The 72,089-nt window shown below is 37.5% G+C and overlaps 1 pseudogene; it reads right to left on the bottom strand.

Annotated features, from left to right (window-relative positions):
* Nucleotides 1-37,264: 37,264 nt before the first annotated feature.
* Nucleotides 37,265-38,476, bottom strand: LOC100660856 (mitochondrial fission regulator 1-like; annotated as a pseudogene).
* Nucleotides 38,477-72,089: the final 33,613 nt, after the last annotated feature.

Raw genomic sequence — 72,089 nt, 5'->3', positions numbered from 1 at the left:
TTTTTGCTAGAACCCCCTTCAAAAGCCTACTCACGCTTGCTGCTCAGATTATCCTCCAGAATAACTGGTAACTCATGAAATCTCATTTCAGAGATTCCAGTGAGTTCAAGATTGAAAAATACTCTATTAATGCCAAGTGAGCATTAAAATATAACCAAACACGTTGTCCTTGAGTTGATTCTGACTCATAGTGACACTACAGGTCAAAGTAGAACTTCCGCTTAGGGTTTCCAAGGCTGTAAATTTTTAGAGGCAGACTGCCACACCTTTTGGTTAGAGGCCAAGCGCTTAGTCGCTTCTCCACCAGGGGTCCTTGCGTTAAGGTATTAAAAAAAAAAAAAAAATGCTGTGGAGTCGATTCTGACTCATAGAGCCTTTATAGGACAGAGTAGAACTGTCCCCATAGGGTTTCCAAGGAGTAGCTGGTGGATTTGAAGCGTTGTCCTTTTGCTTAGCAATGGAGCTCTTAAACACTGAAGCACCAAGCCTCCTCATTAAGGTATAAGTGAGGGACATTTTTAAAGAAACAAATTCAGATCTATCCCTCTGTTTGTTTTTCTCTTCTTTACTTTTAAAAGAAATTTTATTTATTTGTTTACTTATTTATTTTTGGTAATGCTCTGATAAGTAGCTTTGGAATACTTGTTTTGAAGAAATAGGAGATTTTTATTAGCTGCTGCGGTCTCAAATTGATCGAGTGTGCAGTCAGGATACACTGATAATTACTGGTGATTGGAATGCGAAAGTTGGAAACAAAGAAGAGGGATCGGTAGTTGGAAGATATGGCTTGGTGTTAGAAACAATGCCAGAGATCAAATGATAGAATTTTGCAAGACCAATGACTTCTTCAGTGCAAACACCTTCTTTCACCAACATAAACGGTGATTATACACATGGACCTCACCAGATGGAACATACAGGAATCAAACTGACTACATCTGTGGAAAGAGATGGTAGAAAAGCTCAATATCATCAGTCAGAACAAGGCCAGGGGCCGACTGTGGAACAGACCATCAATTGCACACATGCAAGTTCAAGCTGAAACTGGAGAAAATCAGAGCAAGTCTACAAGAGCCAAAATACGATCTTGAGTATATCCCAACTGAATTTAGAGATCATCTCAAGAATAGATTTGACGCCTTGAACAGTAGTGACTGAAGACCACACGAGCTGTGGAATGACGTCAAACTTGAAAGAGAATCATAAAATTTAACACTTCATTGTATTTTACATATATTATGTAAGAATATTAATAGGCTAACGATTTGTTTGTAAAAATACAGAATAGTTGGAGTTAACACGTCTTGGGGTAGCTAATCCAAAGGCTCTGCTTGAGCAAGATTTCAGATACCCTTATCAAATATGTCACCCTTATCCGGAAAAACTCAGTCATCAGTGTCTTTTTGAAAGCACAGTGACAGGAGTAGATGCAGATTTCGTCAGTGATCTGAGCAGAGCAGAATAGAGGATTTCTGGCTTCCTCATTTCAGATGTCATATTCTATTGATCAGAAACCCTGGTGACGTAGTGGTTAAGAGCTGTGGCTGCTGACCAAAGGTCAGCAGTTCGAATCCACCAGGCTCTCCTTGGGAGCCCTATGGGACAGTTCTGTTCTATCATTTAGGGTCGCTATGAATTGGACTCGACTTGACAAAGGGTTTGGTTTATGGGCTTTATTCTATTGATAAAGCTTAAGATTACAGTAGCTTTTTCAAACAGAACAATTTCACTCAGTTAAAACAAAATACCCAAGTTTTAAAAAAAATTTACACTACCTCAGTGATGAGAAACAAATTGGGTTCCTTTGAAAATCAGTTCAGTTCCAAATGTGATGAAATTCTTTTGAATCTGTTAAATACTTGTTATAATGTAAATATATCCAAACATACATTCCCAGGATTTGAGCTGATGTGGAAGGAAACAATTAGGGAAGAGGATAGGTTTATAAGTTATTTTCAAGATTAAAATATATATATTATTGTTGTTGTTCGGTGCTCTTGAGGCAATCTCAACTCAGAATGACTCCTTGTGACAGAACAGAACTGCCTGGTAGGTTTCCTAAACTGTAATCTTTTCTATGAGCAGATTGCCAGGTCTTTCTCCCATGTAGCCAGTGGGTGAGTTCAAACTACCAACCTTCAGCTTAGCAAATAATTGGTTAATTGTTGCACCATCAGGGCTCCCTAAAATATACTTTATACATATGTGTGTGTATGTGTGTGTGTGTGAGTGTATGGAAAATTTATAAGGGTGGAAAAAACTGAAATGTCAAGTGTTTTCACTTTTAGCTGGAATCATATCAAATTGATATTGTCATGCTTATTTATGTTGTTCTGAGACTGTGTGTATACATACATAAATATATACGTGTATATGTAATATATATTTGCTTAATAGGCATAGGAAAATAAACAAGTTATTTTGGGATAAATGCAGCATACCTGTTACATAAATTCCGGTTGAAACACTTTGGAACTGGCTTCTCCAAAATGCAGAGCTATCTGAAAATATGTTTTTTAAAAAATCTAGAAAAGCTCCTGGTTATAAACCTCAGTGCTGGTTGTTAGAATTTCAAAACGTGTTCCTCATGCCACTGTGGCTGACAGGATATGGCCTGGAAGTACAATGTCTACAATTTATGCTTTTATGGCTATTTCCTTGGAATGCAGTCAAGTTTGCTTTTGAAAACCTCATAGAGATACAACCTCTGATGCACATACTGCCAGGAACAGCTCCTAGGAAGCCCTTTCCACAGATTCTTCACATGCTGTTGCACAAATACTATAGTTAGGTTCAACCAGCCATTTTCTTTTAGTTGTCTAAAAAATTATTTTTCTACCATTTAGTTAAAATGCCTCAAAAATTCTATGCTACATAATTTAAATTCCAGGGAAAGCAAATAGAGAAAGCTCTGTGAGTTTTCCATTTAGAAGCTTGTTTTGCCTCTCCTGACATGCCACAAGAGTTCTCATCAAGCTGCAGTGTTCCTTGATGTCTTAGTTATCTAGAGCTGCTATAACAGAAATATCACAAGTGGGTGGCATTAGCAATCAGGAATTTTTTTTTTCTCACACTTTAGAAGCTTAGAAGTCTGAATTCAGGGTGGTGGCTTAGGGGAAGCCTCTCTCTGTGAGCTCTGAGGGAAGGTCCTTGCCTCTTGTCAGCTTTTGTTTCTTAGTTCATTGGAGATCTCATATGGCATGGCATCTATCTTCTCTCACCTGTTTTCTTGCTGCTTGCTTAATCTGCTCTTTTATATCTCAAAAGAGATTGATTTAAGACACACCCTACACTAATATTGTCCCGTTAACACAACAAAGAAAACCGATACCCAAAAAGGATTGCAACCACAGGTATAGTAGGATTTACAGCACATATTCTGGGAGGACACAATTCTGACCACCAGAGAGTTGCCTTCCTCAGGGTCCAGGAATTCTGTTTTTCCATCATACTGAGACACAGTCGTCATTATTTTTTTTCCCTTTGGTATAAGCACAATAAGCTGAAATCGTGGCCAAGTTAGGATGCATTTTGGTGTTCATGTTTTTATTCATACGGAAATCACTTATTGACATTGAGAACAGGATAGCTATTTTGAAAAATTTTTTTTTTTTCTACTATCATCAATTATCTACATTCCTATTTCTGATACTATGTAAATATGAAAGCTCCTATGGGCTTCTTCTTAGATATTTGTGAATATATATTTTTTAATTTTATTGTGCTTTAGGTGAAAGTTTCCCATACAAATGAGTGTTTCACTCAAAGATTTATGCTCAAATTGTGACATTGGTTGCAATCCCTGCAATGTGTCAGCATTCTCCCCTTTCCCTTTCCACCCTGGATTTACCGTGTCCATTCATCCAGGTTTCCATCCCTTACTGCTTTCTCATCTTTGCATTTGGGCAGGTGTTACTCATTTGGTCTCCTATACTTGATTGAAATAAGAAGCACTTTCCTCACGTGTGTTATTGTTTGTTTTATAGGTCTGTCTAATCTTTGGCTGGAAAGTGGACTTCGGGAGTGGCTTCAGCTCTGAGTTAGCAGGGTATCTGGGGACCATAGTCTCAGGGATTCCTCTGGTCTCTGTCAAACCAGCATGTCTGTTTTTTTTTTTTGTGTGTGTGTGTGAATTTGAATTTTGTTCTATGTTTTTCTCCCACTCTGTCCAGGATCCTCTATTGTGATCCCTGTCAAAGAGTCGGTGGTAATAGCTGGGCACCATCTAGTTCTTCTGGGCTCAGGCTGGGGAAGGCTGTGGTTCGTTAGTCCTCCGGAGTAATATTTCCTTTGTATCTTTGGTTTTCTTCATTCTCCTTTGCTCCAAACGTAAGGGGACAAATAGATGTATCTTAGATGACTGCTCGCAGACTTTTAAGGCCCCAGATGCTACGTTATTTCAGTTGAGCTGGATGGCCCCCTAGACCATGGTCCCCAGCCCTCAGCTACATTAACTCAGTCCCTCAAGGCATTTGGATTCGTCTAGGAAGCACCTGGAAACTCCAGTGGCATAGTGGTTAAGAGCTACAGCTGTTAATCAAAAGGTTGGGAGTTTGAATCCACCAGGCGCTCCTTAGAAACCCTATGGTGCAATTCTACTCTGTCCTATAGGGTCACTACGAGTCAGAATCGACTCAATGGCAATGGGTTTGCTTTTTTTTGGAGGGGGCGAAGCTTCTATAGGGTCTCTATGAGTCGGAATCGACTCGACTGCAGTGGGTGGGTCTATGACTTTGCCTTCGTCAAATTGTGCTGCCTTCCTGTACGTTGTGTGTTGTCTTTCCTGTCACCAGTTAACTTATCTACTATTTAGTTGGTGATCTCCCCTCCCTCTTAACCATCAAAAATTGTTTTTCTTGGGTTTTTATAACAGTGGTCTCACACAACATTTGTGATTGACTTTTTTCACTCAGCATAATGCCCTCCAGATTCATCCATGTTGAGATACGTTTGCAGATTCTAAATATCTTTATGGAACACCAAGCAATGTACTCTACTAAACACAGTAAGAGGTAACTAAAGGAGATCTTATCCTAACAAGCTGGAGCTCTTTTCTAACTTAAAGAAAATATCAAATATGATTTGTAAGAAAAAAAAAACTCAACAAGTTTTCTTACTGTGACATATATATGCCTTCAAACTACTCCTCTGACAGCACAGTTTGACAAAATATCCATATGGTCAAGAAGGAAGTGCAATACTTTTTTACCATTTCTAGTGTGACAGGTGAAGAGAAAAGTTAATGACAAAAATTGAGGCTAGAAACACAGAGTGGTAACGGGACAGGTGGCATCCTTAGGAAACGCAAGATTTTGATCAATGATGTACAATCTCATGTATAACAGAATGAAGATTTGCCCAGTCCTGTGCCATTTTCAAAATTGTTGATAACGCTTGAGTCCATTGTTGTGGCCACTGTGTATTTTGAGTGCCCTCTAACCTAGAGTGCTCATTTCCTAGCACTATGTTGAAGAACAATATATTGTGATCCACAGGGTTTTCACTGGTGAATTTTCAGTAGATTTCCAGATCTTTCCTCCTTGTCTGTCTTACTTTGGAAGCTCCTCTGAAACTTGCCTGTCATGGGTTGCCCTGCTAGTATTTGAAATATTAGTGGCATAGCTTCCAGTATCATAGCAACACACAAGCCACCATAATATGACAAAATGACAGATGGGTGGTGGTAAACAATAATATCAACATTTAATTCTTCCCTTCTTCCCATTGCAAGGGACTGAACTGAATCAATTGATTTAAACATGAATTTTACATTTTGTGATTTTATACTAAAGCAAAAATAAAATGCATTTATTAAACAAAGGCCTTGGGGTTATATTTTGAGACGTACAAAAGTCATCTTCAAATATTGAATTCTATTTTAAGCACCTAAGAATTTGTGAGTCATTTGGCATTTTCTGTCATCTATTTTTTTATGTAATAGCATTTTGTAGGCACAGTGCACAACCTGGCACATTTTAAAGATTTTAGGCTGTTTCTTGTGAGAGCAAAGAGTTGTAAATTAAAACTATCTGTCGTTTGTATACAATAATGAGTTTTTCATATGAAGAAAGGAAGTCAGTTTGTAGGATCTGGATGGACTGAGTTGATCAATGCAGATCCAGGCTTATTTACCATTTCTAAACCTAATTCCTCTGCATGCTTTGCGTTTAATTTAGTTGCTAAAGAAATGGCATCTCTATTTCCAATCTATATATTTTGTTGTATTTACCAATTGTCCCAGAAATGTTTATTTCCTGTAATAGGAAAATCAAACCAGTTGCTGTCAAGTAGCTTCTGAATCATGGCAACCCATGTGTGTCGGAGTAGAATTGTGTTTCAGAGGGTTTTCAGTGGTTGATTTTTTTTGAAAGTATATCTCCAGACCTTTCTCCCAAGGCACCTCAGCGCTGACAGAACAGCCATCCTTTCAGTTAGCAGCCTAAGGCTTTAGCATCTGTGCCTCCCAGGGGCTCCTGTTTATTATAGAATATACCTATTAATTTATGATTTAAGCCTTATAGGATGAAATATATGTCTCAATGCTATCAAATATATAAGCCTACAGGAATTGTTAGATATTATGTCAAAGACTTAGTTATGTGAAATCCTCAGAGAACTGTATTTTTTTTTTTTTACATGAAGATACCTGACAGATTACTCAACTAAATTACTCTAAGTACCAACACCACTCATTTTAACTTTCTATGGAAAAATTTCTGAAATGGCATCACTTATGTTCCTGTCATTATATTTTTTTTTTTTTTAAAAAGAAACCAAATCCATTGCTGTCCAGTCAATTCTGACTCATAGCAACCCTATAGGACAGAGGAGAACTGCCCCCTGTGGTTTCCAAGGAGCAGCTGGTGGATTTGAATTGCGTCGTTAGCAGTTGAGCTCTTGAGAAGTAATTTTCCTCTTTACTTAATGGCTTATACTAATTATATCTTTGTGAAAATTGATCATTTAATTATGCTGAAGTAGTCTAATGTCTTTAAAAGAATATTAAAGGTTGTGTGTGTGTTTCTATAACTTCTTTAGTCTCTATTTCAGTTTATTAGTTGCTATATCCTGCTGTAATTGGCACGCTCATTCTTTTCTCCTTTCTGATTTAGAATTTATTAAGATTTTGTGTAAAGGAAAATGTAAATGCACCCTGAAGGAGGAGACCCTGGATTGCTTATCTATGGGCAACACTGTTTATCTACGGGTAAAACTACTGGGAGCTCTTTTTGTTCAGTGCTCTGTAAAGAATGAGGTTTCTGGATAATTAATTAAACGGAATCTAAGTGAGAAATTACTGCGCTATGTTCCCATCTTCTTTGCAATTTCTGTCCTGATTTTGCTTTCAGTGAGTAGCTTTCATTAGTGCCTGCTACTCAGGTATGTTCTTCCTGTCTGTATTCGATGTCTCTTCATCCAGAATGCAGGTTGTGGTGTGGTTTGCGTCTCAGTCAGTCTCTAATGTAGCTCTGTGAAGTATATGCTAAAGATTACTGGACATTTGTGGCAGTTTCCAAGAAAATTCAGGAAAGCAGACCACATGCAAGTATTACATTTTATTTTCTCTTTCCTTCTTATTCTTTTTGGAGAGTTGTTGTGAAGTATGGCCCTGTGGAGACATTTCTCTTTCCTGTCCTTTGATGTTCAAACTTTTTTATATAAGTTTAGAGACAATCACACTGGCTGTCTTCATTCCATTTCTTTGGACCCAATTTCCTCTTGATTATAAATTTATCATTGGGGAACCTTTTATTTCTTTAGGCCAAACAGCTGCTTTTTATTTTATTTTTCTTCTTCATTCTTTCCCCCCATTAAGGAGGTCAAGTTCCTTTGGGGAAGAAACTTCAGTTCGTTATGTTCTTTTTTTTAAAATCAACATGTACAACAACTAAATACAAATCACTTTTGGGCAGAGAGTTGCTGTAATAGATTTAGTAGTGTTCACTCAAATAGCTCTTGTGTTTCCCGATGGTAACATAACTTAGAACTCTCAGATAAAGTCCAGTTAGCAGTTTCTTCTAGGTAATTTATTTTCATTTGAAAATACAAAAAATGTATTGTTAGTAGATTGCTGAAAAGAGCGATATCTGTTTAGCTTTTGTTTCCATGTGGTTGTGCTTTCATATTCCATTTATGAGTACTTAGTTTTGGTAACACAAATGATTTGGTTAACACAAAGCAAAATCAGGATAGAAGTTGCAAAGACTGTGAAACCATAACACAATAATTCCTCACTTAGGCTCCATTCAGATACTTTCAGTGTTTTTGGCACTATGTATTCCCTTTTTATACAGTGTCCCATATTTTTAAGTAAAAGATTCATTGTATGTCTGGTCTTTAGAACCAAGGGACTCTTATAAGATGAAGCTATGGAGTCAGAATGAATGGCTGGTAACATGCATTCTGCCCAAGAGTAGGGAACTGCTAGGAAAATTAGTAAATGTTAATTTACATTTAACTTGATAAACCACGATAAATAAACCAGTAAAACTCATAAAAGTTTGCCCTATTATGTTTTTGAATCTCAGGAAAAGACATATTTAGTATTTTCCTAATAGTTGCTTATTTATTTTGTTTAGATATTTTTGTATTTGCAAGATGTTTATGCCTATTTTATATTACGCTGTATCTTTTAAGGGGGTAGAAATTGACTAATTTAAGAATTGTCCTTCGATGACTTTTTTGTGGTAAATATATATGTACCAAAACGTTTGCCATTTCAACAATATTCACATGTACAATTCAGTGACATCAAATTATGTTCATCATGTTGTTCAACCATCGCCTTTATTCTCTCCCAGATTTTTCCATCACTCTTAACAGAAGTAGCTTCAGCGACAAATCAACTGCATTTGCATATGGATTAAGAGTTGTTGTTATTGAATCAATTGATGACTAAGTAAAACGTTTTCAGTACATTTTTCTCACGTAGCCCATGTTGGGGACGAGACCCATGTTGTATGATCAGACCATCGTAAACATCTGAGCTCCAATCCAGAGAATGCTTTTAGGCTTAACTTCACTCTGCTCTGCCTCAAACAGCCCACAGCGGCCTCTTTCCATTCAAAACTCATTTAACTTGACTGCTAGGCTCTCTTTGTCAATGTGGCTCATTTGAATTTGATGAGGTAGCCCTTGACATTGCACATTGGTTGTGATAATAACAACCAAATACCATCTATTGTTCACTTATTATGTGCTACACCCTCATAAAATTTTGCTTCGTTGCCTTAAATAATCATTCCCCATAACCCTCTGAGGGTTATGCCTATCCTTCTTATCTTACAGATGGGGAAAGAAAGGAACGAGAGGTTTAAAGAACTTGCATCCATATATATACCTAGTAAGTGGTAAAGGAATAATTTACACAGAACAGGTGCTTAAGAGCTGCGTGCTTTGCTTGTATAGTTGTGTAACCACAAACTCTAGCCCACCCAAGACGATCTCAGTATGTGCCTGTTTTCTCCTGATAGGACCCTCTCATACTGTCATATGAGCCATGTGAGCCCTCTTGGCTGCACTTATTATAACCAAAGATGAGAGCTTCTTGCCCTGGGTACATCCTGGGTTACAAGGATATCAGCTAGACCTAAGTGATTTTACCTTCCTTCTCGCTAGGATATGAAATAGGATAAATATAATGCAGCTAACGAAACAATCTCTTTATCCTTCCCCATTTTGATATGCGGATTAATTTAATTAACTGAGATACAGGTTATAAGAACACAAATAGAATCAATTGTACATTGGGTGGGAAAGTACATTTTAGCTTCCATAGACTTTAGAATTATCCCTTTACATTTTGAATATGGAGGCAGGAATTCAAAATTGTGGGCGCTATCCGAAAGACCTTGATTTTTTCCTATTTAATATTTTCTCTTTCTAAAGTTGCAGAGATTTAGATATTTACTGCTTTCAGAATATTGTAATTTAAGAATTGTGAGGAAAGATGGCACCATGAAGACATATGTGGAATTTATCACCTCCCTCTCTTCTCTGAACTATAGAATAAGTAAGAACTTGCATTCATAACTGGAACTATGGAAGCCACCAAATTGTTTGAATATTTGAGGAATTTCTGCCAGATACACAGTATGTGGCATTCCTGAGTGGTGCAAATGGTTAAGGCACTTGACTGTTAACCAAAAGGTTAGAAGTTTGAGTTCACCCAGAGGCACCTCAGAAGAAAGGCTTGGTGATCTGTGTCTGACAAATCAGCCAGAGTTCTACTCTGACTCACATGAGGTTGCCATGAGTCAGAATCAACTTGAGGGTGACTGGTTACACAGTGTATAAACTGGGCTGAGGAAAGACACATGAGACTGACATGCTAATTAGATGCTGAATCCCAGGTGACAGTAATGAGCACTGGTATTTGTAGGTCAGCAGCGATACTCTATCAAGTTAGCAAATGGTAGCCCCATAAATTGAGTAAGCGTTTAGGTGGTAGGAGCTATTTCAAGAGATGGCATAGATATTATAGAGAAAGAGCCAAAAGGATGGTTCTAGAAAACTTCCCTCACAAAGTAAAATGAAGGAGGCAGAGCTATTCCTACACCAGGAAGGAAATCTGTCAATGTAGGGCCTGGCATCTGGCATTGTACTTCACATATTAAACAAACAAATGCACATATAAAAGAACTAAAGTGAAATGAGACCATGAAGATATGCAGTTCTCCATCTGGAATTACTCACATTTCCAATACTTTTCTCAAAAAAGATTGTAAAAAAAAAAAAAGAAAGAAACTAAGTAAATGTTCACATCTGCTGAGCAAAAGAGTTCATCAGGAACCAGGAACACATAAAAATAGACACAAGCATAGATTTTTTCTTTTTCCTTGTGGGAGTTTTTAGGGGCTTATTAACCACATTCCCTCCTGCCCATGATTTCTTAACCAACTGAAAATAGAAGCAAGAGTCAGTTGGACATTGTAACATAGCGCCAAGTTATTGCTTGATGGGAGGGAGCAGCTTAGACCCACACTGAGTATCTTATATCTTCTTCCTGAAATGAATTCACCCACTCAGTTATAAATTAAAAGACACAGACAGCTGACCTTACCCGGAAGAGATAGAGACTGTTCTGGTGAATTTACTAAGCAAAGTGGGAAATTTTACTTTTATGGGCAGGCATTTCCAAGAGAGGAAATGCACCAAAAGACATGGCTGCAGGTGAGCAGTGACCTTTCCTATATTATTTTCACCCAGTGTAGGAAACAAAGGACAGCAGGCTTTCATCAGTCTTTTTTACAGTGTCCCTTTTAATAAGGAGAAGTGAGAAGTGGCAAAGTGAATGGCAGAAGCTATTTCCAAAGTGCTTCACTGACATGATGCAATTGGAGGTTGATTTTCCTATTTTACGGAATCATGCAGAAATAGTTGAAATGTATTTTTCTCCAGAATTCTGGAGAAAGTTTTGCACCAGATATCCAACCAGAAACACAAAACAAAACAAAAACAAAAACAGGGTGCCTATGTTGTTGTTAGTGCCCTTGAGTTGGTTCCAACTCATAGCGACTCCATGTACAACAGAACGGAACACTGCCTGGTCCTGCACCATCCTCACAATCATTGTTATGCTTGAGCCCATTGTTGCATCCACTATGTCAATCCATTTAGTTGAGGTCTTCCTCTTTTTCACTGACCCTCTGCTTTACCAAGCATGATGTCCTTCTCCAGGGACTGATCCCTCCTGATAACACATCCAAAGTATGTGAGACGTAGTTTCACCATCCTTGCTTCTAAGGAACATTCTAGTTGTACTTCTTCCAAGATAGATTTGTTCATTCTTCTGGAAGTCCATGGTATACTCAGTATTCTTCGCCACCACCACAATTTGAAGGCATCAAGTCTTCTTCAGTCTTCCTTATTCATTTTCCAGCTTTCGAATACATATGAGGTGATTGAAAACACCATGGGTTAGGTCAGGCACACCTTAGTCTTCAAGGTGACATAGTTGTTTTTCAACACTTTAAGAAGATCTTTTGCAGCAGATTTGCCCAATGCAATGCATCTTTTGATCTATAAAGAATGCAAACTAACTGACTTTAGATTTTGAAAACTTAGATAACAGAGGGCACTGAGCAATATGGAGTTCAAGAGAAAAATAGAGTGATTAAAAATTCCTGTTTTCATCTAAGTAATGTTTCATGCCTGAAAGCAATGAAAAGATATTTTTAGATAGGAGAAGTCTCAGACAGTACACCATGTCCTTCTTATAAAAGAAGACAATGAAGTTATCTTTCATAAATTTCTGCCTGAAATTGCTAAAATGATCAAGAACAATAAAAATTATCCTTCACTGTAATAAAAATAAGAAATGGCCACATTCCCAGAGCACATCATATCTTTTAGAAACAGGGCAAATCTGGGCCAAAATGAAGTAGGGTCAAGAACTAACAAGCATCTCTCCAGAAACAATGCAGATGGCAGATTTCTTTAAATGTAGTGAGAGGATCCTGAAGGATCCTAATCAAGAATTCTTTATTTGGGAATAGGAGGACTGAAGAATGGGCAGGCTGTGGTACCCAGTTCCCCCTTACACGACAGCAGGGAAAAGAAAGGTTAGTGAAGGAGGTTCCATGATTAGTTGCTTTTAGCTGGAAAAAAAAAAAAAAAAAAAGGCCGGTCCTTGTGGTGACGTAAACATTTAAGGGAAGACATTAACTTGGAAATCAGCTTTCCAGGTGCTGAATGATGTCCCTCAGCAAAAATAAGTAAATGTTCAAATACAAAACAATAGCAGCAATGAGTGTGCCTCTGGCTGTCACTGTGAATTATGGGGCTCAGGAACGCTAGTGGTGCAATGGTTAAAACTCTTGGCAGCTGCTAACTGAAAGTTTAGCGGTTGGAACCAACCAGTTGTTCTGTGGGAGAAAAGACCTGGAGATCTGTTCCTGTAAAGATTTCAGCCTAGGAAACTCTATGGGACAGTTCTACTCTGTCCTATTAGGTGGCTATGAGTCAAAATCAACTCGACAGCACACAACAACAGCAAGAAGGCCTGATTGTGCAATGGTTAAAGCACAGCTGCTAATGAAAAGTTTGGCATCTCCATCCCATCCAGTGGCTCTTTGGGAGAAAGACTTGGCTGTCTGCTCCCATAAAGATTATAGCTTAGAAAACCCCTTGTGACCATCCTACTCTGATGCATGGGGTTGCAATGTGTCAAAACCTGACTCGATGGCACTTAACAACTACACAATGATATGGCTTCTATCAGAGAGAGCTACATAGTAGGGGCAATGGCTGAAGATGAACTCACCAAATTTGGCAATACACATGTTATTATTTATACAGAAGGATTAAATTGAGGCTGCTCAGCTCATCCCTAATCCACTGGATCCACTTGTTCCCAAGTAGATAAAGAACTGAACAAATATTTAAAATTATCAATAGCCCAGCCTCCAAATAAAGTTTTTAAAAAATAATTAAAACAGGTTACAAACTAAGAACAAAACAAACAAAAAAAAATGCTGAGACAAAGAGAGTCCATCATGCCACTCAAAAGTAAATAGTAACATTAGCTAAATTTTTTGCCATTCAGTGATGAATTATAGATTGAATGAATCCACTAAAGGATTATGAGAAATATGTGTATCAAAATTTACAATTTACAAAAAGGAAAAAGAAGAGACGGTGCAAAACAAGCAGAAGGTTAATAAGTGACACCAGGAAACAGAAGAAATTTTGGGTAAAACACATATTTTTACAAGATTAAAAATTAAATAAATGAACCATCTAAATGAAATCATTAAAGAAGAAATATAAAGATATGAAGTGGTAATGCAATATAAGTAGATAAAGGGAAGGTGGAAAATTGGAGAAAGGAATAATGGAAAATAAGGAAATCATTACTAAAATGAAAAACCACAGCAAAGGACTTGAATAGACATTTTACCAGAGGATGTACAAATGGTGGAAACCCTGCTAACCAAAGGGTCGGCAGTTTGAATCCGCCAGGCGCTCCTTGGAAACTCTATGGGGCAGTTCTACTCTGTCCTATAGGATTGCTATGAGTGGCAATGGACACGATGGGACTGGGTTTGGTTTTGGATACAAATGGCAAGTAACCACATGAAAGGATGCCAGTCATTAGATATTCACCAAAAACCCAAACCCATTGCCATCGAGAATGCACATCAAAACCACAGCAACATATCACTTCATACACACTAAGATGGCTGTGATTTAAAAAAACAAACAAACAGAAAACAAGTGTTGACAAGGCTGTGGAGAAATTGGAACCCTCCTCCACTGCTGGGGGGACTGTAAAACTGTACAAACACTGTGGAAAATAGTCTGGCGGTTTCTGAAAAAGTTAAACACAGAATTTACCATATGGTCCAGCAATTCCACTCCTAGGTATATACTTAAAAGAATTGAAAGCAAGAAAACAATTTTCATTGCATCGCTACTCCTAATAGCCAAAAAATGTAAACAGCCTAAATGTCCATCAACAGATGAATGGATAAACAAAATGGAATATTACTCAGCCACAAAGAGAAATAAAGTCCATATCCATGCTTATATGAAACATCTAAAATAGACAAGCATACAGAGACCGAAGTTCATTTGTGCTTAACAGGGATGGGTGGGAGGTACAGGGAAAGGAGAACTCAGTATGTAGGGAATACTGAACTTCTGGTAAGAGTGATGGTTTAATTTGAGAAGGAATAAGAGTGATGGGTTGAACAACTTGATTAACGCCACTGAATTAATGTACATATTAAGATTGTTGAAATATATATATATATGTATATACATTTCTACATATATATTTACTGCAATTAAAAAAAAAGAAATGGATGTAGAAAAAACACATTTGAAATAATATTCAGAGATACAGAGAACAATTCTGAGAAAAAATAGCAAACACATTAAAAAAAAAAAGACTAAAGAGATATCATATTTTTTGCAAATAATGCATCCATGTAAATAACGCCCATGTGCATACAACGTTTATAGCTTGCCTGGGAAGATAATGCAGGAGTGGGTTGCGTGGTTGGCAGAAAACGAGTAATACGCACATTATTTATAAAACTATGGTACATATGATCGGACAGAAAATGATAGTGAAAGACAAGGTATTATATCATGACGAAATTTCTAGACCTCTCGGATAAATAAATAATTGCACAAATAAATATTCAAGCAGAAGAAGCTGTTCATTAAAATCAGCACTTCTTATTAATAATTACAGAATTAAATGGAGCAATAGCTACAGAATGTTGAGGGTGAAAAGGTGTGACCAAAAAATTGTTCACCAGTCAGTCATACACAGGTAAAGAAAATGGAAATATAACAATGCAGTAGCTTGTAATTATAGTATTTATAGATCTTTCTAAAAATGTACTTGAAGACAGACTCTAATCAACTGAAATATCTATAAAAAATTCATGCATGAAATATTTTAGAAAAAGACTTATTGTAAGCATTGTATCCAACAGAGCAATGCATTTTCTTTGCAAGTGCTCTTAGAACATTTGGGAAAACAAAGAAATGATAACATGTTAAATGCACAGATACATTTTAATAATTGAAATACTAAAATTTATATATGGTGATGAAAGTATAATAAAAATAGAAAGTAAAATCAAAATTAGAAACAAGTATCTAACCATTTGGACATTTTAAAATGCTTTCTGTCTTTTATCTACTAATGGCTGAAATAAATTATTAAAAATTGCAGAACAGTAAGTGATAGTATGCTACATATTAAAATATATGTTGTTGTTGTTGTGAGGTGCTGTCCACTCAGTTCTGACTCATGGCAACCCTATGTACAACAAAACCAAACACTGCCTGGTCATGTGCCATCCTCATGTCCATTGCTATGCCTGAACCCATCTTTGCAGCCACCGTGTCAGTCTATCTCATTGAGGGTCTTCTTCTCTTTTGCTGACCCTCTACTCTACCAAGCATGATGCTCTTCTCCAGGGATTGATTCCTCCGGAAAATATGTCCAAAGAATGTGAGACAAACTCTTGCCGTCCTAGCTTCTAAGGAGCATTCTGGCTGTACGTCTTCCAAGATTTATTCCTTCTTCTGGCAGTTCATGGTATATTAAACATTCCTCACCAGCACCATAATTCAAAGACCTCAATTCTTTCTTCTTCCTTAGTCATTGTTCAGCTTTCCCATGCATTTGAGGTGATTTTCTTTTTTTCAGATGGCCTCGAGCTAGCCGGTTAAGTTGAGAGAGAAGGATTGCACCTAGAAAAGATCTTTGGTTGGGGCAATTACCATATGGAACCGGATAAGAGGCAAATGAACAGAAGCCTACTAAGTATTTGATGGTAGTCCATGAGACTGGACAAAAATAAAAACTATCTTTGACTGATTATGCCTTAAAATATTTTTTGGCACCCAAGATATTTGCTCAGTATGATTTCATAATTTCTATGGACCAACAGGAAACCCTGGTGGCATAGTGAATTAAGTGCTACAGCTGCTAACCAAAAAGTTGGCAGTTCGATTCTACCAGGCGCTCCTTGGAAACTCTATGGGGCAGTTCTACTCTGTCCTATAGGGTCACTATGAAAAGACAGGAAAGAGAAAAGACCAAGATGGATGTCAGAGGAGACTCTAAAACTTGCTCCTGAGCATCGAGCAGCTAAAGCAAAAGGAAGAACTGACAAAGTAAAAGAACTGAATAGAAGTTTTCAAAGGGCCTCTCGAGAAGACAAAGTATTAAAATGACACGTGCAAAGAGCTGGACATGGAAAACCAAAAGGGAAGAACACGCTCAGCATTTCTCAAGCTGAAAGAACTGAAGAAAAAATTCAAGCCTCGAGTTGCAATAGTGAAGAATTCCATGGGGAAAATATTAAACGATGCAGGAAGCATCGAAAGAAGATGGAAGGAATACACAGAGTCATTATGCCAAAAGGAATTAGTCGATATTCAACCATTTCAAGAGGTGGCATATGATCAGGAACCGACGGTACTGAAGGAAGAAGTCCAAGCTGCTCTGAAGGCATTGGTGAAAAACAAGGCTCCAGGAATTGATGGAATATCAACTGAGATGTTTCAACAAACAGATGCAGCACTGGAGGTGCTCACTCGTCTATGCCAAGAATTATGGAAGACAGCTTCCTGGCCAACTGACTGGAAGAGATCCATATTTATGCCTGTTCCCAAGAAAGGTGATCCAACTGAATGTAGAAATTATCAAACAATATCATTAATATCCCACACAAGCAAAATTTTGCTGAAGATCATTCAAAGATGGCTGCAGCAGTATATCGACAGGGAACTGCCAGAAATTCAGGCCGGTTTCAGAAGAGGACATGGAACCAGGGATACCATTGTTGATGTCAGATGGATCCTGGCTGAAAGCAGAAAATACCAGAAGGATGTTTACCTGTGTTTTATTAACTATGCAAAAGCATTCAACTGTGTGGATCATAACAAACTATGGATAACGCTGCGAAGAATGGGAATTCCAGAACACTTAATTGTGCTCATGAGGAACCTTTACATAGATCAAGAAGCAGTTGTTCGGACAGAACAAGAGAATACTGATTGGTTTAAAGTCAGGAAAGGTGTGCGTCAGGGTTGTATTCTTTCACCATACCTATTTAATCTGTATGCTGAACAAATAATACTAGAAGCTGGACTATACGAAGAAGATTGGGGCATCAGGATTGGAGGAAGACTCATTAACAACCTGCTTTATGCAGATGACACAACCTTGCTTGCTGAAAGTGAAGAGGACTTGAAGCACTTACTAATGAAGATCAAAGACCACAGCCTTCAGTATGGATTACACCTCAACATAAAGAAAACAAAAATCCTCACAACTGGACCAATGAGCAATATCATGATAAATGGAGAAATGATTGAAGTTGTCAAGGATTTCATTTTACTTGGATCCACAATCAAAAGCCATGGAAGCAGCAGTCAAGAAATCAAAAGACACATTGCATTGGGCAAATCTGCTGCAAAGGACCTCTTCAAAGTGTTGAAGAGCAAAGATGTCACCCTGAAGACTAAGGTGTGCTTGACCCAAGCCATGGTATTTTCAATCACATCATATGCATGTGAAAGCTGGGCAATGAATAAGGAAGACCGAAGAAGAGTTGACGCCTTTCAATTGTGGTGTTGGTGAAGAATATTGAATATACCATGGACTGCCAAAAGAACGAACAAATCTGTCTTGGGAGAAGTGCAGCCAGAATGCTCCTTAGAGGCAAGGATGGCGAGACTGTGTCTTACATACTTTGGACATGTTGTCAGGAGGGATCAGTCCCTGGAGAAGGACATCATGCTTGACAGAGTACAGGGTCAGCGGAAAAGAGGAAGACCCTCAACGAGGTGGATTGACATAGTGGCTGCAACAGTGAGCTCAAGCATAAGAACAATTGTAAGGATGGCTCAGGACCAGGCATTGTTTCATTCTGTTGTGCATAGGGTCACTATGAGTAGGAAGTGACTCGACGGCACCTAACAACAACAACAACATGAGTCAGAATAAGCTAGACAGCAATGGGATGGACCAATAGGGGTCCCTGGGTGGTATGAAAGGTTAAGCACTCAACTACTACTGGAGGATGGTAGTTCCAACTAAGCCCAGAGGTGACTCAGAAGACAGGCTTAGCAGTCTGCTTCCAAAAGGTCATAGCCTTGAAAAACCTATGGAGTCGTTCTAACCTGTAATACTTGGAATCACCATTAATTGGAATTGACTCCACGGCAACTAACAACAAATGGACCAACAACTGTTCAATGTCTCTCTGTGTTTTAACATATGGTATTTTTAATTTATTTTTATTTAATTTGATTTTTTTTTTTCCTGAGCTTATCTTATCTCTACCAAACTGTGTTATTTTGGTCACGTGGAACAAGAAATAATTTACCCTTTTAGTTCATAGGTCACTGGACACGTGAGGAACCTTATCCAGATCTGGTGGAGAAAACAGCCCTTCAGTTAAAGACCCTAGCATTTGAGTTGGGCGTTTTGTTGTGTCCCCTGGGGAGGAAGTGAGTATGTTCTCTGTGTAAATAAAAGCAAAAAACCAACCCTATTGCCGCCAACTTGATTCCAACTCATAGTGACCCTATAGGACAGAGTAGAACTGCCACATAGAGTTTCCAAGGAGCGCCTGGTGGATTCGAACTGCAGACCTTCTGGTTAGCAGCCATAGCTCTTAGTCATTACACCACCAGGGTTCTCACTCTGTGTGGATAAGATTATTTATCAAATATAGTGCAGATAGCTTGGCTATCATTCCCAGCCAAGCGGTGTATGTAACCATGTGACTGAGTTCCTACCAATGGAATGTGAACATCAGGGGTTTTTCCTTCTTTTTTTTTTTCAGAATGAGATTGTCTTTGTTAAAATTCATGGATTGAAAATGGCACAGCCACAAACAAGAAGGAACCTGAGCCACTGTTATTCTGAAATGCTTGTTTTGTATTTTGACAAAACAAAATTTATCTTGCACAGATAAATTTCTTTTGTATTTGAAACATTGGAGCCCTGGTGGTACAGTGGTTAAGAGCTACGGTGCGCTAAGGCTGCTAACCAAAAGGTTGGCAGTTAGAATCCACCAGCTGCTCCTTTTCACTTGTAAATATATTGGTACATTATTTATCCCCGCTACTATCACTTGGTATGTGTTAGATATATTATTAGTTATAAAATTCCTTAGAATTCATTTTTTTCCTATAAATAACCTACCATACTGATCTTGGTTCAAATATCTGAGTATTTACTTGTTGTCAGTTGCTTGCCAAGTTGGTTCTAACTTATGGTAACCCCAAGTGGGCAGAGTAGAACTGCTCCACAGGGTTTTCAAGGCTGTGATCTTTGGAAGCCAATCACCAGGACTTATTCCGAGGCACCTCTTGAGTGAGTGTGAACTGCCAAGCTTTTGGTTAGTAGTCCAGTGCTTAACCATTTGTGCCATCCAGAGACTCAGAATATTTCCTTAGAGTTTCTAAACATGAATTTGCTCTGTAACAATGTATGATATTTTTAAAGACTTGATGTATGTTACCAAAATTCCCTCTAGGAAGATTGTGCCAATTTGTAATCTGACCAGAAATGAATAAGGAACTCAACATTTCTGGACTAATATTCTCTCTTTCCACTGATTAGTGATAATGAAACCTTCTGTTATGGATTGAATTGTATTCCCCAAAAATTTGTGTTGTAAATCCTAACCCCTATCTATCTATACCTGTGGCTATAATCCCATTTGGGAATGGGTTTTCTTTGTTTTGTTAATAAGGAAGTATTAGTGTAGAGTGAGTCTTAAATCAACCTCTTTTGAGATATAAAAGAGTGGGGTAAGTCAGCAAGGAAGCAAGCACAAATGGAGGAAAAGATGCACACCACAGGATCACTAAGGAACCTAGGAATAGAAGCTGAAGAGGGACAGGACCTTCCTCCAGAGCTGACAGAGGGAGAGAGCCTTCCCCTAGAGCTGGCACCATGAATTCGAACTTCTAGCCTCCTAAAATGTGATAAAGAAATTTCTGTTTGTTAAAGTCACTCACTTGTGGTATTTCCGGTTATAACTGCACTAGATAACTAAGACGCCTTCAAAGGGTTTTTGTTCTAACACAAGACAGTGTCTGCTTCTGTGTTATGAATTCTGATTCCTGTGTACTATATCAATTATTGTACACTCGTTCATTACTTCTTCTAGAATACCTTTTTTTTTTTTTTCATTTACAAGTTCTTTTGATGAACTTTAACAAGAAACACCTTGTTAAATTTGTTAAAAAGTTCCATGGAGAATATTACTGAATTGCATTAATTGAGTAAATAATTTTAGGATATGTAGCACATTGATAATGTTTAGCATTTCCAACCAGAAATACTTTCTTATTTATTCATTTTTATTAATTTATCTCTGTACAATGTTGTACTTTTCTTCACCTACTCCTGAACCTTTGTTATTTAAGTCAAAACACTTTATCTTTTTTTTTTTGCAAGTATGAATGGAACATATGAGTTTTAAATTTTCAGGGTAAACATGCTTTAAAAAGGAGTTATCCTTGGAATCATTTTCTGTGTAAACATTTTTTATAAATTAATATGAACTGACAACTAAAAACAAAAGGCCCTCCAATTCTATATTTAGGTGGATTAATATAACTCAAAACTTTAAACACAGAAAATAATAGTTTCACGTCTCACTGTGTTTTTACTAGTCAAACTCCATCTGAGTGCTATGTTGAGCTAAGAATGCTACGCTTTAAGTTTGGAAAAAGTAAACTTGTTTAGCAAAGGAAGACTGAAGATTCAGGAGACCTTGTCAAACATGAAAAAAAAAAAAAGCTTAAGGAATTCGATAGTTTATCCCAAAGAAAGGAAGGCTTGATATAGCAGAGGTGACAAAATACGTGAAGAGTTATCCTGTCAAAACCCAGTGAAAAACTCAGTGTCCAGTGCCCTCAAGTAGATTCCAACTCATAGCGACCCTATAGGACTCCTGTCAAAGGAGTAGCTTTTTCAGATTTCTGGTATGTAGCAGAGCTAGGACCAATGTTGTTTTTTTTTTTTTTTTTTTTTTTCGGTAGGACCATTGGATAAAGATCCAGTGTTAGAGTTTTTCATGCAATCCAGGTGAAACCTTTGTATTTTCTAGAAATGTCAACAAGGTTACAGGGACACATTTATTTAAAAAATTTTTTAAAATTTATTTTGGTAAAAGTATACACAGCTAAAGGTGCACACCGTTTCAACAATTTCTACATGTATAGGTCAGTGACCTTGGTTACATTCCTCAAGTTGTGGTATCATTCTCATGCCCCTTTTCCACATTTTCCCATCACTGTTTTCTCAAACTCACTGCCCCCTAAGCCACCCACCCAACCTTTCAAGCTGCCGTTGTCAATTGTTTTATTATCTTGCGTAGATAATTCTTTAAAAGAGCACAACACTCAAAGCAGATATAACTTACTCATTAAAATAAGCTTTTTGTGTGTGTGTGTGTGTGTGTGTGGTTCAAAGAAGACTTCAGGGGATAGTTTCAGTTTAAGGTTTAACAGGGCTCCATTTTAAGATGCTGAATTCTGGCTGGAGCTGGGTGGGCCAGCTGTGAGGGACACTGGGTAAGACATTCTCACATTGGGTTGCAGCCTGGCCTTGATGACCCTACGTGCTCTTCCAGCTGTAATTCTTTCTTAAGTGTGTCATTCAGTGAAGGTGGTCCCCACGGTGATTGGAACCTCATTTCAGTCATCTCAGCAGTCATGCTAGTGCCAGCTATGATTCTATCCTTCTATCTGTTAGCTCTGTGCTGTTAAAATTCTGTTTGTGCAGAACAACTCCCTAACCCCTGCACCTGCAGCTGAAAAGTCAAATTGCACCATCGGGAGTTCCCACTCGTGTGCAAATGGTTGTTTCAAAAGCAATCTGATTTTCTTTGTTATGATCAAGTTTTTTTTTTTTTTTTTTTAATTTTCTTTTTTAAAATTCCTACCATATTGTGCGGCAAACTTTTTTTTTTTTTAAATAATTTCAGGTTCCAGGTCCAAAACACAGTTTTTTTTTTTTTTTTTAAATTTGTGGAATCCAAGATAAAAACAATCAGAATAAGAACTCTTTACAAGTTGGGATATTTATTATATCTAGTCTCTCCTATTTGTTCTCCTGTAGAATAATAGCTTATTTGTTTGCCTGTAGAATAATAGCTTATTCAAAAAAGGCAGTCTTAGGAGACCATCTCTTTTATATCTAACTTCATGAAATTAAAAAAAAAATGAATTAAATCTAAGAAGTATTATATAAGGTTATTATAACTGCTTTGTGGTGGTTGTTGTTGTGTGCCCTCCATTTAATTCTGACACATAGACACCATGTGACAGAGTAGAACTGCCCCACAAGGTTTCCTAGGCTGTAATCTTTATGGGAACAGTTCTTTGCTCTGCTCAGCCACTAGTGGGTTGGAACTGCCAACCATTTGGTTAGCAGCTAAGCGCTTAGCCATTTTACCTCAGGGCTCCTATTATAACTGCTAGAATACTGCATTTATGTGGTAACTTGGAACACAAATAAACTGAAGATCTGAAGAAATTGACTTACTGTCTGGCCCCAAGTCTTTATTGAAGGGGAAATAGTAATACCACTAACCACCAGCTAATTCACTTGGAACATAGTTGTTATGTTCAGTATTCATCAGAGTGATACTATGCTATTGTTGCTTTCCTTTCTTTTCCTGTTTTCAGAAACCCCCCAACCCCAAATCAACAATATTTTTTACGGCTTTCTTATTTTTTAAATAATTAATTTTATATTTTTTGTCATAGCAAAACATACATGAGTTTAACAACTTCTACATGTACAGTTCAGTGACATTGATTATATTCTTCAAGGCATGCAACCATTCTCATCCTACTTTTTTGAATTATTCCTTCACTATGAACATAAACTCACTGCCCCCTAAGTTTCTTTTCTAACCCTTTCAGTTGCTTTTGCCAATTTTTGTGGCTTTTTTTAAATCTCATTTCAGGGATTTTTTTTTTTTTTGTCTTTTTTAACATTATCTTAAGCCTCTGACAGGTCCTGAAAACTTTTGGTGATTAGCATTCTTTTCTTTGTGCTGTGCTATCAGACTATTTTGACTTACTGAAGAAGGAGTCAGAGAGCCCAGAGGAAATTGCTTACAATATTCTCTCTGAGGGATTGAACCTAGCAAGGTTCATATCGTCTTCTCAGTGATGTCTCTGTTCCTCCTTTCAATACTCCTTGCTCTAGTTTCTATAATCTGTGCTCTGTGTCATCATGTTGCCTTTCTGTCTTTGACTATACCATGTTAACTTTGAAATATATCGACGTGTATGGACTCATTCTAAGACACAAATCATTTCTAATTATTGGTCATTGATCTAGGGCTTTATCTTGGTAACTGTATTCAGTTTGGGGAACCCTGGTAGCGTAGGGATTAAGAGCTATGGCTGCTAACCAAAAGGCCTGCAGTTTGAATCCACCAGGTGCTCCTTGGAAACTCTATGGGGCAGTTCTACTCTGTCCTATAGGGTTGCTGGAAGTCCGAATTGATTCAATGTCAACGGGTTACTCACCTTTGCCATCTACCAGTTTTCATTTAATTTTCAGGCCACCTCCTAACACTTTTTACATTGGTGCTTAGAATTCCAGGAATGTATCTTCCAATTCTCTCCTGGTGCATCACCAATTTAGTTTGGCCCAAGGTGCAGTCCTGCCTTAATAGAACTTGTTATATATCATTTACAGATATTCTTTAAAGAAATCTATTTCTTATATTGATCCTAGAGTCCATAGGTGTTGCAAAAGTTTAATACTCTTGCTGCTAACCTAAAGATTGGTGGCTCTAGAACACACAGAGGCACCTTGGAAGGAAGGCCTGGTGATCAATTACTCAAAAATCGACCATTGAAACCTCTACTGAGCACAGTTCTACTCTGACACAGGGTTGCCATGAGTGGGAATTGACTTGACAGCAACTGATTTGTTTCTGTGTTTTTTATTGATCTTAATTTTACTTCCATAGCTTCATAGAAAAGGAACACTGTGTCTTGGTGTTTAAGTGCTCGGCTGCTAACCAAAAGGTCGGTGTTTCAAACCCACTAGCTGCTCCATGAGAGAAAGATATGACTGCCTGCTGCCATCAAGGCTTACTGCCTTGGAAACCCTGTGGGGTAGTTCTACTCTGCCTGCCCTACAGGGTCGCTATAAATCAGAATGGACTAGAAGGCAATGAGTAGCTTCATAGAATGGATTCCACTTCCAGACTGCTGCTGTATTTTAAGAAAGTTAACTTTTTACCCAAATTAATTTCTATCATCTCCAGGGTCAGCCTTCTTGTATCTGCCCCTTGAGGCTCATTTGATATGGTTCTGGAAATTGCAGCCTCCTCTGAAGAATCTTCGGATCAACAATGGATACACTTTATTTTATGTATTTTAAAATGACTGCACTAAACCCCCGTATTCCAGAGGAAGGATCATTCTCACTCATGCACGCAGGAATTTTGACCAGTTTGTTGTGACAGGGATATAAGTGCATACATCAAATTGGGAAGAAATGAGGCTTGAAAAGCAAGCTGGGGAAAAATTGTGAATCATCTTTTGTGACCAAGCAAAGGATTTTTGAATTTGGTGCTGTGGGCAATGTGGTTAGCAGAGGTTGTTACAAAGGGAGTAACACAATTGGCTTTATTAAGGATGTTATTGTTTTTAACTTAGTGTATTGTACCTCTAATCAAGTGCAAAATATTAAGTGGACGGCTGGATGATTCTTTGCCTCTCCCTACACCAGTCTAACCACCACGTAGGTCAAGATATAGAACCTTTCTGATAGTCACGAAAGCTGCCTTAGTCCGAAGGCTCCCTGGTGTTCTTTCCCAATCAATAAACAGCCTTTTACATGCTGAGGAAGCACTGTTCTGGAAACCTGCTTAGTATGTTTTGCCTGTCCTTATATCTATATTCTCAAAAAAATTGCACAATGCTTCTTGTTGTCGTTTTTCAATACGTATTTTTCAAATGAGTGAATATGAAAAAGAAAAGATGATAAGGCAGAGACCACAGCATCCGCCTCAGGATATTGATTTCAGTGATCAATATTTTCACTTGTTTGATTAGGGATTTGCCTAATTGAGCTTTATCTAGCCACCGCTTTTTGGTCTCTTACATGAGGACACCAAAAGATACTTTATGAAATGTTACGCTGAAATTGAAATCTAGCCTAGCTGTGAGGTTTTCCTCAATTGCCATTTTAGAAATTTTATCAATGAGGAGTGTGATTTTATTTGTCATAATTTTTTCATAATGAATCATTTTGATCCTCTCCCCCCGCCAAGGGCTTATAAATTCTCTGCACAATAATGAGTACTGGAAACATTTTAGGGTTATGCTATTTATATAATAACCTCCCTCACTTAGGATAGGATCTGGAAAGTATTAAAATAAACATACAACAAATGTTTGATAAAGTAAACAATTATCTCATCTTAGTCTTCTAACTCAGGATATATGAATACACACACACAAACATACATATACATATATATTCCAAAATAAATAATTACTTAATTCAGAGATCATCATATTACAGTCAGTAATTCAAATCCTGCTCAGCTTGCTGTTTTTTTTATTTTCTTTGTGTAGATATATATTTAATATATTTTTTAGGGCAGTTGTAGGTTTACAAAAAAATTGGACAGAAAGGACAGAGTTCCCAGTTAGTCCCTCCACCCTCTGCACACCATCCTGTTATTAACACCTTGCATTCATGTGGTGCTTTTGTTATAGTTAACGATCCAATATGGAAACATGACTATTAACTACATTCGGTCTCTGTGTCATACAGGCCTTTGGGTTTCGACAGTGCATACTGCCATGTGTTTACCTGCTGTCCGTTTTTGTAATAAATTTTATTGGAACACGGTCACATTCATTTTTGTATGTCTGGGGTTGCTTTAGGAGCCCTGGTGGTACAGTGGTTAGAGCACTTGGCTGCTAACTCGAAGACTGGTGGTTAGAACCCACCAGCTGCTCCGTGGGAGAAAGATGTGGCAGTCTGCTTCTGTAAAGATTACAGCCTTGGAAGCCCTACAGAGCAGTTCTACTTTGTCCTGTAGGGCAGCTATGAGTCAGAATCCACTCGACGGTAATGGGATTAGTTTGGGTTTTATAGATGGTTGCTTTGGCATAGTTGAGTGGTTGCCACAGGCCATTTGTCCTGCAAAACCTAAAATATTTACTCCCTGATCTTTACAGAAAAAAAGGTTGTCAATTCTTGGCTTCATTTTCAAAATTAAATCAAGTTTTATTCTTTGAATTGAAAATTATGAATTCCTCAACAATGATCCCTGTATAACTTATATGCCACAATCCTTCAGAGCCATTTTTGTAAGACACAAAGTTTTTCAGGTTACACTCCTCCTCGGGACCCTGGGATGGTTTCTCATTGCCAGAATATCAAAATGCTTAGCATGGAATACAAAGCTCTTAAAATTTGTTTCTAACTCATCTTGCCAATAATTTGACTCCAGTTTTGCATTTTAACTTCTAAATTTTCTGTTCCTAAAAATGGATGTCTTGTATAGTAATTTTCATTTTATACATTTACATTCCTGCATGATGGTGCTATTATTGAGGACTTGAACCAAGTATTTTTCATATTTGTGTCCCCAGGGTCTAGCATAGTATATACTCAAAATACTTGATGGATATACTCAGTCCTAAGGTTGTTCTTCATCTTCTACAATATAAATAAAGATGCATGATTCTGGACATGATACAACAGCAAACCGGATACTGTGAAGAAGAGACACAAGGATCACACCATTTTCCAACAGGGCTATATTTAAACATAACTTTGGGTGAAAAAAACTGAGCATGTCTTGTCACTTGCCTCTTCCCTTAATTCAAATACCATATGTGATTTATGGGAAATGTCATTGGTAGTTTTCTGATTCACAGGAATCAACAATATTTTCATTTTAAAAAAGGTTTTTTAAGTAAGTACAAGAATTAGTTGAACTTCTTAAGAAAGCCCTTTTCTATATAATAAAGTCTTTGCGCAGTAAACTCATGACTTCTGCACAGTTTTTAAGATATAAAAAGCACATCTCTGAGGTTTAGCTAAAATGCAAGTCATATTCAGAAGCTTGCCAGGTGTGATTTGGAAATACTGAGAGATCAGAAAGGTTCTTTGATGAAGACAGTAGTCAATAGTTGACAATTTTGGTAGTAGTCAGTGGACACTTGGAACATCTATTCACTCAGCTGTTAGTAGATAGTATCTCCATAATGAAGTAGAAATGCTCATACTACCAAAATCATCACAGATGAATTGTTTATCCTTAGAAACATGCATAGTGTATAAAAGTTACATAAGAGGATTCTGGAAAAAATATCTTGCAAAGTATTTGATGAGTTTCTAAAATGTGAACATTTTTCAGAAAAGTGTTTAACAGAGGCAATAAAGAGCTAAATAGTCAAAGCTGAGGATTCTGACAGAAGAAGAAAAGAACTTATCACAACAATAAGGATAAGCTTTATGCTACTGTCATTTCTTGAATTATACAAAATGTGAATGTAAGCAAGTTGAATATTTGGGTGATAGTTAAAAATACTTATTTTCTTAATTTGAACTCACATTAAATTCTTGAGAATGTCTCATCTCTGATTTATTATGTTGACACTTCCCACATGTTTAAAGGGCTCTGGAAAATTCTGTTTATGCATTTGTTTATGTGTTCTTATGCTATAACAGTGCTTAGAATATTTTAAAAAAATGTTTCATATACTGTACATTAAAATGCAGTATAATAATAGACACCAGAAAAGTTGATTTGGAAATTGTCCACAAGAAATGTTTTTTGACTTCCATTGATTTCCTCTCATCCTAGTCTATCACCAGTAGTCATCACCACCACACCTAGACAGCCATTACATCCACATAAAAACATGCTCACTCCAATCCATGAAACTTCACCTCCCCAATTCAATCACTTGCTGAGCAATGACAGTCACCTATCATCATGACAGGCATCCTTGTCGGTAGCTTACTGGTCAACAGTGGCACTAAAAATGATAACCACCAGGGTCATGTAGGCATAGTCAACCCAATCACCGGTAAAATGCGTTTTATATAAATGACATCAAAAGTACAAAGAATAAATTAATAGATTAAACAAGGCTTGCTATGAAACTAGGTGAGAAAGAATATTTCAGTTATCCCTCAGCTGTAAGATAGCACAGCCCCTTCAGAGCTTGATCTTACTGCTTTCACATGGTTACTCAAGGATCATGAGTCTGGCAAAACAGTTGGGATATGGGCATTGACTTCTGTAGTTATTTGAAAGGTTGGTGCTGACTACACTCCTCACTCCCAAATATAATGTCTAAAGATTATGAAGGCCCAGAGCTGCATATTAGTTATCTCTTGTGCATGGATAACTTACCATTTCCATGTATGGAAATCGAGGTGTCTTAGTGCTCTAGAATTATCGCTTTTATCCAAAGCAGTTAGAATACTCTTTGCATTTTTATATTTTATGCTTGAGCTCTGCATGCAAATTTTCTGTTTGCTTGTCTTTCATCTTGGAAGATGGATGCTTCAATTAAAGGGGTGATAAGGACTTTTAAAGTATTCACTGCAACCCCACTGTTTAAGATAATTGTCAGTGTTAAAGAGAGGTATTTTCTGGACTCCTAGATGAGTTCTTGGGTGGTGCGAACAATTACCGAGCTTGGCTGCTAACTGAAAGTTTGGAGGTTCAAGTCTATAAAAAGGAGAACAAGTCAAAATAATGTCTTGAGTGTCTCTGTGGCAGTTTTCTTATGGTAAGCTACAGAGCTACATGGGAGTCCCTGGGTGGTACAAACTCAGCTACTCACTGAAAGGTTGGAGGTGCAAGGCACCCAGAGGCCCCTCAGAAGGACCTGGTGATCTACTTATGAAAAGTCAGTCACTGACAATTCTATGGAGCACAGTTCTACTCAGTCACACGTGGGATCGCCATGAGTCAAAGCTGATCAACAACAACTGGTAATTGTTTCTAAAACTTTGTTTTTATATTCAAATTTCTGAAAGTCCTGTGAGCCAGAGTGATGACAACTGAGCCACATGGGAAAATGTTGGTTTCAAGTATGCCCAGCCTCTTCCTCTCCTTCCTCTCTAATATCTTTCTGCACTAACTGTGATAATTGTTCATATTCGCATCCAGATTCTGTCTGTGCCAAGACCGGTTTACCTGAGTAAAGTTGGGAATTTTTGGAAACTCAATCTATTATTCTTTGTCAGAATGATTTCAATGAGTAAACTGTTACTAACTTTGAGAGCATAAAGTAGTGCGTGCTGACTGAAGGAATTTTACCTAGTCAGCATGTAGAAAGAGCATGGGCATTGGAAGAAGATAGTGGTTGATCCTCAGCTCTGCTACTCACTAGCTGGATGACTCTGGTGATTGGTTGTCCTCTTTGAACCTCAGCTTCTTTATTGATACGGGAGTGTTTGCAGAATTATTGTGAAGATTAAGTAAAATATGTGTAAATCTCTAATATGCAATAAAATGTAATAAAAACCCAATGTATTTTGTTTTCCATGTTCTTTTTTTTTTTTTTTAATTGTTTTCCTGAGAAAAATGGAGAACTTGAAGTAAATTGAAAGTATATATTCGGTCACTCAACTTGATTTGTTTAGCTGGTAGAAAGTTTATTCTAGAAGTAATGTGAGGGTAGAAGAATCAAGAATCTATTACAATATAGTATAACAAATTCTTTTGTTGAGAAATTCTGAAGGCCTAAATTGGGCCAGGATAAAAATGGGGGAATGGACAGAGGTAATAATTAGAAGTAAATATCAGTAAGAATTGATGGTGTTTGGGGTGCAAGGACTAAAGTAAATGGTGTATCCTAGGTTCCCTCACAGATTTGTGAATATGCCCTGAGTAGGAAATACAGACTGTGAAGTTTGAATTTAATGGAGCTGCAAGGCACCAAGGTAAACGATTTAGTAGAGTTTGGTTATTTGAGAGTGAAATCCTGGACTGCAACATGGGGTACAGATGAGCATCTGGGAGTCGTCAGTCCAGCACAGAGCAACTGTAGTCATAAGAGGGGATGAGATTGTTTAAGAATATTTTACAGCTACAAGAAAAAAAGACTAAACGGAAAACTGTTGAGCACCCGCGTATAGAGAGTGCACAGGTGAAACAGAAAGGACTGGCTGAGAGGTAGGAAGTAAACAAGGAGATAGCAGGATCATGAAAACAGGGCATGTGTGTGTATGTGTGTGTGTACATATAGAATTTTGTTAAAATCTAAAAAGTAAACACAGCAGTATCAAGTGTTGAAAAACATTCTCATAATTACTGAACATCTACTAAGTAGCAGGCAATGTACTGGACTTGAGTCTACAAATATGAATTAGACTCTTTCTCCCTACACACAACCTCCCCCCTCCCGCCCGCCACCGCCTAGTCCCTGTATTCGCACTCATTGGGTCATATATATATATATATAAACAGATAATTATACAAGGGCGTGTTCAATGCAGTGACAGAGGTCAGCATTGAGGGCATTGTAGGAGTTCAGGCAAGGAAATTAACCCAGGTCAATGACATCAGGGAAGGTCAAGAATGTGGAACCTTTGGATTTTTAGCCACTTGTAGTGAGTGAGAAGTGGGGCTAGATTCTGAATTTCAGGGGGTTGAAGTAGAGAGTGAGAAACTGCTTTTTTAGATATTTGGCTGTAAAAGGGAAGAATGTTCTAAAGCAATAGCTAAAAGTCATGTAGAGCCAAGGGAAGTTTTTTTTTTTTTTTTAATTTTTTAATTCAGTGGGAGTGATTAGAGAATATATATATGCTTAGGTCAAAGACCCTTAGAGAAGGAGATGTTAAGTGCACAGGAATGACAGAATGACAGAAGGATCAAGGTTCTGGAAGGACTAGGTTTCAGAGTACAGGTATATGAACAGCCTGGGTACTGCCTCGTCGGGGACAAGGTAAACAAGGTAAGGAGAGGTGCGTCTGTGGGTAAGGACGCAAGAATACAGGAGTGGGTACGTAACCTCTAACTTCTGAGTGAAAGTGAAGTAACCTGCTGTGAGGTGAGCGCATGTTGAGACAAAAAGGATGAGGCTAAGGGGATAAGTTTGGAGAGACAGCTTATTCAGGGTATATAATTGGATAGCTAAGTATTTTTGAAAGTACAGATGAAAATGTACAATATAAATTTGTGTTGGAAAAATCTAAAAATATATATGGTTGTGTGTGTACTTTTTTTTTTCTCTCTTTCTTTCATTTTTGGTTGGTTTGCCCGAGAACACTTTGGGAGAATAACAAGATAAAAAGATGGAAGGTAATGAACCATCAAGTTCAATCTATTTCCCATTAGGCTGGATAGAAGAGCGGGTGATATCGGAAAGTTTATTTGATAAACTAAAAGTATGGGAAATTCTTAGTGACGACAGAAAATGACTGTTGATGGGAAAAAGCACCTCAGAGCTTCTGTTTGCTGTAATGGAGCAGTGGTTGCAGTCTGACAATGGGAGAGGTGTCAGAAGTTAAGTAAAAGCTGCAATCAGTCCAGTTGAGACGACCAACAAACTCTCAGTTATTTTAGGAGGATCATCTACCTGATTAGGAAGGCTTTCCAAGTGACAGCAAGGAATAATAAGATGAGGTAGATGACAAACCTCTGCAGTTCGTTGTCAAAGGAAAATTTGATTTTAAAACTTTTAATTGTTAAAAAAAAAGTAAAATGTATTATACACTCAGGATTATTAGACTTTCTGTGCCTGAGGTTCTTTCTTCAATTTAAGTAACAGTAGGGAGAAAACAGGTTCAAGAAAGGATGAGAAACAAAAGTGAATGAATAAATGAATGAATGAATGGTAGATCTTGAGAAGAGTAGAAAAACAGAAAAATAACATGTAGAGAGGGGCTCCAGTGTTAGTCATAGCTGGGTTTCAATCCCAGCTTCTCTCTGATTAAATTTGGCCATGGTAATCAATCCTGTTTGTTATCTATAATGTGAAGATAAATATCACATGTACAGTACTTTAGATAGTGCAGGACACCAAGTGCTTGAGAGTACTAGCTTTTATTATAACTTTTAATATTATTATTATGTAACTCATCATAAGAGGAATCTTCTAGAAGTGGGAACGCAGTCCATTATAAAGCCAAACATCTCTATCAGTGTTTATGGAAACATTCCTTTTAATCATGTAAGTAGTAGAGTCTTGATAGAGGATCTCTTTTTTTTTCTGTTTTCTACAAACTCGAGCAGAGTTTTTGGATAGGCTCAATTCCAGCAGTAGGGCAGCTTTGGAGATACAGCAGGAATGTGGGTCTCCAGCATCAGAATCACCAAGGCCCAACCTAGCATTTCCAAGTTGGAATCTTTTTGCTGGATCCAGGAAACCAAGAATCTGCCTTTCTAGCAAGCTTTCGGGTAAGGTATATTTCCATGAAAGTTAAGGGTCATTGTTGCAGCACAATTTTGATTTTGGGGACAGCTCAGTCATCTAAAGAGATGAGGTTCTCTGCTCTCAGAAAACCTCGGGATTCGGCTTTTATGTAGTCTTATTTCATTATAGTCCCTTTTATAAAATGAATGACTGCATCTAGGAGTGAAACGATCTTTATAAATAATTTTCAATTTGAGACTGAGGCACATGCTGTGATTTAAAACTAAATTTGCTAGAAAATAATTGCTGCAGATTGTCATGAAAGTTGGGCCTCAGAGTTACGTAAACAAAAAAGAATGGACTATTCTTACCACTTTCAACAGTGTTATAAATAGATACATTACTAAAAAGTTAAGGTCATTATTTTTAATTTTACAGTAAGAAACCGAAGAAATATATTTATCCTTTTTACAGCTGGGCTTCTACCACATTCATTGCCACCACATAGAGTGTGTCTATAATTGGTCTGACTTGGCATGTCCTATTACCCAGGGCTGCTTTCTTTTTCTCCAAATGTTACGGGGGATTTGCTTAATGTGGGGGAAATGTTTTCATTTAATGATCTATCTATCAGATTTAAAATTTATATATTTTTGGAATCTGTTGAGTGGGGAGCGTTCTTTCTCTTGGTACATTCAATCTTACTTCCCAAATGAATCCGTATCATGCACCACAATCATTGTCTTTCTCCCAGTCATTGGTGTCGGTGTCTGCATTTCCTTACATGGCTACAAAAAATGAAGTGAGTAGTGATAATAGGAAGTCTTTAAAGACTTTTACTTTTCCCTTAGAAAAGATTTTTCCACATGCCTCTGGGTGATTCTTTGTGTTATGAAAGCAGAATGGCCTTATGGTGTGAGTACATTCTCTCCAGAATAACATTCTCCTTCACCATTTTCAATTAACAAATGTAGAAGTACCTATTAAACACCACCAGATTGTGCTAAGCCCTGGGAATACAATAATGAAAAAGCTCTTGCTCTCAAAGAATTTACATACTATCTGGCTGGTGCCCAGTGTGGGGAAGCAGAGAAGTACAAAACAAATTATATTACATAAACTGATTAATATTCTTTGAGGATTCAGACCACTCACATGTCTCTGACCCTTGAGGTTGTAAAATTAATACATTGTAATATTAGAGCTAAAAATATTTTCATACCATTGATTTCTTGAATTATAAAAGTTGTGCATTAATGCATAATTATAAATAATTCAATGATATATTCAAATGATACGAGAACATACCAGGTAAAGAATGAAAAATCTTGCCTCTCACTTTCCCTTCCCTCTTCCTCCACCTTTCTTGGCCAAAGGTCAACACTATTAACAGTTTGGTCATTGGAGCTTGGCCTGAGGGGTAATCTAAACCCATAGCGGAAATACTGCCTGGACTTAATTTCTTATTCACTCATTTCTGCTTTTTTCCTCCAATTTGGCCTCATTTCTTCCAGATATAAATGAACCCCTTATTGACAAGGACTATCCATACAAGGAGCTTCATGCTTCTTATCTCAAAACTCCTGCCACCTGTTGGGATTAAATTCCTTTCTTCAGCTGCAGTTAAAAAAAAAAAAAAATCTAGAAAAGAATGATAATTGGCTTGGGTCATATCTTTAACCTTAAACAATGGGCTAAGATTTGGTGGTACAGTATTAGGATTATCACACTCCATCCCTACCATATTGTTGTCTTTCTGTGTGGAGCAGTTCCACATAGGGGTTATTTTCCTAAAGGAAAGAAATATTGTTGTTGTTGTGAGGTGCCATTGAGTCTGCTCTGATTCATAGTGACCCTACGTACCACAGAACGAAACACTGCCCGGTCCTGCACCATGCTCATAATCGGTGCTGTGCCTGAGCCCATTGTTGCAACCACTGTGTCAACCCAACTCACTGAGGGTCTTCCTCTTTTTTGACGACCCTCTAATTTACCAAGAATGATGTCCTTCTCCAGGGACTGATCCCTCCTGCCAATATGTCCAAAATATGTAAGACACAGTCTTGCTGCCCTTGTTTCTAAGGAGCATCCTGGTTGTACTTCTTCCAAGGCAGATTTGTTCATTCTTTTGGCAGTCCATGGTATATCCAATATGCTTCACCAACATCACAATTCAGAAGCATCAGTTCTCCAGTCTTCCTTATTCTTTGTCCAGCTTTTGCATGCATATGATGAAATTGAAAATACCATGGCATGGGTCAGGGGCACCTTAGTCTTCAAGGTGACATCTTTGTTTTTCAACATTTTAAAGAGCTCCCTTGCAGCAGATTTTCCCAATGCAAGGCATCTTTTGATTTCTTGGCTGTTGCTTCCATGAGTGTTGATTGTGGATACAAGTAAAATGAAACCCTTGAAAACTTTAATCTTTTCTCTATTTATCATGATGTTGCTTATTGGTCCAGTCGTGAGGATTTTTGTTTTCTTTATGTTGAGGTGTAATCTATATTGAAGGCTGTGATCTTTCCTCTTCATCAATAGGTGCTTCAAGTCTTCTTCACTTTCAGCAAGCAAGGTTGTATCATCTGCATAATGTAGGTTGTTAATGAGTCTTACTCTAGTCCTGATGTCCCTTTCTTCTTTATATAGTCCAGCTTCTTGGATTATTTGTTCAGCATACAGATTGAATAGGTATGGTGAAAGGATATACCCTAACACACACCTTTCCTGACTTTAAACCACTCACTATCCCCTTGTTCTGTCCAAACAACTGCCTCTTGATCTATATACAGGTTCCTCGTGAGCATAATTAAGTATTCTGGAATTCCCATTCTTCGTAATGTTACCCACAATTTGCTATGAACCACACAGTTGAATGCCTTTGCATAGTCAATAAAACACAGGTAAACATCTTTCTGGTATTCTCTGCTTTCAGACAGGATCCATCCAACATCAGCAATGATATCACTGGTTCCATGTCCTCTTTTGAATCCAGCCTAAATTTCTAGCAATTCTGTGTTGATATACTGCTGCAGCTGCTTTTGAACGATCTTCAGCAAAATTTTGCTTGCATGTGATACTAATGACATTATTTGACAATTTCCACATTTGATTGGATCACCTTTCTTGGGAATAGGCATAAATATGAATCTCTTCCAGTTGGTTGGCCAGATGGATGTCTTCCACATTTCTTGGCACAGATGAGTGAGCACTTCCAGTGCTGCATCCATTTGCTGAAACATCTCAACTGATATTCCGTCAATGCCTGGAGCCTAGTTTTTCACCAATGCCTTCGGTGCAGATTGGACTTCTCTCAGTACCATCGGCTCCTGATCATATGCTGCCTCATGAAATGTCCAAACGTCGACCAATTCTTTTTATAATGACTCTGTGTATTCCTTCCATCTTCTTTTTTGCTTCATTTGTTGTGTAATATTTTCCTCACAGAATCACTACTGAAACTCGAGGCTTGAATTATTTCTTCTTACTACTAAGCAAACAAAAGATGCCACTATAGTAGGCAACATAATCTTAGTGCTACCTTTAATTAGATTACATTCAATATATATTTATCAATGAAGTGTGATATTTGCCATCGATTTCTCTAGGTCAATTTTACTAAGATGAGAAATCGGAGATCAATTTTACATGTAAAATGCTTTTTCAACCTCTGTTTAGATTATGTTTAGATCATAATCTATGATCTCGTAGATTATGTTTTTAAATCTATTCATGTAATTTCAGTATGTAAAAGGATTAAAAAAGATCTGAATTTCCCTGGTTTCAACCCTTACCCCCTTGGCTTTGTTTTTTTTTTTTTCCCTCATCTCTTTCTTCTTGCCCCCACTCCCCTGCCCCACTTTGTTTTGTTTTATTTGCTACCGTGACAGACCATTAAGATTTGGGAAAACAGCTCCCCAAAAAAGTGTTCTGACAGTTGTTGTGATGCCGCTTCACCAGTGATCCTGACCAAGCAGAATAATTGGAACAGCCTTTCACAGTCCGATCACAAGGTTAGCAGCAGTTACCAGTTGCTGTGGAATCAATTCCAACTCATGGAAACCCCACGTGTGTTAGAGCAGAACTGTGTTCCATAGGGAAACCACAGCTGATTTCTCAAAAGTAGATTACCTGGCTTCTAAAAAGCACATAGTAACATCCACAAATGCCCTTTCTATGTTTTGACATCCTTACAACAGTTTTTAAGACTGATAACCCAAACATGCTGACAATATATTAAAAACATGTCGGAATACACCTATGTTATGAATAGTTCAAGAACTGACCATCTTGTAAAAAGCAATAAACAAAAACTTAGTGCTTAATTCTCTGTTTAGTTTTAAAAGGCTGCTGAACACTAAAGTCAGGTATTTTCTAAATAATATTGATGTGTTTTATCCAGTTTAGCCCTAATAAACCAACAGTGGATCCAGGATAGCCTTTCCCAGTTCATTGTCTTGTTTAGGAACTGGAAACATTTTCAATTAAAGCCTTCATTTTTCCTGTAGACTTCAACATGTGTGGCCCAAACAACACTGTTTCTGAAGTGGTCTCTGACTCAGACTTCGGAATTACTTTTTCAACTTGACTCGGGCTATTGCCTCCACACGGAAAGGCAAATTTCTTTTCCACAGTCTCTGCAATGCAGGAGGAGCCGTGGTTGTGCAGTGGTTAAGAGTGGTTAAGGCCAGCGGTTGGAATCCACCAGCCACTCCTTGGAAACCCGATGGGGCAGCTCTACTCAGACCTATAGAGTCACTTATGAGTCAGAACCCATTGGACAGCAGGGTTTGGTTTGGTTTTGTGCAATGAGGGCAGCAGGGTCAGTAGCATCCACCAGCTAGGGCGCGACATCTTGTTTTGACGTCTTCACTGACTGGAGTTTTACACTACTCATATCTTAATGGATTTCTAGCATATTTGGCATGTCAGGCTTCTTTGGACCGTTTTTAACAAAAATCTTTCCGGCACAGGCCTTTTGTTCTTTGCTCATTAAGATTAATGGAGATCTACTTTGGTGGAACTCTGTTGAAGGGAAGGGAGGAGGGGGTGGTGGAGGCGGTGGTGGAAGTGAAGGGACAGAGGATGGTGCTGAGGTAACAGACGCGATAGAATCTAAGTTACCTGCAGTGAGAGTTTGCTGCTCCTGCAGGGTGATGATTTTGGCGATCTGGGCTTGAAGAGCAAGATCTTTTGCAGTGCTTCCTCATCCACCAGTGGTGCAGTGGAGACTCATCTTGAGGCAGATTTGGTAAGGAAACCTGCCTGCTTGGGGGTTCTCAAAAAAAGGGAGGTCATTCTGAAGAGGTTGCCTCTACCTGCTTTCTCTCCTTAGCCTTGGTGAATACTCTCCTTCTTCTTCAGCTACCCATCCAACATTAGCAAAAGACACCACTGCATCCTCTCCTGGGTGGTTGGGACTTCATTCTGTTTCTTGGCTGGTAAGTTGAAAGTGAACTCTTGGACACCGAATCAGAGATAAATTAGTACAAATTTCCCTTATGATGATACTTTGAGATGAACCACATGGCTTCCCAGACCAAAGTACTGATTGGATGCTTTCTCCAACTTGTTGAAACACCATTCTAACTAGGTGCTTTATCCAGTCCAGCATTTGGATGGCTAAATCTCTCCAAATTTGCATTTCAAGCAGCACATGGTCCATAAGGCAAGGACACGGGGAAGCGTGGTAGCCCGTGCCTTCTTCAGCTACTCAGGCTCACAGCTTGGTTGTCCTCGGTGCAGTGCACCTATCAGCCAATCCCCGACAATACTGTTGGGTTTTGGTACATTTATTGAGTCAATGTGTTTAATGTCTATTTTCTCTAAACTGATTTTTTTTCCTGTTGTTTGAATGTATGGATGAAAATTTGCACATAGTAATCTTTAATTTGTAAAATCTTTTCCATTCTCTACTTACAACGATGATGCCTGATGCACCAACAGCTTGTGTTATGTTGAGCAAGTCACTTAACTTCTCTGAGTTCATATTTGGTTCTTGAGTTAGATAGAACAGTACCATTTCAGCTTTAATATGAACGGAATCATCTGGGCATCCTGTTACAATGCAGATTCTGATTTGCAGGACTAGGAAAGAGCCTGAGAATCTGCATTTCTACCAAGCACACAGGTTATACCAGCATTCCTCTGTGGGCCACTTTTGAGCAGCAATGGTCTGAAAATAAATTTTCCTTGTTAAGCTATGTACACAGGTCAATTGAATTGAGCACTTAGTGTGCAGAAAGCCAGTCCTAGATGCTGACCTCAATCACCCATTCTCCCCAGTCTCTCTCTTCTATTCTCTGGGCAAGTGAATCTTGGCTCAGCAGCTTCACCTTGCTAAATGACACAGATGTCCATTACCTTAGAATACTTTTCCTTCTGTTATACATAAGTCGGTATCATAGCCATTTAGTGCTGCTGTAACAGAAATACCACAAGTGGATGGCTTTAACAAACAGAAGTTTATTCTCTCACTGTCTAATAGGCTAGAAGTCCAAATTCAGGACGTCAGCTCCAGGGAAAGAGTTCTTTCTCTGTCAGCTGTAGAGGAAGGTCCTTGTCATCAATTTTCCCCTGGACTAGACGTTTCTCCACAAAGGAATTGTTTCTAATCTTCCTATAAAGATGAAGTGAGGCCATCAGCTGAGAGTGAGAAGGAGGAGACTTGAGGATAGAGAAGATATAAAGTAGTCCTCTAGGAGAGTATGAACGCATGCTCTGCTCCTGGCACTGCTTTCTTGGTGGTATGAGGCCCTCCTGTCTCTCTGCTCACATATCTTTTTTATATCTCAAAAGAGATTGGCTCAAGACATAATCCAATCTTGTAGATCGAATCTTGCCTCATTAACATAACTGCTGCCTATTCCACCTCATTAACATCGTAGAGGTAGGATCTGTAACACATAGGAAAACCACATCAGATGAAAAATGGTGGACAATCACTCAATACTTAGAATCACGGCCTAGCCAAACTGATACACTTATTTTTGGGGGACGCAATTCAATCTATGACAGGTGGCTATGAGTCAGAGCCCACTGGAAGGCACCTAAAAACAACAACAAAATATCTGTGGCCACATTTTCCAACCAATTCAAAATAATTATTTTAACTGATCAAAGTATTCATTTTTTGTATACCGATGGGATGTTTGTTCTTTCCTTATCTCTCAATAGCAGGTAACATCAAACAGAACATTGAAGACATTCCTTATTCAACCCCATAGCACTAGAGACCATAAGAGACCATAGTTGGATTTTATTTGTTTCTTCCTATATTGATGTTTTCATCACCTTTCTGTCAGTTTTCTGAACTGTGGAGGCTTGTGTATAGCTCTGATGCGGGAAGCTATGGCACCAAAAACAAAGTATTTCAAATACCAGCAAGGTCATCCATGGTAGACAGGTTTCAGGGAGCGTCCAGATTAAGACAGACTAGGAAGAAATGCCTAGTAACGTGGTTCTGAAAATCAGACAATGAGAACACATTTCCTGCCATTAACATCTGTGTTAAAGTTTTTTTTTTTTTTTGCTGATTAGGAGAAAGATTGAATTTCTACTGAACAAAAGAAGATAGTGTGCAACAAAGTAAGGGAATGGCAAAGAAGAAGGCAGTGAGAGAAAAAGGAATTATGTTTCCCAGAGTATGAATCACAACGCAATACTGTCTGATAAAGCTCTGGAAGATGAGCCCCCTAGGTTGGAAGGCACTCCACATACACAGTGGCTGCAGCAATGAACTTGAGCATACCAACAGTTGTGAAGATGACGCAGGACTGGGCAACATTTTGCTTTGTTGTACATGCGGTCACTGTGAGTCGGAGCCAGTTCAATTGCAACTAACAACAATATAGATGCTGAATCTCTTAAGTAATTTCAGGTTTGTAATTTTTTTCTTCAGATGTAAATTGTAAGTTCTTTTGGCAAAGATAATACCTTTGTTTATTTGGTGCTACTTATAGTTTCTTTTTTTTTTTTTATAGCTTCAGAATAATATTTTGTATACAGTGGCACTGTGATATATTTGAATGAATGAGTTTGAAATACTAATGTGATAAACATTTTCCAGTGGCAGTTCTTCCTTACAAGGTACACGAAGAATGACTAGTGATTTTCTTCCAAGTTGGGCGTAATGATGAATAAGTGGTATTGATAGGTCTCCCTAACACAAAATGTTAGAGAAAGAATGAAGCATACTGAATGGTGATTAATTGAATCTGGCAGATGGGTGTATGTACATGTGTCTGTGTGAGAGTTCAAAAACAGGTAGAGTCTAATTATCTACAAGTAACATTTTTGAAATAATTCTTCCTAAATGATATATGCTGCTTAAAGTAATGAAATAAAATATGAAACAGGGGTATCCAAGTTTGTGGACTATCAAAAGAGAGAGAACAGTAAAATAGAGAACATACATAAAAATTGCTTCAAGCAGTAATAGGAAATAAATGAGAAAGAGGGCAGGGAAAGGCAAAGAAGGCGGCAGTGAGAGAAAAAGCAATTATGTTCCCCAGAGTATGTCCTTCATTGAAGGAGACCTTGCTGAAGGTCTCAGTCCCTGATTCATCAGTTTATTCCCTAAAGGCTCCGAGCAAGTTGTTCTCTCTGGGAGGGTCAAAATCTGTCTACAGTGGAGGCCAGTGCAAGTGAGGAGATATGCTTCCACACCTTAATTATTTTTTTTCCTGGATGAGCATCTGTTTTTGTCTTAAAACCAGGAGAGCTAATATCATGGGAAGTAAAAGCTATTTCCTAGTCTGGTCCATTGCCCAACACCACATCCTGAGGTGCTGAGAGGACAAAGAACAGCTCAGAAGGTATAAGTGCCAGCTGCTGTGAGCCTCTTTCTATGATTGTCTTATGATCAAGTGGAGGAAATTGGGGATATAAGAGCTATATGGAGACTTGAACTTCCAAAGCCTCCTTTAGAAAAATCATGGAAACAGAAAAATAGTATATAGTAAGGAATATAATGTAAAAATTGCCTCGTAATGGAAAGGAGAACTAAAACTACTCCATTTTAGTGTGTAAACAGGTTTTGATCTTGGGTATTTACAATGCTTTTCTTCTGTAACACTGGTTCCCACTTTCTTAGTTAATAAGAGCAGTTCTTTTCTTTGTTGTTGTTTTTGTTCATTTGTTTGTTTTTGTTTTCCCCAGCTTATACATAGATTCAGAATCTTGGATTCATCTTTGACACCTACCTCTGACATTTTAATTTTGGATACTTTATCACTCTTCTAACTTTCCTTTGCTATAACCACCTTTTACTACTCTAAACAATTTTGGACACTGTAATCAAATAAATGTCCTTAAAGCAGCATTCCCTAAACTTTCTGATTCAAAATCATTCAATGTCTTTTCCTTGATTTCAAATCATGTTTAAAATGTTATTTTAGTATTCAAGGTCTTTCAAAATTTGGTACCCATCACTCTTCCAACAGTATCTTCTATAATTTGTTTATATAAAATCCACATTTCAGCCAAATTAGAATACTAAATATGGCTTAAAAGGCCCTTCATAGATCCATCTGTCCAGTTGTACCTCATGTGCCCTCTCCTGCATATAAAACTGTTTTCTCTTCCTCTAATGTTTCCAGATGATTCTTGTGTTTTTTGCTTTTCCTCCCTCAGCTGTATCCTTTCCTTCATGTATTTGCATTGAGTCATCTCTCAAAACTTAAAAATATCCTTGGGAGCCTACTCATCTCAGACAAGTAAGATGACCATTTCATCCTTTGGGCCATCCCTTTATTCAGTGCATTTCTCTATCAGCATACTTATCCCCAAGTACCACACAAGTACCAACCCTGCTCGGCTGTTAAGCTCTTTGAAAGCTAAAACATTCTTTTATTTATCTTTGTAAACTTAGAAGTCTTAGCACAGTTCCTGGCACACAGTAAGTTCTCAGAAACTTATGTTGATAAGATGAATATTCCTTATTCCTTGAAAGGCTACTCTGCACCATTATTGAAGCCATTTTTTTCTCCCTTTGACCCCTCACCCCGTTTCTGCCTTCTACAGTTAAGAGAATGCACGAGATTTGAGTTCAGACAGCTATCGGGACCACCACTCTAGTTCCAGCCTGAGTTATACGCTCAGACATCTTATGCTTAAATATACCCTTCACTGCATTTGACACTGTAATTCTTTTTTTTTTTTTTTACATCTCACTTCTAAATAATTTGCTGTTGGCTTTATCAGTAGAGGGACTGCATATTTTAAAATAATTTTTCTTTTTAAATATTAAAAAATATGTACTTTAAAGTGGCATGCAGCTATGTGCCCTTGACAACACTCTTTCCTTAATAGTTGCATAAATTCCTGGGACTCTCACTATTCAGATATTTGTATCTTAAGAAAAATCTCTCTTATACCACTTCAGTTTCCTTCCCTACTGTGGATCCAATTTTGAATCTATACAAATATTTCCTTTTTACATTTTCTCTTTTTAAGATAATCTTTCACTCGCAAACATACTACAGCTCTTATGAAAATCTAAACATGTTATCTTCACTGATTTCTTCCCAGTCATATATTTAGTTGTTTCTGAAAAAATCCACATAACTTGAGCATAACTTTTTTCTTATAGAAGCTACTTGCATTTTTCACACTTATTGTATTTGTTTCATTGGCCCATCTGTTGATAGTTAACATGACCTTCACATGATAGCCAACTAGGAAATTGATACACTCATTGGTCTGTATTTCTCCGATAACGTCTAGGAACTTGTATTTGGATTTGATTCACATTAACACTTCCACATTCCTATAGCACGGTGGAAGTGGAACAATAAATTTTACCTTCAATTCAAAGGTTCCATATTTTGTCTTTCTATTTTTTTTTTTTTTTTAATCTCCTTTAGTGGTTATTCTCCCTTTCTATAAAATCATGCATATCTGGTGTGTTTTACACTTTGTGTATTTTTTTCAAATTCTACTAAATATTTAGCAATAACCATTTGTTAGTTGCTTTCCTCAGTACAGACCGAGACATGAAGTTCAATACCATTCTCTGGCAACTCATCTCCTCCATATTCCTCTTTTCTTTCTTATTCTTCTTGATGGTATATACCAATGTCTGGTGTACTAAATAGCTTACTTATTTTTCTTTATATTTTTTTCGCCATCAGAATGTAAGGGCCATGTAGGCAAGGATATGTGTCTGCTTTTTTTGTTGATTGTTATGTTATGTTCCACAGTCTAGAACAGTGCTTGATGCAAAATTACTCCCTCAGTGAATACTTGTTGAATGAATGAATTCTTCTTTTGTTGCTTCTACTTATCCCTGACCTGGTCTTCTACATGTTGTTGTTGGGTTCTGTTGAGTTGATTTCAACTCATAGCAACCCAGTGTGACAGAGTAGAACTGCCCAATAGGGTTTTCTAGGCTGTAGTTTTCACAGGAACAGAGTGCCAGTCTTTCTTCAGCAGAGCTGTTGGGTGTGTTTGACCTGTCCACCTTTTGATTAGCAGCTGAGGACTTAGAAGCCACCATGACTTCTTGTCTTCTACATAACGAAATGCCTCCCCACCCCTGTTGGCCTTCTCCCATTGACTAATTGAATTTTTTATATTAATTTAGCGTCTATATTTTCCTGCCTTTTTTCTAGTTGTTCTTCCCTCTTTTCCTATGCATACCCCATAGCTTTTTCATTATTTGTCACCAGAAAGAAATTCTAAGAGAAATTTTGTGCAGAGAAGATAATCAGTACTTTTAATTTTGTATCTCCAATCTTCTTCCTATATTCTAAGTCAGGTCTTATACAGAGACAACATCTGATAAGATCCAGTAAATCTAAGAGCTAGAAAGCATATCCATTTTAGAAATGAGCTGATAAAAACCCAGGCACGGAGTAAAGTAGAATAGTGTGGAGGGTGGTGGAACATCAGTTGCTACTCAAGATGTAGAATCACCTTTGGAGTTATGAACACAACAGCCATGTTTCTCTTTATGAACTATCACCCTTTTTACAGTAATAATATATCCGGTTCATAACATGTTTTCCCTTCATCACTGGTAATTTAGGACTGGTTATTTTCAGTTCGAACGTACCGGATAAAATGAGCCCAAGGTGCATACATTAAGTCTATAAAATAGGGTAGAAAGGACAAAAATAATTTTTATAAATGCTCATAAATATTGCAAAATTCAGACTTTTAATATTTGGTGTTTCAACTTGATACAGTAGTAATGTTTGACATATGGTAAGGTGGAATATGAAGTAAGATAGGGAGGTCACAAATATTTAAAAGCTTGTTACACACACAGTCCCTAGTGTTCATAGCATGTCACAGTGCAGGGCGACTTGGGATTGTATCTGGGGACAAGGTAACAACAAGCTTGGATTGTAGGGAACAGCTTGTGTATGGAAACCCTGGTGGTGTAATGGTTAAGCGTTACAGTTGCTAACCAAGAGGTCAGCAGTTCAAATCTGCCAGGCACTCCTTGAAACCCTATGGGGCAGTTCTACTTTGTCCTATAGGGTCACTATGAGTCAGAATCGACTTGACGGCAATGGGTTTGTTTTTTTGCTTATGTATGGCAAGCAGGTCCAGTTAGCTATATTTCCCAGACTTCCTGAGGGTTGGGTGATTTGAAAAATTCTGCAGGCTCCAGGGCATAGGGCCTGTCCCTAGTTTTGGGTACCTGACCCCGGGGTGATTAAGGCAGGTGTTTAATGGCCCAGGAGTGTGAGAATCTGATAAAGATAGTAGTTGGACAGCGGATTTAATTAACGGCTCAAGGAGAGAAACTGATCCACCTCCAGTCGGGGCCTCAAAACTTGGTCAAGACAGCATTTATGAAATCTTAAATTATACTTTGATCCTTTTAAACGACACCATTCAAAGCTGAGAATGGAATGCCTTTACTTAATCCATTCAAAGTTTTTAAATTTCAATTTCCAGTATCCAGTCAAAATGGTTTTCTTGCAAATTACTTACAAGTTAGCCACATAAGATTCAGCAGGATTACACTAAACCTTTGATAGGGATCTATGCTCCAAAAGCATAGCAAAGAGAGGTAGTTAAAGTGAAGCAAATTTGTATGCATTCCCAGAGGTAACTGATCTGCAGGAATGTGAGCATGGGAAATAGAGAATTCCAATGTATTTCTTTGACAATTTCTTGCTATCTCTCTTCATTTAAGCCAGAACTGCATTGGTAAAGATTCCACCATGGCCAGGGAAAAGATGAATGGCATTTAGTTCTCTTTTGTGAGTGTTAAGAGGAAAAAGAAAGGACACGTAAAGCTTTTGTGGGCCCAACTCAAAATCCAGTGTGTCTAACTAGGAAATTGTTCATTCAGATGAAAGCCAAAAAAAGCATCTCAGCCTTAATGCGGCTGAGACAGCAAAATCAATTCTGAACACAACAGCTCTGTTTAGTAATGTTCAAAGGGCAAAAATGGCCTGCACAAATCAATGAATGATATTAAGAACAAGATAAGTAACCTGTGCCACAAGTCCCTTTCATAATTATGCCAGAAAGTATACATTGCTATTTTTGAAGTAAAATAAAAATGAGCATTTTCTTAACCCAATGAAAGAAAATATTATTTTATGGAAAGAGTGCTTCTCCCACGTTGCTGTTGTTGTTAGGTGCCACTGAGTCAATTCCAACTCGTAGTGACCCTGTAAGACAGAGTAGAACTGTCCCATAGGGTTTCCAAGGAGTAGCTGGTGGATTTCAACTGCCAACCTTTTGGTTAACAGCCAACCTTAACCACTATGCCACCAGGGCTCCTCTTCTCCTATAGCAGTTATTTTTAATGTTATAATTATCTTGTGCCTTAGGCCTAATCTTTCTTTAAAAAGGCTAGATGAATTCACTTTCCTTATTAATCGTAGTGGTTAAGGGCTCAGCTGCTAATCAAAAGGTTTGGATCCACCAGCTGCTCTTTGGAAGCCCTATGGGGCAGTACTGCTCTTTCCTTATAGGGTTGCTATGAGTCGGAATCTTGGTTTTTATCCACCTCACTACTGTAAACTATTTTTGTGTGTATTTAAGGAAAGATATTTACCTTTGTTTCTGTTTTTATTGGCTGATATTTTGCTTACTGCTAACTTAAAAAAAAATGTATCAAGCAATATTTAAATGGATTGCTATGATTCCTACTAGGAAGAAAGGATTTTAAGATGACTGATTGCATGAAAGAAACATGCCAGTATTGGGTTCCTTGGACAATGGATGAAAGATTTGTTAGTGATTATCTAACTTCTGTTATTGAAAATGTGTCAGCTTCAAGTACATGTAAAATGGTTGTTACCATTGTACATCGCTTTGTTATCTATGTTTTGATAGATAAGATCTCGATTTAGTAATTATCAATCAGTACAAGCCTTTGAAATATTTTTATCTAACAATCATTTCCTACTAATTTATTCTTACTGAAAATACCATCTTACCTGATTTATGTTTTCATAGCAGCATGATTCCCGTATTCTCTAATATTCTTCACTTGATTTCTCAGCATGGCATTTCAGGTTTCAGCATATGATGACCAATATTGGTTAAATATTTGTCAAATGATGAGTTGATTTATACTGAAGGGAACTTATTTTGATATCCTGCTAATTTCAATAAATGGAAACTTATGTATAGGTTGGACTCTGGAATTTTGTGCCAATAATGAATACCCCAATAACCGATCCAACTGAAATTCATGCTAATACTGTATGCCACGATCATCTGCTTATTTGCACACAAAGTATATAAAAAAAAAAAAAATCTTGCCAGTGACTAATCTAATGCTGTCAGTAAAGTTATCAGCATAATTGGACTACATCTGTGTGGCTCTGAAATACTCATTACTTCATCATTATTATGGTTAAAGGAACTGATCTGATTGCTATCAGTTTGTTGAAGATTCTATGGTCAGATACAATTGCATTGTGTAGCATTGAGCTATTTGTGGCATTGCAGAGCGTAATTTTGCATTAATTTGTTAGGAAATAAATATGAAGAGGACATACAAATTCGTTTTTAAGGTTATATTGCCATCTTCATTTTAAAATAAGTGCTAGTTAGTCTTTTCCCTTTTTACATTTTATTCTCCAGTACAAATTCCTTCAATGCACCATGCTGCTTTTTGTTTTCTGCTTGTGCTCTTATGTCCATTTAGAACAACCTTCTACATCCTCTCCTGGGTAATTACTTCTAAATTCAAAAGTTAACTTACCCAGGAAGGCTTCACAGACTTCACACTTAAGCCTGAACTAACTACTCTGATGTTGTTGCTGTTGGCTGCCATCAAGTCAACCCCCTGACTCATGGTGAACCAACACACAGTGGAACAGAGTGGACCACTACCTGGCCTGGCACTATCCCCATGATTGGTTTCAGATCAGACCATTGGGACCAACAGGATTTTCAGTAATTTATGGATGTATATCTCTAAGCCTTTCTTTCTAGTCTGTCTCAGTCTGAAGCTTCTCTGTAACCTGTTCAGTGTCTGAGCAACACAAACACCTCCTCTGACAGATGAGTAGAGGCTGAAATTGACATCTTTTTGAATCTGCATGTCCCTTGTTCATTCATGTATTTTCATTACAATTTATCTGCTCATGAACCTAGGCTGTTTGATCTACAGAATTTTCCCACACTTTGGATTCTTCTGATTGCAAACTTACAGTGTAGTTCAACAAATTCCTCGTCCTATATTTGTTTCAAATTGGCACCTGAACCCACAGGCTTGGTCAGACTCAGGTTTGATCCCTTTGTCAAGATTTTAGGTAATGGTGCATTTGTTCACCCAGAGGCACATAGTACATGGTTTTTACACTTTTAATTTTTTATGCTAGAAGCCATTGATGCTCAATGCCAAGATCTGTAGATTCATTGAAGTTTGCAAAATGAAAATGTTCTAATTCTTATTCAGTTATTAATTGGAATATTTTGAAAATGTTACCAGTGATATAATTGATACAAGTAAGATAAATGATCTATTCTTTCTTCTATGTCACTTGAACTTTTCCAGAGGTGATAAATATTTTTTCCCATTTTCTTTAAGAGTCAGTACTTTTAGTAAAATATATTTGGATTCTTGGACTCAATTTGGTGAGAAGTGACCTATTAACACTTTTGAGTCTTCTAGTTGGTAAAAATGACTTATCTCTCCATTTGTTTAAGTTTTCTTGATTTCTTTCATCAGCATTTTATAGTTTTCAGCAAATAGAACTCACACAAATTTTGTTAGATTTTTGCAATATTACCAATGATATTATGTTACCAAATAACATGAAATATTTAGATATATTTAGATATATTTCATGTTATTTGGTAACATAATATTGTTGGTAATATTATAAATAATTCTCTTTTTTAAAATTCAATTTCCATTTGTTCATTGCTGTTAGATTGTAATACAATTTATTATAGCATATTGACTTTTAATTGTACAATCTTGGTAAACACATAAATTAGTTCTAAGAGCTTTTTGTAGGTTCTTTGACATTTTCTATGTAAACAATCATCATTTGCAAAAGGAGACAGATTTATTTCTATTTTTCTAACCTAAAGCTTTCGATTTATTTTTCTTGCATCATTGCATCAGTTAGGATCTCCAGTACAATGTAGAACAAGAGTAGTAAAAGCAAACATCCTTGCCTTTGTCCCAATCTTAGGGCAAAGCATTCAGTCTTTTAGTCTTTCACTATTAAGAATGCTGTTAGCTGTTTTTTTGTTTGGTAGATTGTCTTTATCAGGGTAAGGAAATAACTGTCTCATTACTATTATTATGAGAGTCTTTATCATGGTTGGATGTTGGATATTTTAAAAGGTTTTTCTGCATTTATTAAGAAGGCCATATATATTTTTTTCTTCTTTTGTCTGTTGATACGGTTAATTACATTGATTAATTTTTGAATGTTGAACCAGCCTTGCATTTTTCGGGATAAACCCTGCTTAGACGTGACATAATATCATTTGTATATATTGCTAGCTTCACTTTACTACTTATTCTGGGATGATTTTAGTGCCTGTATTTTTAAGAGATAGTCATCTGTAGTTGTCTTTTCTTTTAATGCCTTTGTCAGGTTGTGGTGTCAGGATAATGCCAGACTCATAACACAAGGTGGAAAGTGTATCCTTTCCTTCCATTTTTTGCAAAAGTTTTGTAGAATAAATATCATTCCTTAAATATTTGGTAACATTTCCTAGTGAGCATTTATCCTGGGAGTTTTATTTGTTGGTAAGTTTTAGCCATAAATTCAATTTATTTAATAGATTTAGGACTAATTCTGATTATCTGTTTCTTCTTGACTGAATTATGGTAGCTTGTATTTTTCAATGATCTTATTCATTTCATTTAAGTTGTTGCAATTGTGGTCATAAGACTGTTCATAATATTTTCTTATTAGCCTCCTGGTATCTGTAGAATGTGTAGTGATGTCCTCTCTTTCATTTGTGGTATTGTTAATTTTTATTTTATTTTATTTATTTATTTTTTTTGGTCAGTCTGGCAAGAAAGCTATTGATTTTACTGCTGTTTTTAAAGGAAAAGCTTTAGGTTTCACTGATTTTATTGTTTTTTTATTTATTGGTTTTAAATTTTATCTATAGTGTTTATTATTTTCTTATTTTTCTTTACTTTGGGTTTAATTTGCTCATCATTTTCTTATCACTCGAGGGGAAATTTCGACCATCAATTCAAGATCTTCCTACTTTTCTAATATGAGAATTTTATGCTGTAAATTTTCCCTCAAGCAATTCTTTACCTGCATCCCACAAATTTTGACTAGTTTCGTTTGCTCCTAAGTCAATTCCAAATATTTTCCAATTTTCTTTGTGACCTCCTCTTTGACACATTGGTTATTTAGACACGTGTTTGTTAAATTCCTAAATACTTGGGGGTTTTCCTGAAATTGATTTTTAGATCAATTCTACTGGCTCAGAGAACATACTTTATATAATTTGTATGCTTTAAAATTTCTTGTGGTTGGTTTTTGGCCTAAAATATGGTCAATTTTGATGAAGATTTTATATGCCCTTGAAAACAATGTATATTTTGCTATTGGGTGGAGTGACCTGTTTGCCAATTAATTCAATTTGTTGTCCACTTATTTTATTACTGAGAGAAGAGTAGTGAAGTCTAAAACTATAATTGTATTTTCTTTACTGTAATTGTTTGCTTCATGTAACCTGAAGCTCTCTTCTTAAATGTATATACATTTAGCATTGTTTTGTTTTTCATGTTGAATTGGGCCCTTTATCATTACGGTTTAGGGTTTTGTCATCTAGTTTCTCTATGTCTTTTTATGTGGAGTTTGAAAAAAATCTGCCATAACATTTCCAGAATTCTCAGGAAAGGTTTTTACATGAATAGAACGACCAAGATTACTGCAAGCCCGTAGACTGCTTTTACGTGAACTAGAAAAAAGATGTTACCACTCATTGGGCACAAATCTATCTACACATATCTTGGAAAGTCAATAATTTATTTGTGTGAATTAAAAAAAAGATGCATCTTCCTCTGGGTAGATGCAGCACCTTACCAGGCACATAACTTGGTGTGAAGCATCAGGCTAGAACTTTGCCCCTGCTCACAGTTTGTCTAGGTGCTATTGTGCGTTAAAGCAACTACATACCCATGTGCAGTGGACCTGGCAATTACTTCCAATCAAGATTTGAAAATGGTTTATGCTTCAATGTTATGGTCTCTGCAGCAGACTCACAATGATGATACATAAAGTATGAAAAGGAAAACAAAAAAGCTTTAGGTGAGACCAAGCATAACATAAACATCCCTGTGGCCAGAAACGAAATAGAAATACACGAATTCATGGGTGTGCTATACTGCCAGCATACTGTGGTCATCAGGAATTTACTCCTGCAGGGTCATATGAAGTAAGTGTTCCATGTGAGATGGTGGACTTGAGCCAGGTTCGCTGCAGGAACATGAGGGTTTAGTTGGCATGTCTCCCAACTCCCACCGGTGAAAGAAATTCTTCCAGTTGCCTTCTGGCTCTGTGGATTTTTAGAGAATTGTGAGCCAGGGACATGAGAGGAAATAAGTCAGGATCACCAACAAGATCTGAAACTTATTTGACCTTAGCTCAGTAATTTGATATCTGCAATACCTATAATGTCACTGCATGACAGAAAAGACCAGACTTCCATTTTAAGAACTAATCCTGGACTGGGAGGACTAAGGATAAATTTTTGCTGCCTTGCAGGAGTCTACTCCCAGTTATTTCTCCCTGCTTCCTTATCTAGGGTACCTCAGGCCCATTAAAAAAAAATAGCTTCAGCTTATTTATTATTTTTATCCTTTTAATGTCGAAGGGATCAGTAGTGATGACCTGCTCTTATTTCTGATGCTAGTAATTTGTGTCTTCTCTCTTTTTTTCCTGGCTTAGCCTTACTGGAGGCTTATCAATTTTATTAATATTTTCAAAGAAACAGCTTTTGGTTTCATTGATTTTTCTGTTCTCAATTTTGTTAATTTTTGGTCTGATTTTTATGATCTCTTTTCTTCTACTTGGGATTTAATTTGCTTTTTCTGCTTTTAGATTCCTAAGGTTGTTGATTTAATATCTTTCTTCTTTTCTAATATATGTACTCAATGCCATAAATTTCCCCCTAAGTACTGCTTTCACGGCATCCCACAGATTTTGATAAATGTATTTTCATTTTCATTTAGTCCAAAATATTTTTAATTTATCATGAGACTTCTCCTTTGACCTGTGTGTTAACTTTAAATGTGCTGTTTAGTTTCCAAATATTTGCCAACCATCTTTCTGTTATTGATTTCTGGTTTAATTTCATTATAGTCTGAGAGCACACTTTGTATGATTTTGATTCTTTTAAATGTGTTAAGGTGTGTTTTTTGGCCTCAAATTTTGTCTATGTTGGTGAATGTTCCATCAGAACTCAGGAAGAATGTGTATTCTGTTCTTGTTGGATGAAGTATTCTGCAAATATCAATTAGGTTAATTTGATTGATGGTGCTATTGGGATCAGCCGTATCCTTACTAATGTTCTGCCTGCTGGATCTGTCAATTACTTACAGAGGGGTGTTGAAGTCTCCAACAATAACAGGGGATTTGTCTATTTCTCCTTGTACTTTATCAGTCTGGGTCTCATGAATTTTGATTCTCTGTTGTTAGACACGCACGCAGTAAAGATTGTTATGTTTTCTTGGAGAACTGATCCATTTATCATTATGTAGTGTCCCTTTTTATCCCTGGTAATTTTCCTTGCTTTGAAGTCTGTTTTGTCTGAAATTATTAAACTACTCTAACTTTCTTTTGTTTAGTGTTAGCAGGGTAGATTTTTCTCTGTCATTACTTTTAATGTATCTTTGTCTTTATATTTAAGTATATTTCTTGTAGACAGCCTATAGTTGAGTCTTGTTTTTTTAATCCATTTTGACAGTCTGTCTTTAAGTTGATGTATTTAGATCATACATATTTAAAGTTATTATCGATATAGTTACATTAATATCTACAATGTTTATAACTGTTTTCTATTCATTGATCTTGTTCTTAGTTTTGTTTTCTACTCATTTTCTGCCTTCTCTGGTTTTAGTGAGCATTTTATATGATTCCATTTTTTACCATATCAGTATATTAAATGCATTTCTTTTTTAAATTTAATCTGGTTGCCCTAGAGTTTTCAATACTCACATTTGCATTTGCAACTAATCTAAGTCCACTTTCAAGTAACACTGTAGTGTTTTACAAGTACTCTGGGTACCGTATAATAACAGAGTGTTATAATTACTTCTCCATCCCTTAATAAACTGCTGTCATTCATTTCACTTATCCATAAACTATAATCACCTGACATGTTGTTGCTGTTATTAGTTCAAACAAAATGCTGTTAGATCAAGTAGAAATAAAGAAAATTAAAAATTTTTATTTTATATTCGTTTATTCCTTCTCTCATGTTCTTCATGTATGTAGCTCTGCATTACTGGCGTATCTCATTTTCCTTTGATCTGAAGAAAAAGAAAATTTAACATTTCTTTTAAGGCAGGTGCTGTTATTTTTTTGCTGTTAGTTGTCATTGAGTCAACTCAGACTTGTGGCCATCTTATGTATAAGAGAATAAAAAGTTGCCCAGTCCTGAGCCATCTTCATGATTTTTTATATGTTTGAGCATATTGTTTTGACTATTGTGTCAATTTATCTCACTGACGGTCTCCCTCATTTTTGCTGACCCTCTATGCTACCAAACATGATGTCCTTTTCTAGCTACTGGTCTTTCCTGGTGACATATCCGAAATAAGCTAGACAAAGTCTTACCATCTCACTTCTAAAGAGCATTTCCAGTTTTTTTTTTTTTTTCTCAGACTGATTTGTTTGTTCTTCAGGCAGTCTATGGTATATTCAATATTCTTCACCAACATCACAATTCAGGTCAGGTTTACTGATGACAAATTCCCTCAATTTTTGTTTTTCTGAGAAAGTTTTTATTTCTGCTTCACTTTTGAAGCCTACTTTTCCTGGATGCAGAATGGTAGGCTTATTTATTTATTTAGTTCAACACTTCATACATTTCACTCCAGCTCTCTTCTTACTTGCACGACCTCTGAAGGAGAATGATCAAATTCTTATCCTTCTTTCTCTATAGGTAAGGTGTTTTTTTCTGTGGCTTCGTTCAAGATTTTTCACTGTCTTTGGTTTTTTGTGGTTTGAACGTGATATGCCAGGTGTAGATTTTTTGTTGTTGTTGTTATTTCTTCTGCCTGGTGTTCTTTGAATTTCCTGGATCTGTTATTATGACTTCAAATGTTTCTTCTCTTTATTACTGTCTTTCTTCTGGTAATCCCATTACATGCCCTACAGCTCTTGGATTTTCTGTCCTTTTTTTTTCATTTTACTTTTGTGTTTTGGAATTTTCTTTTGACATATCTTCAAGCTCACTGTTTCTTTCTTTGGGAGTGTGCTGGTTACTGTTGAGCCCTTCAAAGATATTCTTTATTTCTATTACAGTTTTTTTTTTTAATTTTTGATTCTTTCCATCTCTCTTTTTAAAATACCTACCTGTTCTTTTGTATTTTTTCCTTTTTCAATTAGAGGCCTTAGCATATTAGTCATAGTTATTTTAAATTCCCAGCTTCATAGTTCCAACATGCCTGCCATAACTAAGTCTGGTTACTGTTTGGCATATACGTATCTTTTTCTTTGCCTTTAAGCATGCCTTGTAATATTTTGTTTAAAACTGGACATGATGTATCAGGTAAAATGTAACATGGTAGATAGACCTTAATGTGAGATGTAATGTTTATCTGCCTAGGAGTTAGGCTATGTTTAGTGTTTGTTTAGCTGTGTTGTCAGATGCTAGCATTTTTTCTAATGTCTTTCTTTTTGTGTCTCCTTTATCTTTTGGTTTCTCTAGAGACTCTTCCTTAAGTAGGGCCTGATGCTTGTGCCTGTTTTAGCTGTTATTCCTAGTTATTTTACAGGAGCCTTGTGTCTGTGGGCTTTGACTGTCACATGTTCTTCTAAGCTACTCCCCCTGCCATTCTCCCCTTAAATGAGATAGGAAGACTAGAGAGAGGGAGTTGACTTTGCGTATGTATTTCCCTTTGCCCAGGTCAGCTGTTGACTTTGAGTATGTATTTCCCTTTGCCCAGGTCAGCTGTTGACTTTGAGTATGTATTTCCCTTTGCCCAGGTCAGCTAGGCTTCAATAAAACCCATGTAGGTTTGGCTCTGGTAAAATGATTTCCGTCGAGGTCAGGCTTGTTAAGAAGAACAGAGATCTCAGGAGTATTTCAAAATAGTCACTCTTCTGCTCCCTCTACCAGAAGCATAAGGGAATTTTTTTTTTCCAGTCTCCACAGTGAGAACCTGGTGGGATCCTGGAATTAAAACTCATGAAAATGTGACATGGCCCCTATGGCTGTCCTACTCTGAAGTTTTTTCTTTTCAAGCTAGTCCATATTGAGCCTCCAGAAATTCGTCAATTACTGATTATTTGCTCCTACCAGTACTGTTTCAGGCTACTTGGTATCAGCTCCTGCACTTCTGTTCTAGGTAAGCTGTGATTCTGTGTATCAGCCTGTCTCCAGTTCTCTGGGCAAAAGTTTACCGTGTGGCCTTAATTCTGTGATATACCTAAGAAGAGGTGTTAATTTTTAGTTCTTGATGCGAGGATGAGAATGATGACTTCCAAATTTTTTACAGGTGGAACCAGAAACTGGAAGTCTTTTTTTTTATTCTCCCACACTGTGTCAAAAACTAGGTTATATTGGCATTTATATGACCTAACGTTGAATTCTAGCCTCAAATAGATACACATGAACAAAGTCTTCAGAAACAGAACAAAAAACCCACTGCCATCGAGTCCATTCAAACTCATAGCCACCCTATAGAACAGAGTAGAACTGCCCCATAGACTTTCCAAGGAGTGCCTGGTGGATTCAAACTGCTAAGCTCTTGGTTAGCAGCCATAACACTTAACCACTACACCAGCAGGGTTTCCGAAACAGGGACGATATCGTAAAAAAGCAGGTGGTGAGCATTGAATCCATTAAAAAACAGAATCAAAACTAAGTACTGATTAGAGTTATGGTTAAAAAAGGGAAAAATAGCTTTCTGAAACCTAGATAATGTAAAAATAACAATAAAATAAATTTCATGAAGTAGAGGAAAAGTAAGTTTTTATTTCTTGAGATTTTATAACAGCAAGTCAATCAATAATGTATAAATTAAGATGTGCAGTTTAAAACAACTCTAACTTCACAAATACATGTTTTTTTTTTTTCCCCCTTAACCACAGAAGAATATTTAAGATGATATCTCATGCTGAAGGAACATTCACTTAAAGTTTGAAAAGACTTTCATTTTTAATTTCATACCTTTTTATTAATTTAAAATAAAATATAAATCTTAATATAATGGCATGCATAATATAATCCAGACTTAAAAAAAAACTCCATCCATCCATCCATTTATGCATCCTTTTAATTGTACTTCATTCCACTTATACGTAGTATCATGAAGGGATGCCTAGAATGGTATTCATTTTAAATAATCCTAATAATTTCTAAGTGGTAGAATTTGTGGTGGTATTTTATTGTATGTTTTGTACTTTTCTGTATTGAGTGAATTCTATCATTTTTTCAAAACCTTAAACTCTTAAATCTGAAAAAAAGAGACAAGTTTCTGAACCAAAAGTACTTTACTTAAGTAATATAAAATCAAAAGTTTGTATTTTGCTTGATTTCCCATCCCAATTATCTTCTCTTCCACATGTTTAACATATCAACAAGAAAGTTTGTAAGGAAGTAGTAGAAACTGTCGGAGAGAATTCAGATATAGGTTTCCAATTGCTTGGAAGAAGACATGGAAATAATCTGAGAAGAGATGGAGGGTGGAAGCACATATTTGTTTGAAACCACACAGTAACTCAACCCTTGAAAGCAATTATTCTCTAAGGTTTCGCGTTCTTTTCACTTCACACCTAATTTCTCACTAAATACATCCATATTTTGAATCATTGGATTTGGGAAATCAAATTATTACTAGTCTGGTGATTAAATTTCCTAATCCATCTGCTATCATATTGTTTTATTGTTTGAGCCTACCTTTATGATAACAGAGCTAGTAAATCACTTTCATTAAATTCAGGCAGTGATTTACCTTTTAGGAAAAAAATAAATGCTTAAGCTGATTTTTTTCTTTTTTGCTTTAAAAGAAAAATATATATAAGTATGGTATAAATAAGTTGAATTTGAATTCGATTTGCAGAAATGATGGTGTATAATATGTCTTCAAGTAGCAGTACTTTTTCTTAGAAGATCATTTGGTTAAGGTTGAAACCAGAGAGATATCTGGCTTAATGAATAACCAAACATTGCTGAGGTTGTAATGTTTATTTAATTAATGTGAATCAGTCTACTCACAGACTACAGAATGCATTTAGAGCTTTAAGGTCGCTCGTCCAAGTTTTTTTTTTTTTTTTAATTGGCTCTCTATGTTATTTTAGAATAGACTGTTTATTCCTGAAGACACAGAATGAGAATTGTGATTATTATCTAAAATTAAAGTTTGATTTCTAAGTCTTTCGTATGTTCTACTAAAAGAGTCCACGTGACTGAAATAAACAGGAAACAGCAAATTTCTGTTAGCAGCTTATTGTCATTTACTTGCTATACCATTTTAAAAATAAGATTAAAAAAACCCAGCTTGTTGTTCAACAAGACTCTCCACTGTCTTATTACTATGGACTATAATAAAGTTCGAAGGATTTTAAAATTATTACTCACCCACTTGTTAAATATTACTTGAATACCTCCTATTTACACAGCTTACCATGTGTATGCCACCGACGTGTGATCTCTTCCCTCAAAGTGTTTGTCATAGTGTAACATTCACCCACACGGTCATGCAAACATGCTTATTACAAGCTTCCATAATATTCTACATTTTCTTTCATAGCTCTTACTCACTTTTTGGTCTCTTATTACCTTAAATAGTTTGTTAAATGCCCACCTTTATTGCTGGACTCTAAACTTCATGGGGTCAGGAACAGGGTTCCTTTTGTTGGTGTCTCTATCCCTAGTGACTAACAAGTGATTAGCACAGCACTGACACTCATTATATGTTTTCGAGTAATTTATACAGATTGTGAGGATTGTTACAGAAGAATTAACACTCTAAAGGAAAGTTATTATGAAGACATAAGTTAAAGACGTGGAATCTACGCTAGTTTGGAAAAGCAGGTCAGGTTTAGATGCATTGAAATCGGCAGAGGTAGGCCAAGTTCCATAGCATGTTCCATGTTCTGAGGCAGTTGCAGAAAAATGGATTTTTATGAAATGGTAAGTTACTCAGGTCCACTAGAACACAAGGTAGATGTCAGGAAGTTGGGGGGAGCAATAGACACTGGAAAGTGTACCCCAGTCAGATTATTAGGATCCCCTATGGAGGACTAAGGAACTGTAATTTTTTTATTTAATAAAATGATGAAATACCGAGAATTTTTGAGTAAGATTGTATAATTTTGGTTAAATGACTGAAACAAATGATATTTGGGTTGTATGTCTTTCTTCTCATTGGAGAATATTTTAAAAGGTAGGAACTACATTTTTATCTCTCTAAGCACAGTTAGGTGGTCTGCATACATTTTTGATTAGATGTTCATTTGAATACGAGTGAAGCAGTGTTCTGAAAAGTGTGAATTGATTTATGCTTTGGACTACAGATAGAGAAGAGGTAGATAACTAGGTAGGTAGGTAAGAAGACATAAAAGTTTAAAGCTAGGTGGATATATAAATCAAAACAAATATACACACATAGAAACACAAACACATACACCACAATTATGCACACCAAACCACATACACACATAAAGTCATACATACTTACACGATCATACTGATGGACCCACGCAAATACACATATGCACATGCAAACACACACACATATACCACATATACTTAAATACAACAAATACATCCATACACATCCATGAACACACATATACACACAAACACAAATACATACACATACATCCATACACGTGTACACATGTACACACAAACATCAAACACATTTATTTGTGGCAGATAATAAATAAGAGAAATATATTAGAATATGCTATGGGAAGTACAGAGAAAGCTCACAGAATTTTCAAGGAAGATGGTATCAGAAGTAGCAGACAACTAACAGATGGAAGATGATTTGAAAGAGCAAATTAAGGAATAAAGAGTTTAGTCTCCATGAAGAAGGGGGTTTATCCTAAGTAGATTATCTCATTGTAGGCAGATTTTCCAAATCCATACTGTTCATTGCCAAATGCTTACTTACACAACATGCATTATCTACACAAGAATCTGACTCTGAGATTGGGGGCTTATAATAGTTACCAAATTTAACAAGGATTTTAAAAAGGTTTTCTTTACAGGATTTCAATGCTTGTTTTTAAAGAAAATGGAAAAATCTAGCAAAATAGAAAGAAAATGAATTTCATTACCACAAACCCAAAATGAAATACTGCTTACATTTTATTTTATTTCATTCTAATCTTTCAAACTGCAAGGCAGGTGTTTCACCCCCAACTTGGAACAACGTTCTCTGAGGTGGGTGGCTTAAATGGTTTTGTCCACTATGGGTCTCAGAGTTTGTAATTTGTGACAGTTCAAGGGATTCGTATGGTCTACTTAGCCATCTGTGACAATACCCTGAATGTTTCTTTATCATTACACTTCATGAATACAGTAAAAAAGCTTAACTGGGAGTAACAACAGCAACTTTAAAATGTATTGTTAATTTAAACAGCTGTGTCCAACCATTTCTATAGTGACACATGAAATATTTACACATTTGTGTGACTTCTCACTAATAGGGTCGAAAAATTCTTTCTCCTGTTTAGGTGGACTTTGTTTGGATAGAAGTGGGGGCAGAGCAGTAAGACCCTGGAGAGAACACCTGACTCAGATTATTAGGTTCTGATATGCAGGACTAAGGGATTTTAAGAGACGCTTCTTGACTGGTTATTATTTTGTATTCTTTTTCTCTTTATCTAAACCACTGTTTTTCTTTTTTTCCAAGTAAGATGTCTATTTATTGATTAGCTTGCATTTTTTAAGTGTATTTATTACCTTGTTAATAGTTTGTGTTTGAATTAGCAGTGCCTGTTGGAGGCTTTCCTTCCCTACAGTGCTGGCTGCTAATTTGTTTAAAATAGAGAAATGATTTCTCTCTCTCTTTGTAATGGCAGCACATGTCTCTCTCAATCTCTCTGGTGACCTTGTATACTGCCTGATGTCTATTCCTTGTCAGATGTATCAATTTCCCTGAGACATCCTCTTTGACCCATGGATTATTTAGAAATATCTCGTTGGTTGATGTTGTTGAATTTTTATATACCCTTGCTTATTTTATGCCTAGCCATTTATCAGTTGTTATAAAAGGGGTGTTGAAGTTGCCAACTTAACTGTGGATTTGTCTATGTCTTCTTTCAGTTCTATCAGTTTTTGTTTCACAAATGCAGGTAGTTCTCAACTTACGACAGGGTTCCAGTTCTGAGGTAAGTTGAATACTTTTTTTTTAGTTTTAATTATTACTGCCTTTTATTATCAGTATCTTTATAAATCCAATCTTTGAACATCTGTGAGTGGACATCTGAAAATTATAACAACAGCAGATAACACACTGCAACAGTGTATATAGTACATATTACTAATGATAAAATGTACAAAAAAAAAAGTTATAAGTGTGTTCATTGTAACTTGTCTATGTTGTAAATCAGGGACTACCTGTATTTCGGTCCTGTTGTTGGTTGCATGCACATTTAGGTTTGTTATATACTCTTGAAAGATTGATAATTTATTATTAGATAATGTCCCTCTTGGTGGTGTTGTTAGTTGCCTGTGGTGCAATGAATCATTTTGTATGGTTTTTCTAGCTACGGTCTTGTAACTACCACAAAACGAGTGGCTGGGCCACTATCTTGCAAGGGATTGGTTGATTTACTATGCAAATAGTGGCTTAAAAATCTACCCAATAGGATTGATCCCCCTGCCCTCCAGCTAGGGGTTTGGTCAGTTTTTCTCTCCTGATAGGATTATATGAGAGCCAATTCCACAGAAGTTCTGAATTATGTTATGAAACTCTGAATTTCATTTAATTTTCTGCTTTAGCTGACTTCTTTTGACACTGCTCTGGCAAGAGATAATGGGGGAGGGAGTACTGGAGCTGCAACTTTTTTGTCATATGAGGGAAGAAATCTAGGTTTCCTATGTCAGAGAGCTGAGGTGAGCTGAGAAAGCTGCTGCTAGGTGTCTGAAGTAGACTATTAAGACAACAAGCCAAAATGAAAACAACGGTCAAACCTTCAATCACTAACTGTGATAGCGCAAGCAAGAAAAGTGGCAGAGAAGGCACCTGGCTTTCCCTGGCTCCGTATTTCCCCAGAAATAGCACCTGGGTGAAAGTCAGGTAAATCTGCTTAGGTGTTGGGTTTGCCTCATTGCTGAAGGAATGCCTAACAAAAGGCTCTTGAAGGTTTAAGGACCTCTGTGCTGGAAGTCCCTCCCAGTAGGTAGAGCTGTTGAGTGGAGCTGAAAAGTCTGTGGGGGGTGGGAGGAAGCACAGAGGAGGCGAAAGCCACCACAGTCGAGGACAAGATAGCTCCAACAACATATCCCATGTCCCTTCTTTCTGGTGTTTCAACTGTCCCCACCTCAGACAGGGGAAAATTGACATCTAAGGAGACATTTTGTAACTGTGGGGCCAGTCAAGTTGTAGCAATGCATTGGGTCCAGAGTAATAAGATTGGGGAACCTAAAGTACCCAGAAGATCTGTATTTAGAGAAATGTTCATTTGTAGTATTCGGTGGCACAGCAAACAGATGTCTATCTGTGGGATTAGGCAGTAGGTCACGTATCCACCAGTCTGTAAAATTTGTGGGAGTGGCAACTGCCTGGGACAGGCATGAATGAATTCGGTAAGGAAAGAGACACAAAGGCTACTCTGTTGGAGAGAGACAAGAGAGTTTAGATTCCCACAGCCTTTGTCCCTGGTATCTGGGTTCTCAGGTTGAAGGTGCTCATGTCTAATCAGTCAGTAGACTTTTCTCCATTGACTGCAATGTAGGTAGTTTGTCCTGGGCCATAAGCAAGAGTGTCACCTTTCATCCATCGCCTAAAACGGTGAATCTAAATTTTCTGGTTTTGATTCTCTTGTGGCTCAACAACAGTTTTTATTCTGTATACTGATATCAATCCTATGTAGTTACAGGTGGCAAAGTGACAGGGCCGTCTTAAGGAAAATGTTGAGCTAGAAACCCTGAAGTTCTTGTAGGCAAAAACCTTTGCCCTGTACCCCAGGGGTAAATGAAGAAAATTACTCGCTCCTACCCCTCGTTGTTTAATAACTATTTTAATCTCTCATCTATTTGGGTATTCAGCAAAATGTTGAAGAGGATGGAAGTCCTTTGCAGGATCCCCCATGGAGACTGAGTTGTCAATAACTGCAAAAGAAGGTTGTAAAATTGGTCAATTATATGAGGCAAATGGGAAGTGCTCTTGCAGGGAATAGCTGCATTAAGACCCCAGACTGCTCACCTAAGATATCTAGTCCAGGCTAGGGTTATCTTGCCCCTCCTGTCAGTCACTTAAGCCTTTCCCGTAATTGTCCATTAAAGTATTCAAGCATCCCAGTGGCTTGGGGGTGATATGGAGCGTGAGGAGTTCATCATGTACACCTACATTGGACCCACCGATCTGCAGCTCGGGCTGCAAATCGAGGGCCATTGTCAGATGCAATGTGCTTAGGCAACTTGAACAGGAAACAAATATGCTATCGTAAGGCCTGGGTAGTGTGGTCTGCGTCAGTGAAACACATGAAGGTGGCTAGGCCAAACCCAGAGAAAGTGTCAATTGCACTCAGGATCCAGAGAAACTCTCTGTATGGGAGATGAAATCCAATGTGATCTACTTGCAAAGAATGTCCTGGTTGATTGGTTCCAGGATCTGTCCCTGGGCCATATTTTTAGCCTTGGCCAGGATCTGGTAAGTGGGGCAGGCTTTCCTTGCTGTTTCAGTAACTTCTGACCACAGTGGCTATCCATGCCTATAGGTGCTGTCTAGGATGATCTCTGAACTCCCATGGACCACCCTGTCATGGATGATCAGTCGCACATCTATTTGCTATGGGGAAGAGGACGCTTTGGTCTCCACATTTAGCTGGCAAGCACAGTCTATATGTTGGTTATATTTCCTCTCATCATTGTAGCAGACTTTCTGTTGAGCATCCATATACCAAAACCGAAAAAAACCAAACCCAGTGCCTTCGAGTCAATTCTGACACATAACGACCATGTAGGACAGAGTAGAACTGCCCCATAAAGTTTGCAAGGAGTGTCTGGTGGGTTCGAACTGCCAACCCTTTGGTTACCAGCCATAGCACTTAACCACTACACCACCAGGGTTTCCACGCATCCATATAAGTAACAAAAATTATCAGAAGTAGAATTGATTTTTATCTAAATGTCTCATCCCCACAGGGGTTTGCTTTATATGTCAGACTGAGGCTTGTCAGTGGCCTAATTCATGGCCAGGCTATTGGCTATAGCCCATGAGTCAGACAGGTTCACAGTCTTCCATATGCCCTACTGAGATAATCCTAACTACAGCAATTACTGTCAAGGCTTGGGGGCAAAGACAGGTAGAGGTGCATATAGACAATATATCAATACAATAATACCGTCAGAGAGGGGCCATACAACGAAGGTTTATAGAGGATACGAAGGGACCCATCCATACTTGAATTTGGACAGTAGTCCTGGTGGTGATGGTCTCAGACCTAAAATCAGAGAACATGATGTTTTCCTCCCAACTCTGTGCCAAGGGTTGTGGGTATCATAGTCACCTGTCCATTGCGTGTAAAATGCCCAAGACATAAGAGTTCTCTTCCACCTCCCCATTGAACTCTAACCTCAGCATAGGAGACAGAGAGATCTTGGCCTAACCTCTAGTCTTGTTTAGTTTTAAAATCTGAGAGATCTGGGTGAAAGTTGCCCGGGCTCTCTGATTCATCTCTAAATTCATTGGGTGGGGCAAGGAGAACAGCACTTCCATGAGTCATAAGAACAGTCACGAAGTGGACCCTAGAGGAGCTGTCTGTCGAACCCCCCATGGCCTGGCATTTGGCCATGAGTACTTTGGTGGGAAGCCACCAATCTTCTCCTTTGAAACTCCGCTCATGAATAACCAGACCCAGAAATATCTTTGGTAAAGCCCTTGTCCTGATCATCAAGGAGAGAATGCATAATTATTATGTCATTCTTTCTGGTGGTCAATTTTTGAATTTTAACAGTAGCCACTTTTTTTTTTTTTCTCACATTCTCAGGAATTTGTCAGTTAAGATCTGGAGAGAATGACCAGCTGACCTGACCTCATGGGAGGTTTAATAACCAGCAGGAGCAGCCAAGGACAAATCTAGAAATCTGAGTCTGGTTAACCATTTCATCATTTACTGTTTCTACTCCCTCATTAAGGAGCCCTGGTGATGCAGTTGTTAAGCACAAGGCTGCTAACTGAAAGGTCTGTGGTTCGAACTCATCAGCTGCTCCGCAGAAGAAGGATGGGCAGTCTGCTTCTGTAAAGGTTTATGGCCTTGGAAACCCTATGGGGCAGTTCTACAGGGTTGCTATGAGTCAGACTCGACTGGAGGGCAGTGGGTTTGATTTTTGCATTTTTGCTTCCTCATTATAGACCCAGGGTGGTTTGTATGGCTGATACAGCCTCTGCATGGGTGGTACAGTTGTTTTTCAGTGGCAGGGGACTTACCACAGGCAAAGTCCAAATCATACCCAGCTGAGGAAGGGGAGGGTCTCAGGGCCCTCTTGCCAGAGAGATGAATTCCACATCTACTTTGGTCCACTTTGGAAACCCTGGTGGTGTAGTGTTTAAGTGCTATGGCTGCAAACCAAAGGGTTGGCAGTTCGAATCCACCAGGCGCTCCTTGGAAACTCTATGGGGCAGTTCTACTCTGTCCTATAGGGTCGCTATGAGTTGTAATCGACTGGACGGCACTGGCTTGGGTTTGGTCCACTTCACCTTACCTGGCACCAGAGGGAACAAGAGGGGGCCAGGCACCTTCTCTCCAGACTTCTTTTGCTTGTACTTTTGCTGTAAGTGATTAAAGACTTGACTGTTCCTTTCATTTTGGCTCCTCGTCTTAATCGGCTACTTCAGACCTCTAGCAGTTCAGTTTAGCTTTCTCAGCTCAGCTCCCTGACAACTTGCTTGGTCTATTTACACCTGGAGAGAGGGTTCTACATCAGTGCTGGGCAGGGGTGGGAGCTCTGGCTCCCCACAGGGCCTCCACTGATACTTCTCTGTCTGGGAGGATAAAGAATGTCTTATTACTGCTCCCCACATCCCTCCACTGACATCACAGACGGAGAGGCATTGTTACCACTGGGAGGTGGTGGAACTCCTGACTCTCCACTGGGCCTCATCTGACACTACACTAACAGGTAGGTGACACACATCATTACTAGATGCTCCACTGGGCTTTGCTGGTATTGGTGAGGATGAGGCCATGGTGTTTTCTGTGGTGTTTGGATGGAGAAGAACAATTACTGTCTAAAAGTGTCTGTCTAGTTAGGCTGCCATTTCCTGGTCCTCTGGAGCCCTTGTGGCACTGTGGTTAAGCATTTGGGTGCTAACCAAAAGGTCAACAGTTCCAATCTACCAGCCACTCCTTGGAAACCCTATGGGCAGTTCTGTTCTGTCCTTTAGGGTTGCTATGAATTGAAATTCGCTTGATGGCAACAGGTTTAGTTTTCGGTTTTGGTATTCTGGTCCTTTGGCTACAGAGAGCAGGATTTTGCTATTCCTCCCCCGCCCCTCACTTTATTTTTTGTCTGTGAGCATTGAAGTTTTGGGCTGTCAACTTCTTTCTTATGTTCAAAATCTGGGATACACGAAGCAAAAAGTAAAGCCAAAGAACTCACCATTGCTGTTCCTCTGCTTCCAAGGTCTAGCTGGTCTGCCCTGTTCTCTCCACTTGAAAGTTTTCCTGTGTTTGTTTTGTATAGTAATGCCAGAGCTTTGCTGTATATAAAAGTAGTACATAGTGGGAGGAATGGGGAAAGTATGTCTACTCTATCTTCCCAGATGAGAGATTTTGAGAGAACAGATTTTTGAAGAAATGACTTGAGATGCTTCATGGAAAATCAGAAGGCTGAAAAGTTACTCAACAATGGCCTTCCAGCCAATTCAAATCCTGTGCAAAGACTGGTAGCTGTTCACATTCATTTTCGTGAAGAATGATTAAACTACAGATAGCCATAGATTAGATCACAATAAATATTATCTGACCAGTTTCTTTGAGAAGAATTTCTTAAATAGTCTTTCCTGGGGCAGTTCTGAAAAAATTGAACAGATTTGCGTTGTGTTCTGCTGAAAGGCAGTGTTATAACTTGAAATAATCTTTGAAAATACCTCTCAACCCTTTATTTCTATAGATAACAAGGTAGCTCCTCATACAGGTATTAAACAGGCATTTAGTTGTTTAGCTTACAGTCACCTATGTGGGTTGCATTTCCTTTCAAAGTAATGGTTTTAAAGGCAGTGTTGAGTTTACTTTCTTACATTTTTTTCAAAGGGTAAATCATTCTAACTCTAGAATAAAAAAATAGAGATGCTGAATTCCCTAAGATTCCTCAAATGAGTTTTCAAAGCAAAAACTGATGGTTTACATGGATTTCAACTTTTTTTTTTTTTTTGGCAAAATCATAGATATCCAAATGTAGATTTTGGCAATTTGGGATGTCATGTCAATATGAGAAATTCCCAAGGGGGAAGATTTCATGAGAGTACTAGGTTACAGCAGTAAATATAGTAGGCATAGTTTTTTAATAGTCAGAGCAAAGTATGATTCGTGTAACATAGTTTGTGTAATAAGTAATACTAATGTAATAGAAAACAGGCGACTAATACTGTGAACTATTTAAGTGTACCATATGGGACAGAATATAGCCAAATGGTAATAATTTCCTGGAAATCAGATACATTGCAACATTTAAAAAAGCATGTGATTGTTGATTGTGATGAACTCTCTAATTTATTATATGTAACTAATTATGAAAAAGTAAGTGAATATTTAAATATTCTTAGATGGAAGAACAGCCTTTTATTTTGGGTGAATACTCACCCTAAAGAATACACTCAAGAAGCATATTCTTCCATATGAGATTAGCATTAGTACTTTTAAGTCAGTTGTTGAGAACACGAGGCTCAAGACACAGATCAAATCCCTTTGGTGCTCCTTGAGCATCCGCTCTATTCTATAGTCATGGACTACACCTGAATCTGAGACTGTCCCTGGGAAATTGCAGATTATAAAAAAGAGATGAGGAAACATATATAAATAACTGGAAAACCTAAAGCATTTATTATAATATTAGGTCAGTGATACATATATTTTTTATTATAGACATCATTTAAATAATTGAATGGAGCAGCTGAGACATATAAGTTGTAAATGTTGTTGTGTGCTGTTGAGTTGATTTAGACTCATAGTGACTCCCTATAATAGAGTAGAACTGCCCTATAGGGTTTCCTAGGCTGTGATCTTTACAGAAGGAGATCGTCATGTCATTCTCCTGAGGAGTCGGGGTGGGTTTGTACTGCCAACCTTTCAGTTAGCAGCCAAGTGCTTAATCATTCCATGACCTGGGTTCCTTCATACAAATAAAATTCCTGATCCTTATATGATATGGGTATATGCTCCCAGGACATATCCACTTATGTGGGATATTCTTTGCTCAAAGTCAATATCTGAAATTATAATAATATCCTCCTTAAAACATTATCTTAGTCCCATGTGTATATTTTCTTGGTTCCTTCCGGATTAGGTGACTATGAATAAAAATCTATAAACATTTGTGTGCATGTTTTTTCGTAGCCATAAGTTTCCGAATAATTTGGGTAAAGACCTTGAAGTACAATTGCTAAATCTTATGGTAGTATTATGTTTAGCTTTATAACAAAATGCCAGACTGTCTTTCAAAGTGACTGCACCATTTTGCATTCCTGCCAGCAATGAATGACAGTCCCTGTTGCTCTGCATCCTTGTCAACATTTGGTATTGTCATTTTTTGTTTCAGCTATTCAAATATTTGTGCACCTTTCTGTTGTTTTAATTTGCAGTTATGACATATAGTGTTGAGAATCTTTTCATATGTTTATTTGCCATCTGTAGATATTTGATGATGCAACCATTCAAGGTCTTTTGCTCATTTTTTTAAAAAAAGGGTTCTTTTTTTTTCACTGTTGAGTTTTAAGAGTTTGTTGTGTATTTTGGATGCAAATCCTTTATCAGTTATGTGTTTTGTTAATATTTCCTTCCAATACGTGGCTTGTCTTTCTATTCCCTTAATGATTTCTTTTATAGAGCAGATTTTAAAAATTTTAATAAAGTAATATCAATTTTTCCTTCATGGATCATGCTTTTGGTGTTGTATCTAAAAAAACCCATCATCAAATCCAAAGTCACCTAGATTTTCTTTTTTTTTTTTCTTCCAAACTTTTATAGCTTTGCATTTTGCATTTAGGAGTCTGAACTATTTTGAATTAACTTTTGTGAATGTTGTAAGGTTTGTGTTAAATTCTTCTTGTTTTTAATACATTATAGGATTCAATTTTAATATTTTGTTGAGGAATTTTGCATCTATATTCGTGAGGGGTACCGGTCCATAGTTTTGTTTTCCTGTAATGTTTTACCTGATTTTGGGAATGGGTTAATGCTGACCTGATAGAATGAGTTAGAGAGTTCACTTGTTTTTACACGTTGAAAATTTCGACACTTCACATGCTCTAACACGTTACTCTCTCTCTTTTTTTTTTTTCCCCTTCAGATCTCTATACCATGGCTCTCAGCACTCTGTTGTCACATGGTGTCTCTCTTCCACCTCTGTGTGTGTCTCCCTGTGTCTGTTTTTCCTTTTTATACAATAACACTCAGAAGGGATTGATTAGATTTAGGACCCACTAATTTTTTTTTTTTTTTATACTCCAGCGGAAACCCTGGTAGCATAGTGGTTAAGAGCTACGGCTGCTAACCAGAAGGTCAGCGGTTTGAATCCATCAGGCACTCCTTGGAAACTGTATGGGGCAGTTCTACTCTGTCCTATAGGGTCGCTATGAGTCGGAATTGACTCAACGGCAACGGGTTTGGTTTTTTTGGTTTTATACTCCAGCACAAACTCATTAACATAACAAAAGGGAAGTTTTATTTCCAAACAAGGTCGCATTCACAGGTACAGGGGTTAGGGCTTCAACATGTCTTTTTGGGGGACACAATTCAATTCACAACATATGTCAATGTTTTAAAATATTTGTGTTTTATTCTCATATTAAATTATCCATTTTTGGGGGGATACCTTTTAGTTATTTCTCTATATTTACATTTAGCTTGTAGTATTGTCCTTGAAAGTCCACTCATGTATGTGATATGTCTACCTGAAACTTTGGTGCTCTATTTTTTTTTTTTCCCCCTCTTTGTGGGCTTTAAGAATATCTTCTAATCACTAGTGTTTTGAAATATTTTGATGCTATGCCTTGTTTGGGTTCACCGATTGAAATAATTTACAGTGAGAGCCCAGAATAATCTGAAAGCATGCAATTTCTTTCCGAAAAATTTGTTGTATCTTTCTTTGATAATTGTCTACCTTTCTCTTTCTCTACTCTTTGTTTTGGTATTTATATTATTTGGAAATTAGACTACCTGGGCTGTCCTATAATATTTGTATATATATATTTTTTATTGTCTATAACTTTTTGACTTTCCTTGGAATTTTTCTGAACTCTCCTTGGGATTGCGTCTTAATTTTTGCTGCCATATTTTTAACTTCCAAGAGTCTGGATTATCTTTAATTATCCCATGTTATAGCTCTCGATTCTTGTTTAATGGATTTGTGTCTTCTTTTGTCTCTCTGAGTTTATTAACAATGGCTTCTCTTTCCTTCTGTGACCAGCAACATCTCTGTTTCACTGAGTTCCTATTTTGCTGTTTATTCTTTTTTTTTTTTTATTAACTTTTATTAAGCTTCAAGTGAACGTTTACAACTCCAATCAGTCTGTCACATATAAGTTTACATACATCTTTCTCTGTACTCCCACTTGCTCTTCCCCTATTGAGTCAGGCCTTTCAGTCTCTCCTTTCGTGACAAATTTTGCCTGCTTCCCTCTCTCTCTATCCTCCCATCCCCCCTTGAGACAAGAGTTGCCAACACACTCTCAAGTGTCCACCTGATATAATTAGCTCACTCTTCATCAGCATCTCTCTCCCACCCGCTGACCAGTCCCTTTCATGTCTGATGAGTTGTCTTCGGGGATGGTTCCTGTCCCGTGCCGACAGAAGGTCTGGGGAGCATGGCCGCCGGGATTCCTCTAGTCTCAGTCAGACCATTAAGTATGGTCTTTTTATGAGAATTTGGGGTCTGCATCCCACTGATCTCCTGTTCCCTCAGGAGTTCTCTGTTGTGCTCCCTGTCAGGGCAGTCATCGATTGTGGCCGGGCACCAACTAGTTCTTCTGGTCTCGGGATGATGTAGGTCTCTGGTTCATGTGGCCCTTTCTGTCTCTTGGGCTCTTAGTTGTTGTGTGATATTGGTGTTCTTCATTTTCCTTTGCTCCAGGTGGGTTGAGACCAATTGATGCATCTTAGATGGCTGCTTGTTAGCATTTAAGACCCCAGACGCCTCATTTCAAAGTGGGATGCAGAATGTTTTCATACTAGAATTATTTTGCCAATTGACTTAGAAGTCCCCTCAAACCATGTTCCCCAGACCCCCGCCCCTGCTCCGCTGACCTTTGAAGCATTCATTTTATCCCGGAAACTTCTTTGCTTTTGGTCCAGTCCAATTGAGCTGACCTTCCATGTATTGAGTGTTGTCTTTCCCTTCACCCAAAGCAGTTCTTATCTACTGATTAATCAATAAAAAACTCTCTCCCTCCTTCCCTCCCCCCCTTCGTAACCACAAAAGTATGTGTTCTTCTCAGTTTATACTATTTCTCAAGATCTTATAATAGTTGTCTTATACAATATTTGTCCTTTTGCCTCTGACTCATTTCGCTCAGCATAATGCCTTCCAGGTTCCTCCATGTTATGAAATGTTTCACAGATTCGTCACTGTTCTTTATCGATGCATAGTATTCCATTGTGTGAATATACCACGATTTATTTACCCATTCATCCGTTGATGGACACCTTGGTTGCTTCCAGCTTTTTGCTATTGTAAACAGAGTTGCAATAATCATGGGTGTGCATATATCTGTTTGTGTGAAGGCTCTTGTATCTCTAGGGTATATTCCGAGGAGTGGGATTTCTGGGTTGTATGGTAGTTCTATTTCTGTTTAAGATAACGCCAGATAGATTTCCAAAGTGGTTATACCATTTTACATTCCCACCAGCAGTGTATAAGAGTTCCAATCTCTCTGCAGCCTCTCCAACATTTATTATTTTGTGTTTTTTGGATTAATGCCAGCCTTGTTGGAGTGAGATGGAATCTCATCGTAGTTTTAATTTGCATTTCTCTAATGGCTAATAATCGAGAGCATTTTCTCATGTATCTCTGTTGGCTGCCTGAATATCTTCTTTAGTGAAATGTGTGTTCATATCCTTTGCCCACTTCTTGATGGGGTTGTTTGTCTTTTTGTGGTTGAGTTTTGACAAAATCATGTTGATTTTAGAGATCAGGTGCTGGTCTGAGATGTCATAGCTGAAAATTCTTTCCCATTCTGTAGGTGGTCTTTT

Source organism: Loxodonta africana, chromosome 17 (assembly GCF_030014295.1).
Source record: "Loxodonta africana isolate mLoxAfr1 chromosome 17, mLoxAfr1.hap2, whole genome shotgun sequence".
Taxonomy (NCBI): domain Eukaryota; kingdom Metazoa; phylum Chordata; class Mammalia; order Proboscidea; family Elephantidae; genus Loxodonta; species Loxodonta africana.
Note: the sequence above shows the minus strand (reverse complement) of the source record. Positions and strands in the feature narration are given on the sequence as shown.